Below are 72,089 nucleotides of genomic sequence, written 5' to 3' on the forward strand. Positions count from 1 at the left end.
AGAATCTACGTCCCTTGGCACTTAAAGGGTTAAAATGGCTGCTGAAGCAATTTCTGTTTTGTAAAAATACAGAGGAATCATGGAAATGAATGTTTTAACTATTGTTTTCTATTTCTCCCAGTTTCAATGAGAAGCTAATCCCAATATTGTTTTCTATTTCACCCAGTTTCAATGAGAAGTTAATCCCAATTTTGTTTTCTATTTCGTCCAGTTTCAATGAGAAGTTATTCCCAATATTGTTTTCTATTTCACCCAGTTTAAATGAGAAGTTAATCCCAATATTGTTTTCTATTTCTCCCAGTTTCAAGGAGAATTTAATCCCAATATTGTTTTCTATTTCTCCCAGTTTCAATGAGAAGCTAACCCCAATATTGTTTTTTATTTCATCCAGTTTCAATGAGAAGTTAATCCCAATATTGTTTTCTATTTTATCAAGTTTCAATGAGAAGTTAATCCCAATATTGTTTTCTATTTCATCAAATTTCAATGAGAAGTTAATCCCAATATTGTTTTCTATTTCTCCCAGTTTCAAGGAGAATTTAATCCCAATATTGTTTTCTATTTCTCCCAGTTTCAATGAGAAGCTAACCCCAATATTGTTTTTTATTTCATCCAGTTTCAATGAGAAGTTAATCCCAATATTGTTTTCTATTTTATCAAGTTTCAATGAGAAGTTAATCCCAATATTGTTTTCTATTTCATCAAATTTCAATGAGAAGTTAATCCCAATATTGTTTTCTATTTCATCAAGTTTCAATGAGAAGTTAATCCCAATATTGTTTTCTGTTTCACACAGTTTCAATGAGAAGTTAATCCCCTCATTGTTTTCTATTTCTCCCAGTTTCAATGAGAAGTTAATCCCCTCATTGTTTTCTATTTCTCCCAGTTTCAATGAGAAGTTATTCCCAATATTGCTTTCTATTTCTCCAAGTTTCAATGAGAAGTTAATCAAAATATTATTTTCTATTTCTCCTAGTTTCAATAAGAAGTTAATCCCAATGTTGTTTTCTGTTTCACCCAGTTTCAATCAGAAGTTAATCCCAATATTGTTTTCTATTTCTCCCAGTTTCAATCAGAAGTTAATCCCAATATTGTTTTCTATTTCACCCAGTTTCAATCAGAAGTTAATCCCAATATTGTTTTCTATTTCACCCAAATTCAATGAGAAGTTAATCCCAACATTGTTTTCTATTTCACCCAGTTTCAATGAGAAGTTAATCCCAATATTGTTTTCTATTTCACCCAGTTTCAATGAGAAGTTATTCCCAATATTGTTTTTTATTTCTCCCAGTTTCAATGAGAAGTTAATCCCAATATTGTTTTCTATTTCACCCAGTTTCAATGAGAAGTTATTCCCAATATTTTTTTCTATTTCACCCAGTTTAAATGAGAAGTTAATCCCAATATTGTTTTCTATTTCTCCCAGTTTCAATGAGAAGTTAATCCCAATATTGTTTTCTATTTCACCCAGTTTCAATGAGAAGTTAATCCCAATATTGTTTTCTATTTCACCCAGTTTTAAGTGAAACATAAACACATTATTATTTTGCAAGAAAAAGAGCCAATGCTCCTTAAAATGGCTGCTGGAGCAATTTCTGTTTCGTAGAAATACAGAGGAATCATGGAAATGAATGTTTTAACTATTATTTTCTGTTTCACACAGTTTCAATGAGAAGTTAATCCCAATAATGTTTTCTATTTCACACAGTTTCAATGAGAAATTAATCCCAATGTTGTTTTCTGTTTCACCCAGTTTCAATGAGACGTTAATCCCAATATTGTTTTCTATTTCACCCAGTTTTAAGTGAAACATAAACACATTATTATTTTGCAAGAAAAAGAGCCAATGCTCCTTAAAATGGCTGCTGAAGCAATTTCTGTTTTGTAAAAATACAGAGGAATCATGGAAATGAATGTTTTAACTATTGTTTTCTATTTCTCCCAGTTTCAATGAGAAGCTAATCCCAGTATTGTTTTCTATTTCACCCAGTTTCAATGAGAAGTTAATCCCAATATTGTTTTCTATTTCGTCCAGTTTCAATGAGAAGTTATTCCCAATATTGTTTTCTATTTCACCCAGTTTAAATGAGAAGTTAATCCCAATATTGTTTTCTATTTCTCCCAGTTTCAAGGAGAATTTAATCCCAATATTGTTTTCTATTTCTCCCAGTTTCAATGAGAAGCTAACCCCAATATTGTTTTTTATTTCATCAAGTTTCAATGAGAAGTTAATCCCAATATTGTTTTCTATTTTATCAAGTTTCAATGAGAAGTTAATCCCAATATTGTTTTCTATTTCATCAAATTTCAATGAGAAGTTAATCCCAATATTGTTTTCTATTTCATCAAGTTTCAATGAGAAGTTAATCCCAATATTGTTTTCTGTTTCACACAGTTTCAATGAGAAGTTATTCCCAATATTGTTTTCTATTTCACCCAGTTTCAATCAGAAGTTAATCCCAATATTGTTTTCTATTTCTCCCAGTTTCAATCAGAAGTTAATCCCAATATTGTTTTCTGTTTCACACAGTTTCAATGAGAATTTAATCCCAATATTGTTGTCTATTTCACCCAGTTTCAATGAGAAGTTAATCCCAATATTGTTTTTATTTCACCCAGTTTCAATGAGAAGTTAATCCCAATTTTATTTTCTATTTCTCCCAGTTTCAATGAGAAGTTAATCCCAATATTGTTTTCTATTTCTCCCAGTTTCAATGAGAAATTATTCCCAATATTATTTTCCATATTTCCCAGTTTCAATGAGACGTTAATCCCAATATTGTTTTCTTTTTCACCCAGTTTCAATGAGAAATTATTCCCAATATTTTTTTCTATTTCACCCAGTTTCAATGAGAAGTTAATCCCAATATTGTTTTCTATTTCTCCCAGTTTCAATGAGAAGTTAATCCCAATATTGTTTTTATTTCACCCAGTTTCAATGAGAAGTTATTCAAAATATTGCTTTCTATTTCTCCCAGCTTCAATGAGAAGTTAATCCCAATATTATTTTCTATTTCTCCCAGTTTCAATGAGAAGTTAATCCCAATATTGTTTTCTGTTTCACCCAGTTTCAATGAGAAGGTAATCACAATATTGTTTTCTATTTTACCCAGTCTCAATGAGAAGTTAATCCCAATATTATTTTCTATTTCTCCAAGTTTTATTGAGAAGTTAATCCCCTCATTGTTTTCTATTTCTCCCAGTTTCAATGAGAAGTTAATCCCAATATTGTTTTCTATTTCACCCAGTTTCAATGAGAAGTTATTCCCAATATTGCTTTCTGTTTCTCCCAGCTTCAATGAGAAATTAATCCCAATATTATTTTCTATTTCTCCCAGTTTCAATGAGAAGTTAATCACAATATTGTTTTCTGTTTCACCCAGTTTCAATGAGAAGGTAATCACAGTATTGTTTTCTATTTTACCCAGTCTCAATGAGAAGTTAATCCCAATATTGTTTTCTGTTTCACCCAGTTTCAATGAGAAGTTAATCCCAATATTATTTTCTATTTCTCCCAGTTTCAATGAGAAGTTGATCCCAATATTGTTTTCTGTTTCACCCAGTTTCAATGAGAAGTTATTCCCAATATTGCTTTCTATTTCTCCCAGTTTCAATGAGAAGTTAATCCCAATATTGTTTTCTATTTCACCCAGTTTCAATGAGAAATTAATACCAATATTATTTTCCATATTTCCCAGTTTCAATGAGACGTTAATCCCAATATTGTTTTCCTTTTCACCCAGTTTCAATGAAAAATTATTCCCAATATTGTTTTCTATTTCACCCAGTTTCAATGAGAAATTAATCCCAGTATTTTTTTCTGTTTCACACAGTTTCAATGAGAAGTTAATCCCAATATTGTTTTCTATTTCACCCAGTTTCAATGAGAAGTTAATCCCAATATTGTTTTTATTTCACACAGTTTCAATGAGAAGTTAATCCCAATTGTATTTTCTATTTCTCCCAGTTTCAATGAGAAGTTAATCCCAATATTGTTTTCTATTTCTCCCAGTTTCAATGAGAAGTTATTCCCAATATTGTTTTCTATTTATCCCAGTTTCAATGAGAAGTTAATCCCAATATTGTTTTCTGTTTCACATAGTTTCAATGATAGGTTAATCCCAATATTGTTTTCTATTTCACCCAGTTTCAATGAGAAGTTATTCCCAATATTGCTTTCTATTTCTCCCAGCTTCAATGAGAAGTTAATCCCAATATTATTTTCTATTTCTCCCAGTTTCAATGAGAAGTTAATCCCAATATTGTTTTCTGTTTAACCCAGTTTCAATGAGAAGGTAATCACAATATTGTTTTCTATTTTACCCAGTCTCAATGAGAAGTTAATCCCAATATTGTTTTCTGTTTCACCCAGTTTCAATGAGAAGTTAATCCCAATATTATTTTCTATTTCTCCCAGTTTCAATGAGAAGTTGATCCCAATATTGTTTTCTGTTTCACCCAGTTTCAATGAGAAGTTAATCACAATATTGTTTTCTATTTCACCCAGTTTCAATGAGAAGTTATTCCCAATATTATTTTCCATATTTCCCAGTTTCAATGAGACGTTAATCCCAATATTGTTTTCTTTTTCACCCAGTTTCAAGGAGAAATTATTCCCAATATTTTTTTCTATTTCACCCGGTTTCAATGAGAAATTAATCCCAATATTGTTTTCTATTTCACCCAGTTATAATGAGAAATTAATCCCAGTATTTTTTTCTGTTTCACACAGTTTCAATGAGAAGTTAATCCCAATATTGTTGTCTATTTCACCCAGTTTCAATGAGAAATTAATCCCAATATTGTTTTTATTTCACCCAGTTTCAATGAGAAATTAATCCCAATTTTATTTTCTATTTCTCCCAGTTTCAATGAGAAGTTAATCTCAATATTGTTTTCTATTTCTCCCAGTTTCAATGAGAAGTTATTCCCAATATTGTTTTCTATTTATCCCAGTTTCAATGAGAAGTTAATCCCAATATTGTTTTCTGTTTCACACAGTTTCAATGAGAAGTTAATCCCAATATTGTTTTCTTTTTCACCCAGTTTCAATGAGAAGTTAATCACAATATTGTTTTCTGTTTCACACAGTTTCAATGAGAAGTTAATCCCAATATTGTTTTCTATTTCACCCAGTCTCAATGAGAAATTAATCCCAATATTATTTTCCATATTTCCTATTTTCAATGAGACGTTAATCCCAATATTGTTTTCTTTTTCACCCAGTTTCAATGAGAAATTATTCCCAATATTTTTTTCTATTTCACCCAGTTTCAATGAGAAGTTAATCCCAATATTGTTTTCTATTTTACCCAGTTTCAATGAGAAATTAATCCCAGTATTTTTTTCTGTTTCACACAGTTTCAATGAGAAGTTAATCCCAATATTGTTTTTATTTCACCCAGTTTCAATGAGAAGTTAATCCCAATTTTATTTTCTATTTCTCCCAGTTTCAATGAGAAGTTAATCCCAATATTGTTTTCTATTTCTCCCAGTTTCAATGAGAAGTTATTCCCAATATTGTTTTCTATTTATCCCAGTTTCAATGAGAAGTTAATCCCAATTTTATTTTCTATTTCTCCCAGTTTCAATGAGAAGTTAATCCCAATATTGTTTTCTATTTTATCAAGTTTCAATGAGAAGTTAATCCCAATATTGTTTTCTATTTCATCAAATTTCAATGAGAAGTTAATCCCAATATTGTTTTCTATTTCATCAAGTTTCAATGAGAAGTTAATCCCAATATTGTTTTCTGTTTCACACAGTTTCAATGAGAAGTTAATCCCCTCATTGTTTTCTATTTCTCCCAGTTTCAATGAGAAGTTAATCCCCTCATTGTTTTCTATTTCTCCCAGTTTCAATGAGAAGTTATTCCCAATATTGCTTTCTATTTCTCCAAGTTTCAATGAGAAGTTAATCAAAATATTATTTTCTATTTCTCCCAGTTTCAATAAGAAGTTAATCCCAATGTTGTTTTCTGTTTCACCCAGTTTCAATCAGAAGTTAATCCCAATATTGTTTTCTATTTCTCCCAGTTTCAATCAGAAGTTAATCCCAATATTGTTTTCTATTTCACCCAAATTCAATGAGAAGTTAATCCCAACATTGTTTTCTATTTCACCCAGTTTCAATGAGAAGTTAATCCCAATATTGTTTTCTATTTCACCCAGTTTCAATGAGAAGTTATTCCCAATATTGTTTTTTATTTCTCCCAGTTTCAATGAGAAGTTATTCCCAATATTGTTTTTATTTCACCCAGTTTCAATGAGAAGTTAATCCCAATTTTATTTTCTATTTCTCCCAGTTTCAATGAGAAGTTAATCCCAATATTGTTTTCTATTTCTCCCAGTTTCAATGAGAAGTTATTCCCAATATTGTTTTCTATTTATCCCAGTTTCAATGAGAAGTTAATCCCAATTTTATTTTCTATTTCTCCCAGTTTCAATGAGATGTTAATCCCAATATTGTTTTCTATTTCTCCCAGTTTCAATGAGAAGTTATTCCCAATATTGTTTTCTATTTATCCCAGTTTCAATGAGAAGTTAATCCCAATATTGTTTTCTATTTCACCCAGTTTCAATGAGAAGTTAATACCAATATTGTTTTCTGTTTAACCCAGTTTCAAAGAGAAGTTAATCCCAATATTGTTTTCTATTTCACGCAGTTTCAATGAGAAGTTAATCACAATATTGTTTTCTATTTCACACAGTTTCAATGAGAAATTATTCCCTATATTGTTTTCTATTTCACCCAGTTTCAATGAGATGTTAAACCCAATATTGTTTTCTATTTCACCCAGTTTCAATGAGAAATTATAACCAATATTGTTTTTTATTTCACCCAGTTTCAATGAGAAGTTAATCCCAATATTGTTTCTATTTCACCCAGTTTCAATGAGATGTTAATCCCAATATTGTTTTCTATTTCACCCAGTTTCAATGAGAAATTAATCCCAGTATTTTTTTCTGTTTCACACAGTTTCAATGAGAAGTTAATCCCAATATTGTTGTCTATTTCACCCAGTTTCAATGAGAAGTTAATCCCAATATTGTTTTTATTTAACCCAGTTTCAATGAGAAGTTAATCCCAATTTTATTTTCTAATTTTCCCAGTTTCAATGAGAAGTTAATCCAAATATTGTTTTCTGTTTCACACAGTTTCAATGAGACGTTAATCCCAATATTGTTTTCTATTTCACCCAGTTTCAATGAGAAGTTAATCCCAATATTGTTTTCTGTTTCACACAGTTTCAATGAGAAGTTAATCACAATATTGTTTTCTGTTTCACACAGTTTCAATGAGAAATTAATCCCAATATTATTTTCCATATTTCCCAGTTTCAATGAGACGTTAATCCCAATATTGTTTTCTTTTTCACCCAGGTTTAATGAGAAATTATTCCCAATATTTTTTTCTATTTCACCCAGTTTCAATGAGAAGTTAATCCCAATATTGTTTTCTATTTCACCCAGTTTCAATGAGAAATTAATCCCAATATTGTTTTCTATTTCACCCAGTTTCAATGAGAAGTTAATCCCAATATTGTTTTCTGTTTCACCCAGTTTCAATGAGAAGTTAATCCCAATATTGTTTTCTATTTCACCCAGTTTCAATGAGAAGTTAATCCCAATATTGTTTTCTGTTTCACCCAGTTTCAATGAGAAGTTAATCCCAATATTGTTTTCTATTTCACCCAGTTTCAATGAGAAATTATTCCCAATATTTTTTTCTATTTCACCCAGTTTCAATGAGAAGTTAATCCCAATATTGTTTTCTATTTCACCCAGTTTCAATGAGAAATTAATCCCAGTTTTTTTTTCTGTTTCACACAGTTTCAATGGGAAATTAATCCCAATATTGTTTTCTATTTCACCCAGTTTCAATGAGAAGTTAATCCCAATATTGTTTTCTATTTCACCCAATTTCAATGAGAAGTTAATCCCAATATTATTTTCCATTTCTCCCAGTTTCAATGAGAAGTTAATCCCAATATTGTTTTCTATTTCACCCAGTTTTAAGTGAAACGTAAACACATTATTATTTTGCAAGAAAAAGAGCCAATGCTCCTTAAAATGGCTGCTGGAGCAATTTCTGTTTCGTAAAAATACAGAGGATTCGTGGAAATGAATGTTTTAACTCAAATTTTTTCAATCAATATTTTCAACTCAAAAAATTTGGTTCAAGCATTATCGTGACATTTTATAAATACAACAATGATTGGGTCTAATTTGAATTCATACCATGTCGAGACAACTTTCAATACCAGAAAAAAATGAATTTCAGTAAATCAGCCCCCAAGTCATCACACAAAGTGCATGTCTATCATGGCCATATCCAACCTGCTCATCTAGAAATATTGGCAACAGACAGCACTGCAGAGGAAAATCTACTTAAATGCCTTCATTCAAACATGGGTACTCACCTGGGAAGCACTTGGGTCAGTACCCATGTTTGAAAAAAGGCTTTTGAGAAGAATTTTCCTCCGCACTGCTGTCTATTTCAAATAGTTTTAGATGTTAGAAGTGCATACAAGGGATATCTCAGAGCTGCAAAGTTCAAAAGGCAAACACAGTAAAATAATGAATACAATGATTATTGTTTTACTACTCTAAAAACACATTCTAAAATTCAATCATTTCCCAAATCAACTGGAATATTATAGTTAGTAGATACAATGCAAGGACCATGAGCATTGGCCAACATGTCTGCTATAGAACTATAACTTTCAGCAACTCCCTGGCAGCTCAATCAGTGCAGGGGGAGAAATGTTACTTCTACACAAGCTCGTTAGGTAGGAGAAATACATATACGTGACTAATATGACAAATGATAATATTCATGATTGGGAATCCCAACGAAAGAGTTAATACATTTGCCCAAACAATAGTGCTTTTTGATCTCTGTGGCCAAAGGAAGGAAAATTGTCATTAACAGTTTAAATACACATTTTAACAGAGCAACTTTAATCTTCTTTTTCTGTTGCTTAAATTGAGTATAAAAAAGAAATTTGATTTTACATATACTTCCGTAGAGCAACTTTAATGTCATTGTTTCTCAGGCTGTATACTATGGGATTGAAACATGGGGTTCCAACTGTGTATAGAAGGGACAGTATTTTCTTAATATTGAAATTATGGCCCTTGGATGGTACCATATAAACTGTTATCACAGTCCCGCAGTACATGCACACAACTATTAAATGGGAGCTGCAAGTGGAGAAGGCTTTGTGTCTTCCTTCAGTAGAGGAGATCCTGAGAATGGCAAGGCCAATGGAAACATAAGTGTAAATAATGAAGCAAAAAGGAAGAAGCATAAAAGGTATGTCAAAAATAATAACTGTTAGTTCCACAGCTTTATAATCTGTGCAGGAAAGTTTAACAATAGGGGCAAAATCACAGAAATAATGATCTATAACAAATGGGCCACAGAACTGCAAATTAAATGTTAGAAGATTTGCAATCAAAGCCAATATAAGGGCTAAGCCCCAAGAACAAAGGCTCATATAGAGGCAAAGCCTGGAATCCATAATGGAGACATAATGAAGTGGGGAGCAGATGGCCAGATATCGGTCATAGGCCATGGCTGTGAGGAGATTAAATTCTGAAGCTGCTGAAACACCATAGAAGTAAAACTGTGTGATACAACCAGTAGCAGATATTGTGTCCCCTCCATTCAGTAGTAAATGCAAGAAATTTGGAGTAATACTGGTACTGAGCAAAACATCAACCAGAGACAGCTGGGAGAGAAGGGCGTACATGGGAGATCTCAGGGCTGAGACTGTTATTACCAATATAATTATAAGAAGATTCCCAAATAATGTCAAAATATAAATCCAGAGAAACGGAACAAAGAGAAACTCATTGATTATCTGAGAGTTCTGAAATCCCAAGAGAAGGAAAGATATACCTGATGTCTGATTCACCTTATGCATTGCCTGGAACCGTACAACAGAGAAGTTAGAAGATATACTGTAATGCAGATAGAGTCCAACATTTGTGCTTTTTCTGATGTAGAACTAAAGGTCCCAGCATTTCCCACTCTGCTCATTTGATGCTGGTGTTAAAAAGGTTCATCTCAAAATACCTTTTTATGATTAAACAGGGACTCTCTCCCCAGCCTGAAACATGAAATGCTGTCTGGTAGCCGGGCATCACTCTCCTCCACAACCAGGAATCAGCGCCTCAACTCATTATTTTCCATTGTTTTTATTCAAGTCACTGCCTGGTTGTTAGGGTAAGTGTGTCCCAAGCAACCAGATAACAGTTTTAATACCAAACTAGAACCCTGCAGAGTAAAAACGTTCTACAGAAAACAAAAATACAAGACAGTTTCAAGTTACAGTAATACTGTCAAAAGAAATGATAGAAGTACATTTTGCATAAATGTCTCGTTAGCCTGGCTGAATGAAGGTTTGTGGCTTCCATTATGTGACTCCCTTGTGAGTTTCCCTACAGAACAGAGACTTTAAATACAAAGATGCACAAGGCTTAAGCCAATAAGTTTTACTTATTTATGTAAAATATCCAATTTTTTTATTAAGAAAATACTATGTTTAATTGTAAGTAGCTGTAGACTTTTCTTATTGGTTCCTATGTGGAAATCTATTAGAGTAAGTCATGTGTTAGCATTATATCACATATGGGCACATTTGTACTGGAACTGAGATGCAGCTGATTCTGAGCCTTTGGGCTAAACTCCATGGGAGAATTTGTAGGATGGTCAGATGTAGTCGCATGAGTCAAAATATAATGGAGTTAATAGAAAAATATGAAAAACTACATGAAAGAGTTGCCATCCAACCCAAAACAGCTGTCTGTCTGTCTGAAAGACTTTTTTTTCTGGTTGAAAAACATTGACTGATGGATGTAGGTGCAGGAACAAAACCCACCATCCGACATTACATTACAGCCTATAGAGATCGGATTTTGTAGGGTCCTAAAAAATCTTGTGCTGTTGCATGACAAGATCAGATAAAATCTGACCCACAAAATCTGATTAAAATCTCCTGTAGAGTTTAGTCCTTTCAGTGACCAAGATTATCATGGGAAGTTTAGTAGAAATGGGAAATCTCACACCTGCCCATTTGAGGGAGCAGAGAAACCAGTAAGAAACAGCAGTGAGTGATACATTTCTCCTGTAATGGGAAGTTGCCTTTGGGGCTTGTTGGGAACTGCAAATGGGAAAGGAAAGAATCCTGTAGGGTGAGCAGTGCCATTCAGCAAAGAGCAGCCATAACTCTATACTGCATGGATAAGGGAAGCCATTTGGCATTACAGAGATGGGGTTTTTATACCTTTGGAAAGGAACATAACAGCCATTCTGTAACTATCCCCTGGGCCGTGTATAACACAGAGACTAATTGGAAGGTCCCTGGAGGATAAGGAGACGTTTGTTATGAACAACAATATCTTTCTACAGAAAATGACAAAAAAATGATTGAAAGACATTTTTGCCCCCCCATCCCAACAAAAGTAAGGCTGGCCCAGTTGGGATTGGGGAAGGGGCAGTTAAGGGGCGGTAGGACCATTATATATAAATATATCACTTTTCTTTTCTGAAATTGTGTTTTTTTTAAATAAAACAACTTCTAACATGTTACTTATTATATAATATTAATTATATTATATAAATATATTATATTAATAATATTGTACTAGCAAAACATGGACTTTATTGTACAGTAGTTGCAACTGAAGAGATGTATAACCGAGGCAAATTTACTTCTAAGGGTAAGGCCAGAGTATAAGCTTTGCCCCTCACACAATGCAGTGTAAATGATAAAATAAAGTTTTCTAAGAGGACTATTATTGTGCTTGAATTGTTACCCTATAGGGCAGAAATTATTTATTTATTTACCCCAAGATGCACTTCTGAGGGCAGAGAATAAACTCAGTGTTTTACACCATGGGCCCGATTCACTAAAGTGCGATAAAACGTGCGCTATTTATAGCGTGCGGTAAAAATTTTATTGCGTCTTAATTTTCGCGTTTTTTCGCATGATTCACTATAAGCATACTTGCGCTATTTTACGCGCGGTATTTCATGCGATATTTTTGACGCGATAAATAGCGTGCGCGGTAATTTTCGCATGCACGCTATTTATCGCATGCGCTAATTGGCGGGACATTATGCACACGACAATCGGCAGCATAAAAAATACCGGAAATACCCCTTATCCGGAATACCCTTGGTCCTGAGCATTCTGGCTGTATATATATATATATGTGTGTGTGTATATGTATTTGTTTTTCAAAATGCCACAACATATTTAACCCTTTAAGTGCCAGCCGAATTCGTTATTTCGTTTCCCCCCAGTGCCAGACGTTTTTTAAGCATTTTGTACTCATTCACTTTAACAATGTTTTTTGGTAGGAAAACCTCCATGAAACTAGGGAAATTATATATCGTTTTTTTCGTCACTAATTGGGCTTCGACATACATATCAAATTTTATAACTTTTCTGGAGATATGATGTGTATTTTGGGTGAAATATGTAAAAAAAAAAAAAATTATGAAAAATTTCTGTATATTGTGAGGTTTTTTTCCATAGAAAAGTTAATTTTACACACTTTTTTTTGTCGTTTGTAAAAGCCCTGATACTCCCAAGTCCAACGATACCAAATATGTGGTGGTACCCCACAGTTCCTGTCCAGAAGTAACCCCCAAACTAAAGCAATACTTAGTACAATATCACACCAGAACAAAGCGGAAAAGCGCTTGTAACAGTTGATGCAGCATAACTTATATGTAAATCTAAAATATCCCCTCATGTTCGGTATCTTTAGAAACTACAGACCTTCAGGTTTCTAGGTGCAATGTAGTTTTCTCTCAAAAGCCAAATACTTTTTGTCAGTGCATTGTGCAATTTGGAGCTTTTTTTGACTTTTTTTTTTTTCTAAAACGTTAACTTGGACGCATGATCAAATGTGGATTTGACAAAAAAAAATCTCATAAAAATTTTCTAACAAAGGCAAATTTGAAAGACAAACTTCTCCTGAATAAAATGATGCCCCATATGTATGGGTGCACATAAAGACATGGGCACCAAACACTCCAAAGCAGGGGCAATGCATAAAGGCAATTACAGCTAAAAATTTGGGGGCTGCGCTCTATGTGCACTACCTGCAGTTTTTCAGTGTTAACCCCCCCTACCTGTGAAATAACCCCCACAAACTATATATTTCTGAAAAGTGCACACCTTCAGCTATTCAGAGACACCACTCTTCTCTTTCTACATGGAAAATTGTGGCTGCAGTCCCTTGCAGAAGTCAGCGCTTTGGTCAGAAATCAAGGAAAAAAACAGATACAAACCTAGATTTCTCCCCAAAATCTCCATGGCAACTACCAAAAACTTACTAAACATCAATCTGCAAGTTCCCCTGAATAAAACAATACCCCATATGTATGGGTGCACATAAAGACGTGGCCACCAAATGCCTCCAAACAGGGGCAATGCATAAGGGCAATTTCAGTTGAAATTTTGGGGGCTGCGCTCTATGTGCACTACCTGCAGTTTTTCAGTGTTAACCCCCCCTACCTGTGAGATAACCCCCACAATCTATATATTTACGAAAAGTGCACACCTTCAGCTATTCAGAGACACCACTCTTCTCTTTCTACATGGAAAATTGTGGCCGCAGTCCCTTGCAGAAGTCAGCGCTTTGGTCAGAAATCAAGGAAAAACCAGATACAAACCTAGATTTCTCCCCAAAATCCCCATGGCAACTACCGAAATCTTACTAACCATCAATCTGCAAGTTCCCCTGAATAAAATGATACCCCATATGTATGGGTGCACATAAAGACGTGGCCACCAAATGCCCCAAAACAGGGGCAATGCATAAGGGCAATTTCAGTTGAAATTTTGGGGGTTGCGCTCTATGTGCACTACCTGCAGTTTTTCACTGTTAACCCCCCCTACCTGTGAGATAACCCCCACAATCTATATATTTACAAAAAGTGCACACCTTCAGCTATTCAGAGACGCCACTCTTCTCTTTCTACATGGAAAATTGTGGCCGCAGTCCCTTGCAGAAGTCAGCGCTTTGGTCAGAAATCAAGGAAAAACCAGATACAAACCTAGATTTCTCCCCAAAATCTCAATGGCAACTACCAAAATCTTACTAACAATCAATCTGCAAGTTCCCCTGAATAAAACGATACCCCATATGTATGGGTGCACATAAAGACGTGGCCACCAAATGCCCCAAAACAGGGGCAATGCATAAGGGAAATTTCAGTTGAAATTTTGGGGGCTGCGCTCTGTGCACTACCTGCAGTTTTTCAGTGTTAACCCCCCCTACCTGTGAAATAACCCCCAAAATCTATATATTTACGAAAAGTGCACACCTTCAGCTATTCAGAGACACCACTCTTCTCTTTCTACATGGAAAATTGTGGCTGCAGTCCCTTGCAGAAGTCAGCGCTTTGGTCAGAAATCAAGGAAAAACCAGATACAAACCTAGATTTTGGTCAGAAATCAAGGAAAAACCAGATAAAAAACCTAGATTTCTCCCCAAAATCTCCATGGCAACTACCAAAAACTTACTAAACATCAATCTGCAAGTTCCCCTGAATAAAACAATACCCCATATGTATGGGTGCACATAAAGACGTGGCCACCAAATGCCCCCAAACAGGGGCAATACATAAGGGGGGGCTGTGCTCTATGTGCTCTACCTGCAGTTATATAGTCTAAACACCCCCATACCTGTGAAATAACCCCCGCAAACTATATATTTACAAAAAGTGCACACCTTCAGCTATTCAGAGACACCACTCTTCTCTTTCTACATGAAAAATTGTGGCCGCAGTCCCTTGCAGAAGTCAGCGCTTTGGTCAGAAATCAAGGAAAAACCAGATACAAACCTAGATTTCTCCCCAAAATCTCCATGGCAACTACCAAAAACTTACTAACCATCAATCTGCAAGTTCCCCTGAATAAAACGATACCCCATATGTATGGGTGCACATAAAGACGTGGCCACCAAATGCCCCAAAACAGGGGCAATGCATAAGGGGGGTCTGTGCTCTATGTGCTCTACCTGCAGTTATTTAGTCTAAACACCCCCATACCTGTGAAATAACCCCCACAATCAATATATTTACGAAAAGTGCACACCTTCAGCTATTCAGAGACACCACTCTTCTCTTTCTACATGGAAAATTGTGGCCGCAGTCCCTTGCAGAAGTCAGCGCTTTGGTCAGAAATCAAGGAAAAACCAGATACAAACCTAGATTTCTCTCCAAAATTTCCATGGCAACTACCAAAAACTTACTAAACATCAATCTGCAAGTTCCCCTGAATAAAACGATACCTATGTCTGGTTGCACATAAGTACATGGCCGCCAAACCAGAAAATCCATAATATTGGGGCTGCACTCTATGCACCCCTTTTTTTTTGCCTGCACCCGAATGAATGGAATACGCTCGGGTGCAGGCACATGTAGCCGATATACGCATGAAAACGCGTGAGAATGCAAAGTCTCGCGTTTTCATGCGTATATCGGCTACATGTGCCTGCACCCGAGCGTATTCCATTCATTCGGGTGCAGGCACAAGTAGCAGGCGTAGGGCTGAATTTTCGGCAAGCGTTTTTCCACCTACCAGAACAATCTTAGCCTTTCTAGAACAACTGAAATCAAATGAAGTTAAAATGGAATAAAACCACTAAAAGCAATCAAAGAACAATAATTGCAATGAAATCGGTGGTCAGAGCCCTGGATCCACCAATGTCACTGCAAAAGCAACCTTTTTGGGGGCACTAAACACACAATAAAGAACAATGCAAAGATAAAACACCATAAAATCAGTAAAATCCAATAAAACCACCTAAACCAACAGAAGAACAATAATTGCAATGAAATTGGTGGTCAGAGCCCTGGATCCACCAACGTCACTGCAAATTCAGCACCCAATAGCAATAAAAAAAGTTACAATACAATACAATAATAAAAAAACAGAAATCAATTATGAAAATGCCAAAAAAACACTAAAATGCAACCAAATAAATCAGATAATTATAGAGCAAGATCAGAAATAAAGTTTTAGTAAAAAAAAAGACTGCCAAAGAAAGCAAAGAAAGAAAGAAAAGAAAAGAAAGATAGAAAAAAAAAAAGTGTAAGTGTAAGTGTGTGTGTAAGTGTCTGTGTGTGCTTGGGAAAGTTGTAAATAAGTGTGTATGTGTACAAAAGTGTAATAATGACAAAGATAGAAGAAAAAATTGAAAAAAAAAAAAATTTTAGACAGTTGAGATAGAAATAAGCAAAATAAACAGTGGTAGAGAGTTGTAGTTCAGCTTACCCAAGGCAGGCAGGCGATCAGGGGCGACCAATCTGGCAGGAAGGCAGCAGGAAGGCAGCAGGGGAGCTCCATCAGGTCCGAAGTGCGCAGCAGGAATGAGGAGCCGACAGTAGGCGGCGCTATTTAAAGGGACAGCAGTGGACACGTCATCATTGCGTGTCCACTGCTGTCATTGGCTGGCGACGCGATCGTGGGACCGGATCGGTGAGTATGACCGCTTATGCTCGTTGCCTAGGGGGTTGTGAAGGGTTTACAAGCGCTGCGCTGCTTTAAAAGCGAGCGCAGCGCTTGTAAACCTGATAGTGCTGTAGGACGTAGATTCTACGTCCTGTGGCACTTTGGTCCTTTGCTACCCAGGACGTAGAATCTACGTCCCATGGCACTAAAAGGGTTAAAATTCCCTCTTTATTGTCAACTTTATTGTGTATTTTTAAAAAAACATGCATATATACATATATATATATATATAGAGAGAGAGAGAGAGAGAATATACATTTCAAGTTCAAATTACTTGCTAAATCTTTTAAGAAACGTATTGTGTAAAACCGTATTAAATTAGAGCAGGCGGAGGTCCATTTCGATGTTGAGGCCCCTGCGCAACCCAGCTATTAGGTTGCGCAGGATAGCCCTCTTGCGGTCATGGACCCCTATTGGCCCCAGCGGCAGCCTGTCATACCCTGAGCGCAGGAGGAACTCAATTATATAATGCCTCTCCTCCATTAGCAGCTCGGAAACCCCAGGCATGATGCTCTCAGTGTGGTGACAGCAGGCTGAATGACACAAAATGGCCGCAAGTCGCACATGTCACGAGATTCCAAAATCACCACAAAATGGCCGCAAGTCGCGAGATTACAAAGTCTCGACAAATCGCCAATATATATACCTGGTAATGTATTTTGTGCGACTAAATATTTACCGCTATATAGTACTGCATATTATGGCGACTAAATATTTACCGCTATATAGTACTGCATATTATGGCGACTAAATATTTACCGCTATATAGTACTGCATATTATGGCGACTAAATATTTACCGCTATATAGTACTGCATATTATGGCGACTAAATATTTACCGCTATATAGTACTGCATATTATGGCGACTAAATATTTACCGCTATATAGTACTGCATATTATGGCGACTAAATATTTACCGCTATAGTACTGTATATTATGGCGACTAAATTTTTACCACTATTGTACTGTATATTAGTAGGAAAATTCCATACATGCCAAGACTTGATACTGAATAAATAACACTGTAAGTCCATATTTTATTGCCAAAAACTCATTTACTGTACTTTTCTATAATTTTTCGCCTGCCTGTAGTAGGAGTTAATTTTCGCATAGCCGAATGCGATATTTAGCGCGCAAAAGTTATAGTGAATCATGCGATCATATTCTTTTCAGCGCAGAAATTAACGCATGCGGTAAAACTAGCGCGAGAAATACTGCATGCGAAAATATCGACTTATCACACGCGATAATACTATGGTGAATCGTGCACTAATTATCGCGACTTATTTAACGCATTTAATTTATCGCACTTGAGTGAATCAGGCCCCATGTTCCTTGTAATACTTGTATGAAAGGATATTTAATGTGCTTCAGCTATTACATTTTGGTCAGAACATGACATATCATAAGTATAATAATCTACACAAAACAAGCTTGGTGATATCTGCAGTTTCCTGAAACAACCAATAAGCTGCTTGCTAAGCCTTGCAAGATACATGATTGTGGGAGGCCATGTTTAAACAACTCTACATCTGTCGGTTGGACAGTTATTGGAGAAGAATCCCAAAGAATCGTGTCAGTACAACAACACACACCGCCACATTTACTAAGCAACATTGAAAAAAAGTTGATTTTAATTTACTTCTAGATATTTTTGAGATTTACGAATGGGTTTTTGCCAGGACTCAATTTTTCTGATAATATTTCTGTTAAAAAAAAAAGGTCTTTTTGGAAATTTTCCCCAAAATATGAGTTTTTCAAAAATAACTCCCATAATTTGTGATTTATTTATTTTTAATTAACTTTTTTTTGTAAAAAAAAAAATTGGCAGGTTTGATATGGCGAGTACCATTGAGTTCTATGAAAGTTTAAAATAGAGATTTATAATAGGCAGTGACAGCCTGGCCTTGATACATTCTCAAGCAGAAGTTGATCCCCTCATTGTTTTCTGTTTCACCCAGTTTCAATAAGAAGTTAATCCCAATATTGTTTTCTATTTCACACAGTTTCAATGAGAAATTAATCCCAATATTGTTCTCTATTTCACCCAGTTTCAATGAGACGTTAATCCCAATATTGTTTTCTATTTCACCCAGTTTTAAGTGAAACATAAACACATTATTATTTTGCAAGAAAAAGAGCCAATGCTCCTTAAAATGGCTGCTGAAGCAATTTCTGTTTTGTAAAAATACAGAGGAATCATGGAAATGAATGTTTTAACTATTGTTTTCTATTTCTCCCAGTTTCAATGAGAAGCTAATCCCAATATTGTTTTCTATTTCGTCCAGTTTCAATGAGAAGTTAATCCCAATATTGTTTTCTATTTCACCCAGTTTCAATGAGAAGTTAATCCCAATATTGTTTTCTATTTCGTCCAGTTTCAATGAGAAGTTATTCCCAATATTGTTTTCTATTTCACCCAGTTTAAATGAGAAGTTAATCCCAATATTGTTTTCTATTTCTCCCAGTTTCAATGAGAAGCTAACCCCAATATTGTTTTTTATTTCACCCAGTTTCAATGAGAAGTTAATCCCAATATTGTTTTCTATTTCATCAAATTTCAATGAGAAGTTAATCCCAATATTGTTTTCTATTTCATCAAGTTTCAATGAGAAGTTAATCCCAATATTGTTTTCTGTTTCACAAGGTTTCAATGAGAAGTTAATCCCCTCATTGTTTTCTATTTCTCCCAGTTTCAATGAGAAGTTAATCCCCTCATTGTTTTCTATTTCTCCCAGTTTCAATGAGAAGTTATTCCCAATATTGCTTTCTATTTCTCCAAGTTTCAATGAGAAGTTAATCCCAATATTATTTTCTATTTCTCCCAGTTTCAATAAGAAGTTAATCCCAATGTTGTTTTCTGTTTCACACAGTTTCAATGAGAAGTTAATCCCAATATTGTTTTCTATTTCTCCCAGTTTCAATCAGCAGTTAATCCCAATATTGTTTTCTATTTCACCCAAATTCAATGAGAAGTTAATCCCAACATTGTTTTCTATTTCACCCAGTTTAAATGAGAAGTTATTCCCAATATTTTTTTCTATTTCACCCAGTTTAAATGAAAAGTTAATCCCAATATTGTTTTCTATTTCTCCCAGTTTCAATGAGAAGTTAATCCCAATATTGTTTTCTATTTCTCCCAGTTTCAATGAGAAGTTAATCCCAATATTGTTTTCTATTTCACCCAGTTTCAATGAGAAGTTAATCCCAATATTGTTTTCTATTTCACCCAGTTTTAAGTGAAACATAAACATATTATTATTTTGCAAGAAAAAGAGCCAATGCTCCTTAAAATGGCTGCTGGAGCAATTTCTGTTTCGTAGAAATACAGAGGAATCATGGAAATGAATGTTTTAACTATTGTTTTCTGTTTCACACAGTTTCAATGAGAAGTTAATCCCAATAATGTTTTCTATTTCACACAGTTTCAATGAGAAATTAATCCCAATGTTGTTTTCTGTTTCACCCAGTTTCAATGAGACGTTAATCCCAATATTGTTTTCTATTTCACCCAGTTTTAAGTGAAACATAAACACATTATTATTTTGCAAGAAAAAGAGCCAATGCTCCTTAAAATGGCTGCTGAAGCAATTTCTGTTTTGTAAAAATACAGAGGAATCATGGAAATGAATGTTTTAACTATTGTTTTCTATTTCTCCCAGTTTCAATGAGAAGCTAATCCCAATATTGTTTTCTATTTCACCCAGTTTCAATGAGAAGTTAATCCCAATATTGTTTTCTATTTCGTCCAGTTTCAATGAGAAGTTATTCCCAATATTGTTTTCTATTTCACCCAGTTTAAATGAGAAGTTAATCCCAATATTGTTCTCTATTTCTCCCAGTTTCAAGGAGAATTTAATCCCAATATTGTTTTCTATTTCTCCCAGTTTCAATGAGAAGCTAACCCCAATATTGTTTTTTATTTCATCAAGTTTCAATGAGAAGTTAATCCCAATATTGTTTTCTATTTTATCAAGTTTCAATGAGAAGTTAATCCCAATATTGTTTTCTATTTCATCAAATTTCAATGAGAAATTAATCCCAATATTGTTTTCTATTTCATCAAATTTCAATGAGAAGTTAATCCCAATATTGTTTTCTGTTTCACACAGTTTCAATGAGAAGTTAATCCCCTCATTGTTTTCTATTTCTCCCAGTTTCAATGAGAAGTTAATCCCCTCATTGTTTTCTATTTCTCCCAGTTTCAATGAGAAGTTATTCCCAATATTGCTTTCTATTTCTCCAAGTTTTAATGAGAAGTTAATCCCAATATTATTTTCTATTTCTCCCAGTTTCAATAAGAAGTTAATCCCAATGTTGTTTTCTGTTTCACACAGTTTCAATGAGAAGTTATTCCCAATATTGTTTTCTATTTCACCCAGTTTCAATCAGAAGTTAATCCCAATATTGTTTTCTATTTCTCCCAGTTTCAATCAGAAGTTAATCCCAATATTGTTTTCTATTTCACCCAGTTTCAATCAGAAGTTAATCCCAATATTGTTTTCTATTTCACCCAAATTCAATGAGAAGTTAATCCCAACATTGTTTTCTATTTCACCCAGTTTCAATGAGAAGTTAATCCCAATATTGTTTTCTATTTCACCCAGTTTCAATCAGAAGTTAATCCCAATATTGTTTTCTATTTCACCCAAATTCAATGAGAAGTTAATCCCAACATTGTTTTCTATTTCTCCCAGTTTCAATGAGAAGTTATTCCCAATATTGTTTTTTATTTCTCCCAGTTTCAATGAGAAGTTAATCCCAATATTGTTTTCTATTTCACCCAGTTTCAATGAGAAGTTATTCCCAATATTTTTTTCTATTTTACCCAGTTTAAATGAGATGTTAATCCCAATATTGTTTTCTATTTCACCCAGTTTCAATGAGAAGTTAATCCCAATATTGTTTTCTATTTCACCCAGTTTTAAGTGAAACATAAACACATTATTATTTTGCAAGAAAAAGAGCCAATGCTCCTTAAAATGGCTGCTGGAGCAATTTCTGTTTCGTAGAAATACAGAGGAATCATGGAAATGAATGTTTTAACTATTGTTTTCTGTTTCACACAGTTTCAATGAGAAGTTAATCCCAATAATGTTTTCTATTTCACCCAGTTTCAATGAGAATTTAATCCCAATATTGTTTTCTATTTCACCCAGTTTCAATGAGAACTTAAACCCAATATTGTTTTCTATTTCACCCAGTTTTAAGTGAAACATAAACACATTATTATTTTGCAAGAAAAAGAGCCAATGCTCCTTAAAATGGCTGCTGGAGCAATTTCTGTTTTGTAAAAATACAGAGGAATCATGGAAATGAATGTTTTAACTATTGTTTTCTATTTCTCCCAGTTTCAATGAGAAGTTAATACCAATATTGTTTTCTATTTCTCCCAGTTTCAATGAAAAGTTAATACCAATATTGTTTTCTATTTCTCCCAGTTTCAATGAGAAGTTAATCCCAATATTGTTTTCTATTTCACCCAGTTTCAATGAGAAGTTATTCCCAATATTGTTTTCTATTTCACCCAGTTTCAATGAGAAGTTAATCCCAATAGTGTTTTCTATTTCACCCAGTTTCAATCAGAAGTTATTCCCAATATTGTTTTCTGTTTCACACAGTTTCAATGAGAAGTTAATCCCAATATTGTTTTCTATTTCACCCAGTTTCAATGAGAAGTTAATCCCAATATTGTTTTCTTTTTCACCCAGTTTCAATGAGAAATTAATCCCAATATTGTTTTCTATTTCACCCAGTTTCAATGAGAAATTAATCCCCTTATTGTTTTCTGTTTCACCCAGTTTCAATGAGAAGTTAATCCCAATATTGTTTTCTATTTCACCCAGTTTTAAGTGAAACATAAACACATTATTATTTTGCAAGAAAAAGAGCCAATGCTCCTTAAAATGGCTGCTGAAGCAATTTCTGTTTTGTAAAAATACAGAGGAATCATGGAAATGAATGTTTTAACTATTGTTTTCTATTTCACCCAGTTTCAATCAGAAGTTAATCCCAATATTGTTTTCTGTTTCACACAGTTTCAATGAGAAGTTATTCCCAATATTGTTTTCTATTTCACCCAGTTTCAATGAGAAGTTATTCCCAATATTGTTTTCTGTTTCACACAGTTTCAATGAGAAGTTAATCCCAATATTGTTTTCTATTTCACCCAGTTTCAATGAGAAATTAATCCCAATATTGTTTTCTGTTTCACCCAGTTTCAATGAGAAATTAATCTCAATATTGTTTTCTATTTCACCCAGTTTCAATGAGAAGTTAATCCCCTCATTGTTTTCTATTTCACCCAGTTTCAATGAGAAGTTAATCCCAATATTGTTTTCTTTTTCACCCAGTTTCAATGAGAAATTAATCCCAATATTGTTTTCTATTTCACCCAGTTTCAATGAGAAATTAATCCCCTTATTGTTTTCTGTTTCACCCAGTTTCAATGAGAAGTTAATCCCAATATTGTTTTCTATTTCACCCAGTTTTAAGTGAAACGTAAACACATTATTATTTTGCTAGAAAAAGAGCCACTGCTCCTTAAAATGGCTGCTGGAGCAATTTCTGTTTCGTAAAAATACAGAGGATTCGTGGAAATGAATGTTTTAACTCAAATTTTTTCGATCAATATTTTCAACTCAAAAAATTTGGTTCAAGCATTATCGTGACATTTTATAAATACAACAATGATTGGGTCTAATTTGAATTTAGACCATGTCGAGACAACTTTCAATACCAGAAAAAAATGAATTTCAGTAAATCAGCCCCCAAGTCATCACACAAAGTGCATGTCTACAATGGCCATATCCAACCTGCTCATCTAGAAATATTGGCAACAGACAGCACTGCAGAGGAAAATCTACTTAAATGCCTTCATTCAAACATGGGTACTGACCTGGGAAGCCCTTGGCTCAGTACCCATATTTAAAAAATGGCTTTTGAGAAGAATTTTCCTCCGCACTGCTGTCTATTTCAAATAGTTCTATATGTTAGAAGTGCATACAAGGGAAATCTCAGAGCTGGAAAATTTAAAAGACAAATACAGTAAAAAAATGAATACAATGATTATTGTTTTACTACTATAAAAACACATATTCTAAAATTCAATCATTTCCCAAATCAACTGGAATATTATAGTTAGTAGATACAATGCAAGGACCATGAGCATTGGCCAACATGTCTGCTATAGAACTACAACTTTCAGCAACTCCCTGGCAGCTCAATCAGTGCAGGGGGAGAAATGTTACTTCTACACAAGGTCGTTAGGTAGGAGAAATACATATACGTGACTAATATGACAAATGATAATATTCATGATTGGGAATCCCAACGAAAAAGTAAATACATTTGCCCAAACAATAGTGCTTTTTGATCTCTGTGGCCAAAGGAAGGAAAATTGTCATAAACAGTTTAAATACACATTTTAACAGAGCAACTTTAATCTTCTTTTTCTGTTGCTTAAATTGAGTATAAAAAAGAAATTTGATTTTACATATACTTCCGTAGAGCAACTTTAATGTCATTGTTTCTCAGGCTGTATACTATGGGATTGAAACATGGGGTTCCAACTGTGTATAGAAGGGACAGTATTTTCTTAATATTGAAATTATGGCCCTTGGATGGTACCATATAAACTGTTATCACAGTCCCATAGTACATGCACACAACTATTAAATGGGAGCTGCAAGTGGAGAAGGCTTTGTGTCTTCCTTCAGTAGAGGAGATCCTGAGAATGGCAAGGCCAATGGAAACATAAGTGTAAATAATGAAGCAAAAAGGAAGAAGCATAAAAGGTATGTCAAAAATAATAACTGTTAGTTCCACAGCTTTATAATCTGTGCAGGAAAGTTTAACAATAGGGGCAAAATCACAGAAATAATGATCTATAACAAATGGGCCACAGAACTGCAAATTAAATGTTAGAAGATTTGCAATCAAAGCCAATATAAGGGCTAAGCCCCAAGAACAAAGGCTCATATAGAGGCAAAGCCTGGAATCCATAATGGAGACATAATGAAGTGGGGAGCAGATGGCCAGATATCGGTCATAGGCCATGGCTGTGAGGAGATTAAATTCTGAAGCTGCTGAAACACCATAGAAGTAAAACTGTGTGATACAACCAGTAGCAGATATTGTGTCCCCTCCATTCAGTAGTAAATGCAAGAAATTTGGAGTAATACTGGTACTGAGCAAAACATCAACCAGAGACAGCTGGGAGAGAAGGGCGTACATGGGAGATCTCAGGGCTGAGACTGTTATTACCAATATAATTATAAGAAGATTCCCAAATAATGTCAAAATATAAATCCAGAGAAACGGAACAAAGAGAAACTCATTGATTATCTGAGAGTTCTGAAATCCCAAGAGAAGGAAAGATATACCTGATGTCTGATTCACCTTATGCATTGCCTGGAACCGTACAACAGAGAAGTTAGAAGATATACTGTAATGCAGATAGAGTCCAACATTTGTGCTTTTTCTGATGTAGAACTAAAGGTCCCAGCATTTCCCACTCTGCTCATTTGATGCTGGTGTTAAAAAGGTTCATCTCAAAATACCTTTTTATGATTAAACAGGGACTCTCTCCCCAGCCTGAAACATGAAATGCTGTCTGGTAGCCGGGCATCACTCTCCTCCACAACCAGGAATCAGCGCCTCAACTCATTATTTTCCATTGTTTTTATTCAAGTCACTGCCTGGTTGTTAGGGTAAGTGTGTCCCAAGCAACCAGATAACAGTTTTAATACCAAACTAGAACCCTGTTTCAAGTTACAGTAATAATGTCAAAAGAAATGATAGAAGTACATTTTGCATAAATGTCTCGTTAGCCTGGCTGAATGAAGATTTGTGGTTTCCATTATGTGAGAAAGTGACTCCATTGTGAGTTTCCCTACAGAACAGAGACTTTAAATACAAAGATGCACAAGGCGTAAGCCAATAAGTTTTACTTATTTATGTAAAATGTCCAATTTTTTTATTAAGAAAATACCATGTTTAATTGTAAGTAGATGTAGACTTTTCTGATTGGTTCCTATGTGGAAATCTATTAGAGTAAGTAATGTGTTAGCATTATATCACATATGGGCACATTTGTACTGGAACTGAGATGCAGCTGATCCTGAGCCTTTGGGCTAAACTCCATGGGAGAATTTGTAGGATGGTCAGATGTAGTCGCATGAGTCAAAATATAATGGAGTTAATAGAAAAATATGAAAAACTACATGAAAGAGTTGCCATCCAACCCAAAACAGCTGTCTGTCTGTCTGAAAGACTTTTTTTTCTGGTTGAAAAACATTGACTGATGGATGTAGGTGCTGGAACAAAACCCACCATCCAACATTACATTACAGCCTATAGAGATCGGATTTTGTAGGGTCCTAAAAAATCTTGTGCTGTTGCATGACAAGATCAGATAAAATCTGACCCACAAAATCTGATTAAAAACTCCTGTAGAGTTTAGTCCTTTCAGTGACCCAGATTATCATGGGAAGTTTAGTAGAAATGGGAAATCTCACACCTGCCCATTTGAGGGAGCAGAGAAACCAGTAAGAAACAGCAGTGAGTGATACATTTCTCCTGTAATGGGAAGTTGCCTTTGGGGCTTGTTGGGAACTGCAAATGGGAAAGGAAAGAATCCTGTAGGGTGAGCAGTGCCATTCAGCAAAGAGCAGCCATAACTCTATACTGCATGGATAAGGGAAGCCATTTGGCATTACAGAGATGGGGTTTTTATACCTTTGGAAAGGAACATAACAGCCATTCTGTAACTATCCCCTGGGCCGTGTATAACACAGAGACTAATTGGAAGGTCCCTGGAGGATAAGGAGACGTTTGTTATGAACAACAATATATTTCTACAGAAAATGACAAAAAAATGATTGAAAGACATTTTTGCCCCCCCCATCCCAACAAAAGTAAGGCTGGTCCAGTTGGGATTGGGGAAGGGGCAGTTAAGGGGCGGTAGGACCATTATATATAAATATATCACTTTTCTTTTCTGAAATTGTGTTTTTTTAAAATAAAACAACTTCTAACATGTTACTTATTATATAATATTAATTATATTATTATAAATATATTATATTAATAATATTGTACTAGCAAAACATGGACTTCTTTGTACAGTAGTTGCAACTGAAGACATGTATAAACCAACAGTCATGTAACACCCAGGCAAATTTACTTCTAAGGGTAAGGCCAGAGTATAAGCTTTGCCCCTCACACAATGCAGTGTAAATGATAAAATAAAGTTTTCTAAGAGGACTATTATTGTGCTTGAATTGTTACCCTATAGGGCAGAAATTATTTATTTATTTACCCCAAGATGCACTTCTGAGGGCAGAGAATAAACTCAGTGTTTTACACCATGGGCCCGATTCACTAAAGTGCGATAAAACGTGCGCTATTTATAGCGTGCTGTAAAAAATTTATTGCGTCTTAATTTTCGCGTCTTTTCGCATGATTCACTATAAGCATACTTGCGCTATTTTACGCGCGGTATTTCATGCGATATTTTTGACGCGATAAATAGCGTGCGCGGTATTTTTCGCATGCACGCTATTTATCGCATGCGCTAATTGGCGGGACATTATGCATGCGACAATCGGCAGCATAAAAAATACCGGAAATACCCCTTATCCTGAATACCCTTGGTCCTGAGCATTCTGGCTGTATATATATATATATGTGTGTGTGTGTATATGTATTTGTTTTTCAAAATGCCACAACATATTTAAAATTCCCTCTTTATTGTCAACTTTATTGTGTATTTTTAAAAAAACATGCATATATACATATATATATATATATATATAGAGAGAGAGAGAGAGAGAGAGAGAATATACATTTCAAGTTCAAATTACTTGCTAAATCTTTTAAGAAACGTATTGTGTAAAACCGTATTAAATAAGAGCAGGCGGAGGTCCATTTCGATGTTGAGGCCCCTGCGCAACCCAGCTATTAGGTTGCGCAGGATAGCCCTCTTGCGTTCATGGACCCCTATTGGCCCCAGCGGCAGCCTGTCATACCCTGAGCGCAGGAGGAACTCAATTATATAATGCCTCTCCTCCATTAGCAGCTCGGAAACCCCAGGCATGATGCTCTCAGTGTGGTGACAGCAGGCTCAATGACACAAAATGGCCGCAAGTCGCACATGTCACGAGATTCCAAAATCACCACAAAATGGCCGCAAGTCGCGAGATTACAAAGTCTTGACAAATAGCCTATATACCTAGTAATGTATTTTGTGCGACTAAATATTTACCGCTATATAGTACTGCATATTATGGCGACTAAATATTTACCGCTATATAGTACTGCATATTATGGCGACTAAATATTTACCGCTATATAGTACTGCATATTATGGCGACTAAATATTTACCGCTATAGTACTGTATATTATGGCGACTAAATTTTTACCACTATTGTACTGTATATTAGTAGGAAAATTCCATACATGCCAAGACTTTAGTGAAATTGAATAAAAAGACACAGACTGAATAAATAACACTGTAAGTCCATATTTTATTGCCAAAAACTAATTTACTGTACTTTTCTATAATTTTTCGCCTGCCTGTGGTAGGAGTTAATTTTCGCATAGCCGAATGCGATATTTAGCGCGCCAAAGTTATAGTGAATCATGCGATCATATTCTTTTCAGCGCAGAAATTAACGCATGCGGTAAAACTAGCGCGAGAAATACTGCATGCGAAAATATCGACTTATCACACGCGATAATAGTATGGTGAATCGTGCGCTAATTATCGCGACTTATTTAACGCATTTAATTTATCACACTTGAGTGAATCAGGCCCCATGTTCCTTGTAATACTTGTATGAAAGGATAGTTAATGTGCTTCAGCTATTACATTTTGGTCAGAACATGACATATCATAAGTATAATAATCTACACAAAACAAGCTTGGTGATATCTGCAGTTTCCTGAAACAACCAATAAGCTGCTTGCTAAGCCTTGCAAGATACATGATTGAGGGAGGCCATGTTTAAACAACTCTACATCTGTCGGTTGGACATTTATTGGAGAAGAATCCCAAAGAATCGTGTCAGTACAACAACACACACCGCCACATTTACTAAGCAACGTTGAAAAAAAGTTGATTTTAATTTACTTCTAGATATTTTTGAGATTTACGAATGGGTTTTAGCCAGGACTCAATTTTTCTGATATTATTTCTGTTAAAAAAAAAAAAGGTCTTTTTGGAAATTTTCCCCAAAATATGAGTTTTTCAAAAATAACTCCCATAATTTGTGATTTATTTATTTTTAATTAACTTTTTTTTGTAAAAAACAAAATTGGCAGGTTTGATATGGCGAGTACCATTGAGTCCTATGAAAGTTTAAAATAGAGATTTAGAATAGTCAGTGACAGCCTGGCCTTGATACATTCTTAAGCAGAAGTTGATCCCCTCATTGTTTTCTGTTTCACCCAGTTTCAATGAGAAGTTAATCCCAATATTGTTTTCTTTTTCACCCAGTTTCAATGAGACGTTAATCCCAATATTGTTTTCTGATTCACCCAGTTTCAATGAGACGTTAATCCCAATATTGTTTTCTATTTCTCCCAGTTTCAATGAGAAGTTAATCCCAATATTGTTTTCTGTTTCACCCAGTTTCAATGAGAAGTTAATCCCAATATTATTTTCTATTTCTCCCAGTTTCAATGAGAAGTTAATCCCAATAATGTTTTCTGTTTCACCCAGTTTCAATGAGAAGTTAATCCCAATATTGTTTTCTGTTTCACCCAGTTTCAATGAGAAGTTATTCCCAATATTGGTTTCTATTTCTCCCAGTTTAAATGAGAAGTTAATCCCAATATTGTTTTCTATTTCACCCAGTTTCAATGAGAAATTAATCCCAATATTGTTTTCTGTTTCACCCAGTTTCAATGAGAAATGAATCCCAATATTATTTTCTATTTCTCACAGTTTCAATGAGAAGTTAATCCCAATATTGTTTTCTATTTCTCCCAGTTTAAATGAGAAGTTAATCCCAATATTGTTTTCTATTTCTCCCAGTTTCAATGAGAAGTTAATCCCAATATTGTTTTCTATTTCTTCCAGTTTCAATGAGAAGTTATTCCCAATATTGGTTTCTATTTCTCCCAGTTTCAATGAGAAGTTAATCCCAATATTGTTTTCTATTTCACCCAGTTTCAATGAGAAGTTAATCCCAATATTGTTTTCTATTTCATCCAGTTTCAATGAGAAGTTAATCCCAATATTGTTTTCTATTTCTCCCAGTTTCAATGAGAAGTTAATCACAATATTGTTTTCTATTTCACCCAATTTCAATGAGAAATTAATCCCAATATTGTTTTCTGTTTCACCCAGTTTCAAGGAGAAGTTAATCCCAATATTGTTTTCTGTTTCACCCAGTTTCAAGGAGAAGTTAATCCCAATATTGTTTACTATTTCACCCAGTTTCAATGATAAATTATTCCCAATATTGTTTTCTATTTCTCCCAGTTTAAATGAGAAATTAATCCCAATATTGTTTTCTATTTCACCCAGTTTCAATGAGAAGTTAATCCCAATATTGTTTTCTATTTCACCCAGTTTCAATGAGAAGCTAATCCCAATATTGTTTACTATTTCACCCAGTTTCAATGAGAAGTTAATCCCAATATTGTTTTCTATTTCACCCAGTTTCAATGAGAAGCTAATCCCAATATTGTTTTCTATTTCACCCAGTTTCAATGAGAAGTTAATCCCAATATTGTTTTCTATTTCACCCAGTTTCAATGAGAAATTATTCCCAATATTGTTTTCTATTTCTCCCAGTTTCAATGAGAAATTAATCCCAATATTGTTTTCTATTTCACCCAGTTTCAATGAGAAGTTAATCCCAATATTGTTTTCTATTTCACCCAGTTTCAATGAGAAGTTAATCCCAATATTGTTTTCTATTTCACCCAGTTTCAATGAGAAGTTAATCCCAATATTGTTTTCTATTTCACCCAGTTTCAATGAGAAGCTAATCCCAATATTGTTTTCTATTTCACCCAGTTTCAATGAGAAGTTAATCCCAATATTGTTTTCTATTTCACCCAGTTTTAAGTGAAACATAAACACATTATTATTTTGCAAGAAAAAGAGCCAATGCTCCTTAAAATGGCTGCTGGAGCAATTTCTTTTTTGTAAAAATACAGAGGATTCGTGGAAATGAATGTTTTAGCTCATATTTTTTCAATCAATATTTTAAACTCAAAAAATTTGGTTCAAGCATTATCGTGACATTTTATAAATACAACAATGATTGGCAACTCCCTGGCAGCTCAATCAGTGCAGGGGGAGATGTGTTACTTCTACACAAGCTCGTTAGGTAGGAGAAATACATATACATGACTAATATGACTAATGATAATATTCATGATTGGGAATCCCAACGAAAGAGTAAATGCATTTGCCCAAACAATAGTGCTTTTTGATCTCTGTGGCCAAAGGAAGAAAAATTGTCAATAACAGTTTAAATACACATTTTAACAGAGCAACTTTAATCTTCTTTTTCTGTTTTTTCTTAAATTGAGTATAAAAAAGAAATTTGATTTGACATACACTTCCATAGAGCAACTTTAATCTCATTGTTTCTCAGGCTGTATACTATGGGATTGAAACATGGGGTTCCAACTGTGTATAGAAGGGACAGCATTTTCTTTATATTGAAGTTATGGCCCTTGGATGGTACCATATAAACTATTATCAGAGTCCCATAGTACGTGCACACAACTATTAAATGGGAGCTGCAAGTGGAGAAGGCTTTGTGTCTTCCTTCAGTAGAGGAGATCCTGAGAATGGCAAGGCCAATGGAAACATAAGTGTAAATGATGAAGCAAAAAGGAAGAAGCATAAAAGGTATGTCAAAAATAATAACTGTTAGTTCCACAGCTTTATAATCTGTGCAGGAGAGTTTAATAAGAGGGGCAAAATCACAGAAATAATGATCTATAACAAATGGGCCACAGAACTGCAAATTAAATGTTAGAAGATTTGCAATCAAAGCCAATATAAGGGCTAAGCCCCAAGAACAAAGACTCATAAAGAGGCAAAGCCTGAAACCCATAATGGAGGCATAATGAAGTGGGGAGCAGATGGCCAGATATCGGTCATAGGCCATGGCTGTAAGGAGATAAAATTCTGAACCTGTTGAAACACCATAGAAGTAAAACTGTGTGATACAACCAGTAGCAGATATTGTGCCCCCTCCATTCAGTAATAACCACAAGAAATTTGGAGTAATACTGGTACTGAGCAAAACATCAGCCAGAGACAGCTGGGAGAGAAGGGCGTACATGGGAGATCTCAGGGCTGAGACTGTTATTACCAATATAATTATAAGAAGATTCCCAAATAATGTCACAATATAAATCCAGAGAAACAGAACAAAGAGAAACTCATTGATTATCTGAGAGTTCTGAAATCCCAAGAGAAGGAAAGATATACCTGATGTCTGATTCACCTTATGCATTGCCTGGAACCGTACAACAGAGAAGTTAGAAGATATACTGTAATGCAGGTAGAGTCCAACATTTGTGCTTTTTCTGAGGTAGAACTAAAGGTCCCACAAAACCCACCATCTGACATTACATTACAGCCTATAGAGATCAGATTTTGTAGGCTTCTACAAAATCTTGTGTTGTTGCTGGTGTTGCATGACAAGATCAGATAAAACCTGACCCACAAAATCTGATCAAAATCTCCTGTGGAGTTTAGTCCTTTCAGTGACCCAGATTATCATGGGAAGTTTAGTAGAAATGGGAAATCTCACACCTGCCCATTTGAGGGAGCAGAGAAACCAGTAAGAAACAGCAGTGAGTGATACATTTCTCCTGTAATGGGAAGTTGCCTTTGGGGCTTGTTGGGAACTGCAAATGGGAAAGGAAAGAATCCTGTAGGGTGAGCAGTGCCATTCAGCAAAGAGCAGCCATAACTCTATACTGCATGGATAAGGGAAGCCATTTGGCATTACAGAGATGGGGTTTTTATACCTTTGGAAAGGAACATAACAGCCATTCTGTAACTATCTCCTGGGCCGTGTATAACACAGACACTCACAGGGAGCTCCCTGGAGCCTATGGATAAGTTTGTTATGAACAGCAATTTCTTTTCTACAGAAAATGACAAAAAAATGATTGAAAGACATTTTTGCACCCCCATCCAAACAAAAGTAACTTTTTGGTGAAATGTTTATCAGCAGCAAATTTTCACTGAAGTTTTGTGAAACAATTCCCCAATGGAGAAATGTGGAAATTCACTGCGAATCCATACCTGGCAAAAAAAATTTGCTCATCACTATTTACTCTTACTAAATACAGGTATGGGACCTGTCATCCAAAATGCTCGGGCCCTGGGTTTTCTGAATTAGGGATCTTTCTGTAATTTGGATCTCCATAACTTTTGTCTATTAAAAATCATTTAAACATTAATTAAACCCAATAGGACTGATCTGGCCCAAATAAGGATTAATTCTATCTTAGTTGAGATGAAGTATAGGGGCTTGCCCTGCTGTGCTTATACCTACAGTAAGTTTGGGAACTTGTGGACAGTTCAGGAGGTTCATGCCCATAACAATATTATTTCTATAGTACTGGCCCACTTCCATGGGACTTTACAGATGTTGTACATCATTCACTTCAGCTCCTGCTCCAGTGGGTTTACACTCTAAGGCCCATATAGTATTCACACTATGATCAATATAATCAGGAGTTTTTGACGTGAGGGAGGAAGATACAGTGACAAGAGATGAAAAATATTTTCTACCAGCAAAATACTGAGGAAACATTCGTATGAGTCCACCACACGTCCATAAATGGAATGGGCTCAGTTATGGGGAAAGGCTGGCCAAGTTGGGATTGGTTACTGTGGGGAAGGGGCAGTTAAGGGGGGGGTCACTATATATAAATATATAAGGGGGGGCAGTAATGAAATAGAGAAAGTACAGGGAAGAGCGACTAAGCTGATAAAGGGAATGGGCTCAGTTATGGGGAAAGGCTGACCCAGTTGGGATTGGTTACACTGGGGAAGGGGCAGTTAAGGGGGGGTCACTATATATAAATATATAAGGGGGGGCAGTAATGAAATAGAGAAAGTACAGAGAAGAGCGACTAAGCTGATAAAGGGAATGGGCTCAGTTATGGGGAAAGGCTGGCCCAGTTGGGGTTGGTTACACTGGGGAAGGGGCAGTTAAGGGGGGGTCACTATATATAAATATATAAGGGGGGGCAGTAATGAAATAGAGAAAGTACAGGGAAGAGCGACTAAGCTGATAAAGGGAATGGGCTCAGTTATGGGGAAAGGCTGGCCCAGTTGGGATTGGTTACACTGGGGAAAGGGCAGTTAAGGGGGGGGTCACTATATATAAATATATAAGGGGGGGCAGTAATGAAATAGAGAAAGTACAGGGAAGAGCGACTAAGCTGATAAAGGGAATGGGCTCAGTTATGGGGAAAGGCTCGCCCAGTTGGGATTGGTTACACTGGGGAAGGGGCAGTTAAGGGGTGGTAGGACCAATATATATAAATATATCACATTTCTTATCAGAAATTAAAAATCAGCTGAAATTGTGTTTTTTTTTTAAATAAAACAACTGCTAACATAATTACCCCTTATTGGGGCAGAACAGCCCTATTGGGTTTATTTAATGGTTAAATGATTCCCTTTTCTCTGTAATAATAAAACAGTACCTGTACTTGATCCCAACTAAGATATAATTACCCTTATTGGGGCAGAACAGTCCTATTGGGTTTATTTCATGGTTAAATGATTCCCTTTTCTCTGTAATAATAAAACAGTACCTGTACTTGATCCCAACTAAGATATAATTACCCCTTATTGGGGCAGAACAGCCCTATTGGGTTTATTTAATGGTTAAATGATTCCCTTTTCTCTGTAATAATAAAACAGTACCTGTACTTGATCCCAACTAAGATATAATTACCCCTTATTGGGGCAGAACAGCCCTATTGGGTTTATTTCATGGTTAAATTATTCCCTTTTCTCTGTAATAATAAAACAGTACCTGTACTTGGTCCCAACTAAGATATAATTACCCCTTATTGGGGGCAGAACAGCCCTATTGGGTTTATTTCATGGTTAAATGATTCCCTTTTCTCTGTAATAATAAAACAGTACCTTGTAATTGATCCCAACTAAGACATAAATAAGCCTTATTGGGCGCAAAACAATCCTATTGGGTTTAATTAATGTTTTATTGATTTTTTAGTAGACTTAAGGTATGGAGATCTATGTACTAAGTGCCCTACAGGAGGAATGTACATTGGAGAAACAGGGCAAAAACTGCGCACAAGGATGAACCATCACAGACATAAGATCAAAACCAAAGCATGTGATACACCAGTGGGACAACACTTCTGCAATCAGGACCACAGGCTTCAGGACATGAAGGTGTTAATTCTAAAAGGGAAGTTTGGATCTGAACGAGAAAGGAAGATCTATGAATACAAATGTATGGAGTTATTTAACACATTAAGACAGGGCCTTAATTTGGGGTCAGGTTTCATGTCACACTATCTGATCTGACTGAATCCAGACCCCTGGACTATTTACAACCCACCCTAATAAACCTTAATTACTTTCACTATCTTCACAAGTTATCTCTATCTATCTGTAACTTCCTAATTTATTGCTTGTAAACACTTCTCTGTGATCTATCAGTATAAATGTTGTGCCATTTCTGTTCTCATTTGTATTTTGCCTGATGAAGGGGCCTTAGAGCTCCGAAAGCTTGCAATGTATTTTTATTGTTAGCCAATATAGGGATCATTTCTACAATACTCTTGTATTTGTGTTTTGTTGTTTTTTTATTATTAGGTATGGAGATCCAAATTATGAAAGGACCCCTTATCCGAAATACCCTTGACCCGACCATTCTGTATAAAAGGTCCTATACCTGTACTAGGAAAATATGGATTTCTATGTACAGTAGTTGCAACTGAAGACATGTATAAAACCCAGGCAAATTTACTTCTATTTTGTTTCTCTATGAGGTAAGGCTAGAGAATAAGCTTTGCCCCTCACACAATGCAGTGCAAACAGTAAAATAACGATTATTGAGCTTGAATTGTTACCCTATAGGGCAGAAGTTATCATTCACTTACCCCAAGATGCACTTCTGAGGGCAGAGAATAAGCTCTGTGTTTTACACCATGTTCCTTGTAATACTTGAAAGGATATTTAATGTTCTTCAGCCCTTACATTTTGGTCAGAACATGACATATCATAGGCATAAAAATCTACACAAAACAAGCTTGGTGATATCTGCAGTTTCTTGAAACAACCAATAAGCTGCTTGCTAAGCCTTGCAAGATACATCATTGTGGGAGGCCATGTTTAAACAACTCTACATCTGTCAGTTGGACAGTTGTTGGAGAATATTCCCAAAGAATCGTGTCAGCACAACAACACACACCAAGGGGCACATTTACTAGGCAATTTTGAGAAAAAATCGATTTTAATTTACTTCTAGATATTTTTGAGATTTACGAATGGGTTTTGCCAGCAATTTTTCTGATATTGTTTCTGTAAAAAAGGTGTTTGGAAATTTTCCCCAAAGTTTTTAAAAATAACTCCCATCATTTGTGATTTATTCATTTTTAGTTAACTTTTTTTGTAAAAAATTTTGGCAGGTTTGATATGTCAAGTACTATTGAAAGTTTATAATAGAGATATAGAATAGTCAGTGACAGCCTGTCCTTGACACATAAATTAATCCCGTTATTGTTTTCTGTTTCACACAGTTTCAAGGAGAAGTTAGTCCCCTCCTTGTTTTCTATTTCATACATCTTCAAGGGGACGCTAATCCCCTCATTGTTTTCTATTTCCCCCAATTTCAAGTGAAACTTGACACATTATTTTCCTAGAATGAGTGACAATGCTAAAATGGCTGGTGGAGCAATTTCTGTTTGGAAAAAATACAGAGGATTCATGGAAATTAACCCTTTAAGTGCCAGCAGAATTTCACATTTCGGTTCCCCTCAGTGCCAGACATTTTTTAAACAATTTAGGGGCTTTTACTGGGGGAAAGTTTAGGTAGGCAAACGATGTATTGTTTTTTTCAGGAGAACCTGAGCTTTCCAAATCTGCCTGAGTTTCTGTGTATTTCCATTTCCATTACATTACATTAACATTTATTTATAAAGCGCCAACATATCCCGCAGCGCTGTACAATAAGTGGGTTACATACATTGGACATACAGAGTAACATATAAAGCAATCAATAACCGATACAAGAGGTGAAGAGGACCCTGCCCAAAAGAGCTTACAATCTACAAGGAGAAAGGGTTGAGACACAAGAGGGCTGATTTACTAAGACACAAATTCAAATCCGAATTGGAAAAATTCCGATTGGAAAACGAACATTTTGCGACTTTTCGTATTTTTTGCGATTTTTTCGGCGCCTTTACGACTTTTCGGAAATTGTCGCGACTTTTTCGTTACCAATACGATTTTTGCGAAAAAACTCGAGTTTTTCGGAGCCATTACGATTCGCTCGTATCTTGTCGCGACTTTTTCATATTGAGCGCTCGTAAGCGGTGGGCGAAACTTTCAGACTTAGCATGATTTTGGAAACCTCCCATAGGACTCAATGGCACCCTGCAGCTCCAACCTGGCCCAAGAAAAGTCACCATACTGAAGCTTGAATGAATCTGAACGCTACGAAAAAATCGCCAGATTTTGCGCAACATTCGGAATGGCAATGAAAAAGTCGCGATAATTTTCTGAAAAATCGCCAAATACCGATCATTACGAAATAAGGCATTCGGCCCGTTCGTGGGTAAGTAAATGTGCCCCAAGGTGTGGAAATGGGCATGACCAGAGTTGTGAGAGGTGTGGCACAGGGTATTGCTAAACTAGATTAGGGTAAGCTTCTCTGAATAAATGTGTTTTTAGAGATCTCTTCCACTTCTGGAACAAGATTTAGAGCTTGAAATACAAAAAAAATGCTATTTTTCATGATATAGGGATTTATACCAGAAACATATTTTATTTTATGGACAAAAATTCAAAAATGTCTCCCGAACATGCCAATACCTGATATGTATAGTTTTATGGGGATTTCTGACTTCTATAGATCAAAAACTCCCAGCAGGAAATTACCAAATTTTCAAAGCATTTCAGCAGAATACGGCATACTTTAGATTCCAAAGTCAAAAATCCTGGAACATTAGGTTTACTCCAGAAAGCCATATATTTTTGAAAAGTACACATTCTGCCGAATCCAAAATGGGTAACCATGTCTTCCAACTCCTAAGTACCAAACAGCAATGCTTTCCTGAATTTAGCAGTTTCTATAAAAAACTATGAAAATTCTAAAAAAATCACTTCAAATCTTCCACTTTCAAGCATCATATCTCCCACATAACATTAGGTACCAAGAAAATACATTCTAAGTATGAAAGCCAAGGGTCCACTGAACAGTTTGATGCATATGATTACCAAAGTATCTGGCATTTAGAGACTTTTTACTCCAAACTCACAATGCTTTCTCAAAATTGGCGGTTGTGATTAAATACCTGAAAATTGCACCAAACCTTCCACTTTCAAGCACCATATCTCCCACATAACATTAGGTACCAAGAAAACACATCCTAAATATGAAAGCCAAGGGTCCACTGAACAGTTTGATGCCCATTGTATGTATCTGGCATTTAGAGACCCCAAAAGGAAGTTAGTGCATACAAATTGCCCGGAGATCTATTTAGCTACTGAAAATTCAACACGTTTACTGCTTTTTCTGTGAGATAAAAACTCAAAAAAATAGCTTATATTTCAGCGTGTGTGTGTGTGCAAGTAAGTGTGAGTGCTGTAAGTGCTGTGAATGTGTGAAACCCTCAACCCCCCCAAAATGTATGTGTGTGTGTAAGTGTGGCATTTAAAGGGTTAAAGGAGAATGCAAGTCAAAATTTAAAAAGCATACTGCCCAATATTCCTCCTATTGTTTAGTAAAAACGCCACACTTTTGGCTCACCTAATCAAATATTTACTCAGTCACACTTACTTCACATTTTCTAGAACAGGCAGCCATCTCTAAATAGGTATTCTCCCTCCCTTTCCCTCCTTGCTTCATACTGCACATGTGTTTCATTCCCTCCCCCCCCTCCCTTCTGCCAGATCCACTTCTGATTGGCTGGTGGGCATGTATAGCTCAGAACAGGAGACAGGATCAAGTTACACACATGCTCAGAGAATAGGAAGGCTGCCGCTGGCACCTACAGGAAGGGGAGAGAGATTTCAGTGATGTCACTGTAGGCTTCACACTGCTGTAGGCTGCCAGCACCATATCTCAGAGAAGCAAGCAGGGATCTGGGAATTTAGATATGCAGTAAGTACTTAAAAAGAATTCCTTTAGACTTACTTTTAATTTATATTAACCTTTCATTGTCCTTTAATATCTATTTAAGCTCGAATTTTTCAAAAAATTTGGTTCAATCATTAAAATGACATTTTATAAATACAGCAACAGTCTAATTCAAATTTATACCATGTCGAGTTTATATGTCTTTACACAAAGTGCATGTCTATTATGGCCATATCCAACCTGCTTATCCAAAAATATTGGCAACAGACAGCTCCGCAGAGGAAACATCTTCTCAAAAGCCTTTATTCAAACATGGGTACTGACCTGGGAAGCACTTGGGTCAGTACCCGTGTTTGAAAACAAGCTTTTGAGAAGAATTTGCCAAAGCAGTGCTGTCTCTTTCAAATAGTTTTAGATGTTAGAAGTACATACAAGGCCAATCTCAGAGCTGGAAAGGTCACTGTTAATATTATAATATGAAAAAAAGACAAATACAGTAAAATAATGATTACAATGATTATTATTTTAATACTCTAAAATTCAATCATTTTCCAAATCAACTGGAATATTATATTGAGTAGATACAATGCAAGGACAATGAGCATTGGCCATCATGGCTGCTATAGAACTATAACTTTTAGCAACTCCCTGGCAACTAAATCAGTGCAGGGGGAAAAATGTTACTTCTACAGCAACTGGGGGGGGAAGGAGTCCTGTCCTTAATGTAACCCTTTCATCCCAAAGCCCCAAAGCTCCATAGGTAGGAGAGGCCTCCTCCTCCATAAACATGACTAATATGACTAATGATAATATTCATGATAGGGAATCCCAAACATAAAAGTAAATACATTTACCCAAACAATAGTGCTTTTTGTTCCCTGTGGCCAAAGGGAGAAAAATTGTCATTAACAGTTTAAATACACATTTTAACAAAGCAACTTCAATCTTCTTTCTTGTTGCTTAAATTGAGTATAAAAAAGAAATTTGATTTGACATACACTTCCGTAGAGCAACTTTAATCTCCTTGTTTCTCAGGCTGTATACTATGGGATTGAAACATGGTGTTCCAACTGTGTATAGAAGGGACAGCATTTTATTGATACTGAAGTTTCGATGTTTGGATGGTACCATATAAACTAATATTATAGTCCCATAGTACATGCACACAACTATTAAATGGGAGCTGCAAGTGGAGAAGGCTTTGTGTCTTCCTTCAGTAGAGGAGATCCTGAGAATGGCAAGGCCAATGGAAACATAAGTGTAAATGATGAAGCAAAAAGGGAGCAGCATAAAAGTACAAAAATAATAACTGTTAGTTCCACAGCTTTATAATCTGTGCAGGAAAGTTTAATAAGAGGGGTAAAGTCACAGAAATAATGATCTATAACAAATGGGCCACAGAACTGCAAATTAAATGTCAGAAGATTCATAACCAAATGCAATATAAAGCCTAAGCCCCAAGAACAAAGACTGATATAGAGGCAAAGCCTGAAACCCATAATGGAGGCATAATGAAGAGGGGAGCAGATGGCCAGATATCGGTCATAGGCCATGGCTGTGAGGCTGTATATTTCTAAAAATCCTGCAACACCATAGAAGTAAAACTGTGTGATACAACCAGTAGCAGATATTGTGCCCCCTCCATTCAGTAATAACCGCAAGAAATTAGGAGTAATACTGGTACAGGTATCTGATCCCTTATCCGGAAACCCGTTATCCAGAAAGCTCCGAATTACGGAAAGCCCGTCTCCCATAGACTCCATTTTAATCAAATAATTCAGAATTTTAAAACTGATTTCCTTTTTCTCTGTAATAATAACACAGTACCTTGTAATTGATCCCAACTAAGATATAAATAATCCTTATTGGATGCAAAACAATCCTATTGGGGTTAATTAATGTTTTATTGATTTTTTAGCAGACTTAAGGTATGGAGATCCAAATTGCAGAAAGACCCCTTATCCTTGGTCCCGAGCATTCTGGATAACGGGTCCTATACCTGTACTGAGCAAAACATCAGCCAGAGACAGCTGGGAGAGAAGGGCGTACATGGGAGATCTCAGGGCTGAGACGCCAAATAATTTCCAAATAACGTCACAATATAAATCCAGAGAAACAGAACAAAGAGAAACTCATTGATTATCTGAGAGTTCTGAAATCCCAAGAGAAGGAAAGATATACCTGATGTCTGATTCACCTTATGCATTGCCTGGAACCGTACAACAGAGAAGTTAGAAGATATACTGTAATGCAGATAGAGTCCAACATTTGTGCTTTTTCTGATGTAGAACTAAGCTCCCAGCATTCCCCAATCTACTCATTTGAAGCCTTGCGTTAAAAAAAAGGTTCATCTCAAAATTACCTTTTTATGATTAAAAAGAGACTCTCTTCCCAGCCTGAAATATGAAAATCTGGTAGCCGGGCATCACTCTCCTCCACAACCAAGAATCAGCCCTTCAACTCATCTTTTTCTGTTTTTTCATTGAAGTCACTGCCTGGTTGTTAGGGTAAGTGTGTACCAAGCAACCAAATAACAGTTTTAATCCCAAACTAGAACCCTGCACAGCAAAAAGGTTCTATAGAAAGAAAACAATACAAGAGAGTTGCAAGTTACAGTAATACTGTCAAATGATATGATAGAAGTACATATTGCATAAATATCTCGTTTAATAGCCCAGCTGAATGAAGATTTGTGGTTTCCATTATGTGAGAAAGTGACTCCCTTGTGAGTTTCCCTACAGAACAGTGACTTGAAATACAAAGATGCACAAGGCTTAAGCCAAAAAGTTTTACTTATTTATGTATTAAAGATAAAATATCCACTTTTTTATTAAGAAAATACTATGTTTCATTGTAAGTAGATGTAGACGTTACTCATTGGTTCCTATTTGGAAATCAATTAGAGTAAGTAAAGTATTAGCATTGTATCACATATGGGCACATTTGTACTGGAACTGAGATACAGCTGATCCTGAGCCTTTGGGCTAAACTCCACGGGAGATTTTGTAGGATGGTTGGATCGACAAAACTTATCCTACAAGTCGGATGTAGTCGCATGAGTCAAAATATAATGGAACTAATAGAAAAATCTGATGTGTAAGCTACATGAACGATTTGCCATCCAACCCAAAACAGCTGTCTGTCTGTCTTATTCTCATTGAAATACATTGACTGATGGATGTAGATGCAGGAACAAAACCCACCATCCAACATTAAACAGCCTATCGAGATCAGATTTTGTAGGGTCCTACAAAATCTTGTGCTGTTGCATGGTGTTGCATGACAAGATCAGACCCACAAAATCTGATCAAAATCTCCTGTTGAGTTTGGTCCTTTCAGTGACCCAGATTATCATGGGAAGTTTAGTAGAAGTGGGAAATCTCACACCTGCCCATTTGAGGGAGCAGAGAAACCAGTAAGAAACAGCAGTGAGTGATACATTTCTCCTGTAATGGGAAGTTGCCTTTGGGGCTTGTTGGGAACTGCAAATGGGAAAGGAAAGAATCCTGTAGGGTGAGCAGTGCCATTGAGCAAAGAGCAGCCATAACTCTATACTGCATGGATAAGGGAAGCCATTTGGCATTACAGAGATGGGGTTTTTATACCTTTGGAAAGGAACATAACAGCCATTCTGTAACTATCCCCTGGGCCGTGTATAACACAGAGACTAATTGGAAGGTCCCTGGAGGATAAGGAGACGTTTGTTATGAATAACAATATCTTTCTACAGAAAATGACAAAAAAATGATTGAAAGACATTTTTGCCCCCCCATCCCAACAAAAGTAAGGCTGGCCCAGTTGGGATTGGGGAAGGGGCAGTTATGGGGCGGTAGGACCATTATATAGAAATTCTTTTCTTTTCTGAAATTCTTTTCTTTTCTGAAAGAAAGCTTGTTATGAACAGCAATTTCTTTCTACAGAAAATGACAAAAAATGATTGAAATACACTTTTGCACCCCCATCCAACCAAAAGTACTTTCCATTTTTGTGTACCTACTTGTAATGCACAGTTTGTAAGATCTCATTTTTGTAAATACCCCAAATAATAAGAGAAATGTTACACCTGGAATTTCCCCATAGTGATTTCTCCATAGCACTTGCTGATGTAGTTCCAGTATTTAAAAATGAATTACAATCTCAGCCCGGCAATTATAAGTCATTAGGTGTGACAAGTTATTTGAAAGAATATCATTATGGGTAGAAATCAGCTTGGCTTTATGAAGGATAGGGCCTGCTAGTCAAAATTGGCTTCCTCTCACCATACTATCTGCCCACTTAATCCCATTCCTTTCAAACTTGTCCGGAATGCCAATCCCTGTTTTATCAAAGCCTTAACTCATCTATTCAATCTCTCGCTCTTTACTGGAATCTTTCCCTGCCAACTGAAACAGCGCTTGTTACCCCTATTCTTAAAAAAACCCTCTCCTGATCCCTCCAATCTTAGTAACCTCTGACCTATCTCTCTCTGCTCCCTTTTATCTCTAAACTACTCAAGTGCTTAGTTTGCAACTGACTAATGCTATTCCTCTCACCATAATTTACTGGATCCCCTACAATCTGGTTTTATTTCTCTTCCATCTGAGAAATATTTCCAAAATGCAATCATTTATCTGCTGCCAAGATTCTAATTCACTTTCTCATTATATCATACCTGAACTATTGTATGTGTATAATCCCATTTATTGTACAGCACTACAGAATATGTTGGCCCTTTATAAAAATAATTATAGACTACGGTCTGTTGGTCTTGGTAAAGTTGTTTGTATGTGGATAACAAACCGGTATAGGATTGTGTACAGAAGGTTGTTGTCAATGCTACATTTGCTATGTTGAGTAGGATTCTTAGTGGGGTCCACAGGGTTAACTTGCTTATTAATGACTTTGGGGAGGGTATTGTATGTAAGTAATATAGCAGTGTTTGCAGATGACATAAAACTATGCAGCCAATTAATTCCAATTAAATCTAGCATCTGGTATCCCTGCAGCAGTTTCTTGACAAACTGGCAAACTGGACATCTACTGTAAGTGGCAGATGAGATTCAGTATTGAACCTGGAATAGGCATGATATTCCCAATATAAGAAGCAGCAAGGCAGAAAGATTCAAGAACGGCAGTAGTAGTGGGGGGGCAACCAAGTGGTACTCTGTGAGAAGCAAAGGAGTTGGCTAGGAACGTATGGAGACACAAGAGAAGAGATGTAGTGAGGAGCAGAGGAATGGAGGGCTTTAAAGGTTAAGAGAAGGAGTTTGTAAGTTATTCTTTGTTTAATGGGAAGCTATAAAAAGGACTTCAGCTGTGGAAGGGCCTGAACTCTCCTTGATGAGAGGAGGAGAATTCTGGCAGCAGTATGTAAGAGAGCATTCATGAGCAGCCTAACTGTTACAGTTGAAAGAAAGGGACAGATTTTGTCAATATTTTGTAAAAAAAAAAAAAAAGTGGCAGTGGTTTTGACAGTGGTGTTAAAATAATCAGAGAAGAAGAGAGTAGAGTCAAAGATCACCCAAAGATCACCCTCACCCCCAAACAACGTGCCAAGTTGAAAAGAGGGGGTAGGACCAGGCAGAAGGATGATCAGTTCAGTTTTGTTAGGTTCAGTTTGAGGTGGTGTTGGTTCATCCAATTGAGGATTGCAAGGAGACAATTTGAGTCTCGGTCAAAAACAGAGGTCAAAAAATAAATTTGGATATCATCAGCATACAAATGATATTGAAAGCCAAATGAGCAGATGAGATCTCCAAAAGGTAGTGTGTAGAGAGAGAATAACAATGGCATATGTACAGAGCCTTGCAGTACCACTATATTACGTGGAAATGGAGATGAGATTTGTTAGCATAAGAGACAGTAAAGGAGGGATCCAGAGATCGAGGATGCAGCCTCATTATGGATACCAATCAAATGCAGAACTTGCGTCACTAGGGAGTGGAATCAAATGCAGCTGATAGGCTGAGGAAGATTAGTATAGAGAAGTGACCTTTGGCTTTGGCACCTGAAGATCATTTTTAACTCAATGCAGGGTGTCCAACAGATTATGGGCATTAAGAAAGTTAGTAATATGGAAAAACACAATATGATCTAAGATTTTGGAGGCAAGTGGTAGAAGCGAGACAGGACACTAATTAGAGAGACAGGACAGGTCCAGCGTGGCCTTATTAAGTATAGGCTTGACACAGGCCTGTTTGAACAAAGAAGGGAAAATTCTAGAAGCCAACGAAGAATTGAAGACGTAAGTAAGAGCTGGAGTAAACAATTCAAGAATTTTTTAGTAACAGTGAAATTAGATAGAAATCACTCAAAGTTTTTCCTCTTTTATTCAATAGTTTATTACAATAAAAACTGCATGTCTTATATAGCAGTGCATAAAAGACATTCAGCTACAGAATAAAGGGTAACATACAAATTCAGCAATATACAAAGGGAATTTATCTACAGAACAAAGGATAACATCTTTCAAGGTTTATACTGCATCTTAATAAAAAACCTGCCAGTATATCCAATGGTTTGAAAGAAATCTTCATATACTAATAGATATAAGCCCCAAACACTTTAAATGGCAAAATACCAAAACCTGGCCAAGTATTCCGACCATTACACCCCTTTAATCAGACTTTCATAAAGTAATATACTCACTGAGAGAGCATCTACACAATTCTAATTCCAGTCAGTAGCGTTGGTGTAACCTTAACACTATGGGGCTGATTTACTAAGACACGATTTCGAATCCGAATTGGAAAAATTCCGATTGGAAACGAACATTTTGCGACTTTTTCGTATTTTTTGTGATTTTTTTCGGCGTCTTTACGATTTTTGCGTAAAAACGCGAGTTTTTCGGCGTCTTTACGATTTTTGCGTAAAAACGCGACTTTTTCGTAGCCATTACGAAAGTTGCGCAAAGTCGCGATTTTTTCGTAGCGGTAACACTTGCGCACAAAGTTGCGCCTTTTTCGTAGCGTTAAAACTTAAAAGGTGCGACGTTTCGCGCAAGTTTTAACGCTACGAAAAAATCGCGACTTTGCGCAACTTTCGTAATGGCTACGAAAAACTCGCGTTTTTACGCAAAAATCGTAAAGACGCCGAAAAACTCGCGTTTTTACGCAAAAATCGTAAAGATGCCGAAAAAATCGCAAAAAATACGAAAAAGTCGTAAAGACGCTGAAAAAAAATCGCAAAATTACCGATAATTACGAAAAAAACGCAATCGGACACATTCGGCCCGTTCGTGGGTTAGTAAATGTGCCCCTATGTGTTTAACACTTTCTTAAGGGATCAGTGATCCTGGGGAGAGTGAATAAAGTTAAGTGATTGAGTTGCAGAAGGGTATTGTAGTATTCCTGTTTAGCCTTTGACAAGGCAGAGTTGAGGCAGGCCAATAGGAATATATAATGGATAAAGTCTGCTTGTGTACGGGATTTCTTCCACATACATTCTGCAGACCTTGCACAGGAGCATAAGAATCTGGTTTGTGAATTCAGCCAGGGGTGTGGGTTTTTAGCCCGAGTATGCTTAGGCTGAAGGTGTGCAAATGAGTCAATGGTGGAGGCTAGTATGTGGTTGTGCTCACTAACCAGGGTATTGGGGTCAGACATCTCCTTAAAGGAGGAAAGACTGGACCTGAAAGAGCGAGCTAAGGCTGGAAGATCTATGTCACGTGTATTCCATATTAGTGTGGTGGGGAAAGGATCAGGTTGGGAAGGAGAGCATGAGACAGAAAATTTAACCAGATGATGGTCAGAGAAATGGAAGGGGACACTGTTATTATCAGAAAGGGACAGATCTTTAGTAAAGACTAATTCCAGAAAGTGACATCCTTATGAGTTGGGGTGTCTGTTCCACTACTGGGGTACAAAGGAGGAGGATTGGATGATTGCAGGGCTGTCAGTACAGAGGAATAAAAAGATAGCCAGGTGTCAGAAAGGAAAGCAGCCGAGGAAGAGGCTGACCCGTACAGAGAGAGAGGATGGAACATTTAAAGGGCATGCACCTTAAAAGAGTTAAATGAAAAAGCTGAAGGAACAGTAATAGGTACAAACCAACAATGAGAGTAGAGAAGAACTCCAACTCCCCCACTGTATTATAAAATGCCACTATGACCAAAATACCCAAGAATAAATAAAAATTGTAAAGGGGTGTGAAAAGCATTTTAAATGTCAGAAAAAACAAGCTGCCATATCCTAAAACAACAAATAAGCTGCTTCCTAAGCCTCACAATAAACATGATGGCGGGAGGCCATGTTTAACCCATTTACTGGCAGCCATTTTAGTCAAAGCGGAACTTGTATTGCCAGACAGTTTTTGAACATTTTGCACTGATTCAATTTAGGGGCCTTTCCTTGGGGGGATGTTTAGTTTACCCAAAAAAACAATATATCATTTTTTTCAGGACAAACTAAGCTTTCAAAATGTGGTAGAATTTTTGTGTAATTCCAATTCTGTAACAAGATATAGGCTAAGATATAGGCTTTTTCTAAATGAAAAAGAAAATCATATTTTCGATAATATAAACACACATACCAGAAACAAAAATTATTTTATGCATGAAAATATAACTGATTTGGAAAGTACCATGTCTTCTGATCATGCCAATACCAAATATATATAGTTTTATGAAGATTTCTCACTTGTATAGGTCAAAAACTTCCGGCAGGACACTACCAAATTCCCAAAGCACTGCTCCAGAAAGCTGCATACTTTAGATGTCAAGACCAAAAATTCCATTAACAGAAAGTTTATCCCAGAAAATTATACATTTTTGGAAAGAACATATTCTGAGGAATCCAGAATAGGCACAACTGTCTGTCTACTCCAAACTACCAAGTTGCAATGCTTTCCTAAAGTTATTGTTTTTTATCAAAATTTGTGAATTTTTTGAATAATCGTCTCGAAGCTTTTAATCTATAGTATCTTATCTCCTACAGGTCATAAAGTAACCAAATAAAACACCCTAAATATGAATGCCAGGGGTCAACTGAACAGATTGAGACCCAATATCTATAGGTTTAGCTAAGTATGTGGCATGTAGGGGCCCCAATGTGAACATACCCCCATATGATCTATATTTCTGTCATTTTAGCTCCTGCAAAATCAACACATTTACATCATTTTATGTGGGATAAAGCTACAAAAAAGTATGCTTACCCCAGAAAGACAAATATTTTTGGAAAGTACACATACACATTCCCCCCAATCTAAAATGGGTACCCATGTCCTCTACTCCAAAGTACCAAGCCACAAAGCTTTCCTAATTTTGATGACATTTTCAAAAATCCCCTAAAAGGTACCAAGATAAAACACCCTAAATTTGAACACCAGGGGTCCACTGAACAGTTTGATGCCCAATATGTATAGGTTTACCTAAGTATGTGGCATGTAGGGGCTCCAATGTGAACTTACCCCATGCACACTATCATTTCTGTCATTTCAGCTCCTGCAAAATCAATACATTTACATCATTTTATGTGGGATAAAGCTACAAAAAAGTACACTCACCCCAGAAAGCCATATATTTTTGGAAAGTACAGATTCTTACAAATCCAACATGGGTAAAGGGCCCTTTCTACACCAAAGTACCATCTGGAAAGCTTTCCTAAAGTTGGTGGTTTATATGACTTTTCTGAAAAACACCTAAAAAGGTTGCAATTTGCCACATTTATCTTACAACATTTCTTACATACAATGACACATCACACTAAATATGAATGCCAGAGGTCTACAGAACAGTTTGATGTCCAATATGCAAAGATTTATGGTGTACAGAGGCACCCAAATGAAAATAGTGCATAGGAATTTTCTCAGCTGTCAACTCAGTTTCTGCAAAATTAGCCCAATTACCATGTATTATGTACCATAAGACCCCCTAACTATATGGAAAAACCCATAAAACCATATACAGTATTTTTGTAAAGTTCACATTCTGACAAATCCAACTTGGGTAAAGAGTCCTTTCTACACCAAAGTACCAATCTGCAAAGCTTTCCTAAAGTTATTGGTTTTTATGACATTTCAGAAAATTGCCTAAAAATGTTGCGATTTGCCGCTTTTATCTCACGCATTTTGTTGCATACAAAGGAAAATCACCCCAAATAGGAACACCTAGGGTCTACGGAACAGTTTGATGCCCAATATGCATAGATATACCAAAGTCTGTGGTACGTACTGACCCCAAAATAAAAATAGTGCATATGGATTTCTCGCCTGCCAACTCAGCTTTTGCACACAGAGCCCCCTGTCAGCGTATTATGTGCCGTAACACCCCCTAACTATACAGAGACCCCCAGAAAACCATATATTTTTTGGAAAGTACACATTCTGAGGAATTCAAAAAGTAAAGTTATTTTCTAAACCAAATTACCACATGGCAAAGTTATGCTAAAAAACAGATCAGGAACACTAATACAGGGATAAAAATGCAATAAAACCACAAATTTTTCATTGCAAATCAATGAAACAACAAAATAAGTAACACAACATTATTAGTGGTCAGAATATCTGATCCAATAGTCACGCTGTCAAAATAAACAGTTTTTAGGGAAAAACTAAAGACAATGGTGTAAAATAAATAAGTTTTAAAAAAGTGTTTGTGTATACATGTGTGTACACACCCAAAAGTTTTGTGGCAGTGTGTAAGTGTGTATATGAGTGTGTAAGTAACATAGTAACATAGTAACATAGTAAGTTGGGTTGAAAAAAGACATACGTCCATCAAGTTCAACCATAATGCCTATATATAACCTGCCTAACTACTAGGAAGGCAAAAAACCCCATCTGAAGCCTCTCTAATTTGCCGCAGAGGGGAAAAAATTCCTTCCTGACTCCAAGATGGCAATCGGACCAGTCCCTGGATCAACTAGTACTAAGAGCTATCTCCCATAACCCTGTATTCCCTCACTTGTACTAAGAGCTATCTCCCATACCCCTGTATTCCCTCACTTGTACTGAGAGCTATCTCCCATACCCCTGTATTCCCTCACTTGTACTGAGAGCTATCTCCCATACCCCTGTATTCCCTCACTGGTACTGAGAGCTATCCCCCCTACCCCTGTATTCCCTCACTTGTACTGAGAGCTATCTCCCATACCCCTGTATTCCCTCACTTGTACTGAGAGCTATCTCCCATACCCCTGTATTCCCTCACTTGTACTAAGAGCTATCTCCCATACCCCTGTATTCCCTCACTTGTACTGAGAGCTATCTCCCATACCCCTGTATTCCCTCACTTGTACTGAGAGCTATCTCCCATACCCCTGTATTCCCTCACTTGTACTGAGAGCTATCCCCCCTACCCCTGTATTCCCTCACTGGTACTGAGAGCTATCCCCCCTACCCCTGTATTCCCTCACTTGTACTGAGAGCTATCCCCCTACCCCTGTATTCCCTCACTTGTACTGAGAGCTATCTCCCCTACCCCTGTATTCCCTCACTTGTACTGAGAGCTATCTCCCCTACCCCTGTATTCCCTCACTTGTACTGAGAGCTATCTCCCCTACCCCTGTATTCCCTCACTTGTACTGAGAGCTATCTCCCATACCCCTGTATTTCCTCACTTGTACTGAGAGCTATCCCCCCTACCCCTGTATTCCCTCACTTGTACTGAGAGCTATCCCCCCTACCCCTGTATTCCCTCACTTGTACTGAGAGCTATCCCCCCTACCCCTGTATTCCCTCACTTGTACTGAGAGCTATCCCCCCTACCCCTGTATTCCCTCACTTGTACTGAGAGCTATCTCCCATACCCCTGTATTCCCTCACTTGTACTGAGAGCTATCCCCCCTACCCCTGTATTCCCTCACTTGTACTGAGAGCTATCTCCCATACCCCTGTATTCCCTCACTTGTACTGAGAGTTATCTCCCCTACCCCTGTATTCCCTCACTTGTACTGAGAGCTATCTCCCCTACCCCTGTATTCCCTCACTTGTACTGAGAGCTATCCCCCCTACCCCTGTATTCCCTCACTTGTACTGAGAGCTATCCCCCCTACCCCTGTATTCCCTCACTTGTACTGAGAGCTATCTCCCCTACCCCTGTATTCCCTCACTTGTACTGAGAGCTATCTCCCATACCCCTGTATTCCCTCACTTGTACTGAGAGCTATCCCCCCTACCCCTGTATTCCCTCACTTGTACTGAGAGTTATCTCCCCTACCCCTGTATTCCCTCACTTGTACTGAGAGCTATCTCCCATACCCCTGTATTCCCTCACTTGTACTGAGAGCTATCTCCCATACCCCTGTATTCCCTCACTTGTACTGAGAGCTATCTCCCCTACCCCTGTATTCCCTCACTTGTACTGAGAGCTATCCCCCCTACCCCTGTATTCCCTCACTTGTACTGAGAGCTATCTCCCCTACCCCTGTATTCCCTCACTTGTACTGAGAGCTATCTCCCCTACCCCTGTATTCCCTCACTTGTACTGAGAGCTATCCCCCCTACCCCTGTATTCCCTCACTTGTACTGAGAGCTATCTCCCATAACCCTGTATTCCCTCACTTGTACTGAGAGCTATCTCCCCTACCCCTGTATTCCCTCACTTGTACTGAGAGCTATCTCTCATACCCCTGTATTCCCTCACTTGTACTGAGAGCTATCTCCCATACCCCTGTATTCCCTCACTTGTACTGAGAGCTATCTCCCATACCCCTGTATTCCCTCACTTGTACTGAGAGCTATCTCCCATACCCCTGTATTCCCTCACTTGTACTGAGAGCTATCCCCCCTACCCCTGTATTCCCTCACTTGTACTGAGAGCTATCCCCCCTACCCCTGTATTCCCTCACTTGTACTGAGAGCTATCTCCCATACCCCTGTATTCCCTCACTTGTACTGAGAGCTATCTCCCATACCCCTGTATTCCCTCACTTGTACTGAGAGCTATCTCCCATACCCCTGTATTCCCTCACTTGTACTGAGAGCTATCTCCCATACCCCTGTATTCCCTCACTTGTACTGAGAGCTATCCCCCTACCCCTGTATTCCCTCACTTGTACTGAGAGCTATCTCCCCTACCCCTGTATTCCCTCACTTGTACTGAGAGCTATCCCCCTACCCCTGTATTCCCTCACTTGTACTGAGAGCTATCTCCCATACCCCTGTATTCCCTCACTTGTACTGAGAGCTATCCCCCTACCCCTGTATTCCCTCACTTGTACTGAGAGCTATCTCCATACCCCTGTATTCCCTCACTTGTACTGAGAGCTATCTCCCCTACCCCTGTATTCCCTCACTTGCTAAGAATCCATCCAGCCCCTATATAAAGTTATATAATGTATCAGCCAGCACGACTGATTCGGGGAGGGAATTCCAGAACCTCACAGCTCTCACTGTAAAAAATCCTTTCCGAATGTTTAAATGGAACCTCCCTTCTTCTAAACGAAGTGGGTGCCCTCGTGCCCGTTGGAAGGACCTACTGGTAAATAAAACATTAGAAAGGTTATTATATAATCCCTTTATATATTTATACATAGTTATCATGTCACCTCTTAAGCGCCTCATCTCCAGTGTAAACAGACCCAACTTGGCCAGTCTTTCCCCATAACTGAGACTTCCCATACCCTTTACCAGCTTAGTTGCCCTTCTCTGGACCCTCTCTAACTCAGTAATGTCCCGTTTGAGCACTGGAGACCAAAACTGAACAGCATATTCTAGATGGGGCCTTACCAGCGCTCTGTAAAGGGGAAGAATAACCCCCTCCTCCCGTGAATTTATACCCCTTTTAATACAGCTCAAAACCTTGTTTGCCCTTGCAGCTGCTGCCTGGCATTGCTTGCTACAGCCAAGTTTATTATCTACAAGGACTCCAAGGTCCTTCTCCATTATGGATTTGCCTAGTGCAGTCCCATTAAGGGTATACGGGGCTTGCATATTTTTACATCCCAGGTGCATGACCTTACATTTAAATCTCATCTGCCACTTAGCTGCCCAGATTGCCAGTTGGCCAAGATCCTGCTGCAGGGATGTCACATCCTGGATAGAATTGACTGGTCTGCAGAGTTTTGTGTCATCTGCAAACACTGATACATTACTCATAATACCCTCCCCTAAGTCATTTATGAACAAATTAAACAAAAGTGGACCCAGTACAGAACCCTGAGGGACCCCACTGAGAACCTTACTCCAAGTAGAGAATGTGCCATTAACAACCACCCTCTGTACCCGATCCTGTAGCCAGTTTTCTATCCATGTGCAAACGACTTCACTAAGACCAATAGACCTTAGCTTAGAAAGCAGTCGTTTGTGGGGAACGGTATCAAATGCTTTGGCAAAATCCAAATAGATGATATCTACTGCATCCCCCACTGTCCAGCTTCTTACTTACCTCATCATAAAAAGCAATTAAATTGGTCTGACTTGACCTGTCCTTCATAAAGCCATGCTGATTACTGCTCATAATGCCATTCTCCACTACATAATTTTGTATGTGATCCCTTAACAAGCCTTCAAATAACTTGCCCACCACAGATGTCAGACTTACAGGCCTATAATTGCCAGGCTGAGATCTTACTCCCTTTTTAAATATGGGAATGACATTCGCCTTCTTCCAATCACTAGGTACCATACCTGATGAAAGCGAGTCTGAGAATATCAGAAACAAGGGCCACTGCAATTCTGCCCCTAGCTCTCTCAGTACCCGAGGGTGTATTCCATCTGGCCCAGGTGCCTTGTTTACATTTATCGTGTGTAACCCTTTAAGCACCATATCCTGTGCCAACCACTGTGTAGATGGAGCTGAGGCAACAGTGCAGCTATTGGGTGGGACTTGGCCCACTGGCTCCCCCTACTGTATACACAGAAGAAAAGAACTGGTTAAGCACATCTGCCTTTTCTGTATCCGCTGTAACCATATTGTTACTATAACTCAATGGGGCCACACCCTCAACCTGCATCTTTTTACTATTAATATACTTAAAAAACTTTTTGGGGTTAGTCTTGGCCTCGGCTGCGATGCGCTCCTCATTTTCTATCTTTGCCTTCCGGATTGCTGTTTTACCCACTTGTTATAGTGTTTATATTCATTAAACGCAGCTACTGTCCCCTCTGACTTATATTTCTTAAAAGCTTTCCTTTTTCTCCCTATTAACTTCTTTACCTCAGAGTTAAGCCACATAGGGGGATTCTTAACACTTCTACTTTTTCTTATTAATGGAATGAATTGAGAACAGTAATGATTTAATATCATTTTAAATGACAACCATTTCTGCTCTGTGTTTTTATCAGAAAACATAATGCCCCAATCTATGCCCTGAAGCGCAGCCCTTAAGGAGCTAAAATTCAGTGTCTTTGTTGCCCCCGTGTAAATTTGTTTCCTGCACCAAACATCAAATGAAATAACATTATGGTCACTATTACCCAGGGGTTCAACCACTTGCACATTTGCTATACGTTCTGGGTCATTAGAGATCACTAGATCTAGTATAGCATGGTTCCTGGTTGGCTCCTCAACAACTTGTGACATAAAGTTGTCATGCAGCAAGTTTATAAACTTGTTCCCAGTTACTGTCCTGGCAGTACTATTGCCCCAGTCAATATCAGGGTAATAAAAATCCCCCATTATTATCACTTGCCCCAAACTAGCAGCCTTTTCTATTTGCAACAGGAGCTGGGCCTCCTCCTCTTCGCTTACATTAGGGGGGCTATAGCATACCCCTACAATTAGTTTGGTAGATTCCTTACTATCTGTGAGAAGCGCAACCCATAAGGATTCAGCTCCCTCTGTTAACCCCATCACTTCCTCCCTAATATTTGCTTTTAATTCCTGCTTAATGAACAGACACACTCCTCCTCCTTTTCTATTGCCCCTGTCCCTCCGAAACAATGTATACCCCCCAATATTAACTGCCCAGTCATGAGACTCATTCAACCAAGTTTCAGCAACTCCAATCACATCATATTTCCGCTCCAACGCCAGTACCTCCAGCTCTCCCATTTTACCAGTCAGACTCCTTGCATTGGTAAACATACATTTAATACTGGTTCCAGTGTGAGAATGACGTGAGAACTTATGGGCCTCCCTGCCATTATCAGTATCCCGAAGCAAGTCTCCTCCCCCATTTTCCCTTACTATGCCCACTACCTCATCTATCCTGTCTCCCACAGAATTTCCCACTGCACCCACTGTGTGCAGTAGTGTAAATAAAGGGCATTTACCTGTCACATGCCGCTTCTGCAGAGAGAAACCTTGATCTGCCAAACAATGTATGGCATACGTGGTTGGCATATAACGACTATTTCTGCAATCACGTATGTCATTGGCAGCAGATGGGTTAAGCAACTCTACATCAGTCTGTACATCTGTTATGGTGCAGAGCCAGATGCTGATAAACCACCTGAACAGAACAAAATTTGGCTCAGCACAAGGTGGAGTTTTAATACTCTTAAAACCTACAATCTAAAATGTTTCATTCATTTTCCAAATCTCCTAGAACATAAAAGTTTGTGAATACGATGCAAGAATTGCGAGCATTAGATAATGTGTCTGCTGCAGAACTACAATTTTCAGCAACTCCCTATAATCTTTGAGTTATGGGGGACAAATGTTACTTCTATACAAGCTGAAGGAGTTCTGTCCCTAATGTAACTCTTTCATCCCAAACCAATGGGAGAAGAGGTCTAGTGGACAAAACACAAGCAAGAAATACATATATGACTAATTAAGACATCCACGATATCCTGAGACATAAAATAAATTACAATTGGCTATACAATAGTGTTTTTGCTGGGTATGGCCAAAGGGAGAACATTTTTTATTAACAGTTTAATTATACATTTTAACAGAGCAATGTATTTTCAATTTCTGTTGCTCAAACAGAACATGAAAAAAAATTCAATTTGACATAAACTTGTGAAGAGCAACTTTAATTTCAGTGTTTCTCAGGCTGTATACTATGGGATTGGAAAACGGTGCTCCAACTGTGTATAGAAGGGACAAGATTTTATTGATATTGAAGTTATGGCCCTTGGATGGTACCATATAAACTGTTATTAGAGACCCATAGTACATGCACACAACTATTAAATGGGAGCTGCAAGTGGAGAAGGCTTTGTGTCTTCCTTCAGTAGAGGAGATCCTGAGAATGGCAAGGCCAATGGAAACATAAGAAAAAATGATGAAGCAAAAAGGAAGCAGCATAAAAGGTATGCCCAAAATAATATCTGTTAGTTCCACAGCTTTATAATCTGTGCAGGAAAGTTTAATGAGAGGGGCAAAGTCACAGAAATAATGATCTATAACAAATGGGCCACAGAACTGCAAATTGAATATTAGAAAACTTACAAAGAAACACAATAAAAAGGCTAAGCCCCAAGAGCAAAGACTTGAATAGAGACAGAGCCGGAAATCCATAATGGAGACATAATGAAGTGGATAGCAGATGGCCAGATATCGGTCATAGGCCATGACTGTGAGGAGATAAAATTCTGAAGTTCCAGAAACACAATAGATGTAAAACTGTGTGATACAACCAGTAGCAGATATTGTGCCGCCTCCATTCAGTAATAACCGCAAGAAATTTGGAGTAATACTGGTACTGAACAAAATATCACACAGAGACAGCTGGGAGAGAAGGGCGTACATGGGAGATCTCAGATTTGAGACTCTTATTACCAATGTGATTATTAGAAGATTTCCAAATAATGTCAAAATATAAATCCAGAGAAATGGTACAAAGAGAAACTCATTGATTATCTGAGAGTTCTGAAATCCCAAAAAAAGTAAAGATATACCTGATGTCTGATTCACCTTATGCATTGCCTGGAACCGTACAACAGAGAAGTTAGAAGATATACTGTAATGCAGGTAGAGTCCAACATTTGTTTAATGTAAAGTTAAAGCTCCTAGCATTACCTATCTGGTATCTAGACATCACTCTCCTCCTCAGCTCCAGTTTATCACTCAAGTCACTGGCTGGATATTAGGGTAAGTGAGTCCCAAGCAACCAGGTAACAGTTTCAGTCCCAGACTAGAACCCTGCAGAGTAAAAATGTGCTACAGAAAGATTAAAAAATTCAATCAACTTACAGTAATACTGTCAATGGAATGGTGGAATTACATATTCGATGAATATCTCCATTCCCCGGCTGAATGAAGATTTATGGTTTCCATTATGTGAGAAAGTGACCCCCTAGTGAGTTTCCCTACAGAACAGAGACTTTAAATACAAAGATGCACAAGGCTCCCAGAGTTCAATAACTTATTAAAGACAAAATGACCATGTTGAGAATACTGTGTATCAGATGTAAGTAGATGTGGACTTATTGGCTGCAGAAAGCTATTAGAGTAGTTGAAAGTAATTTATTAACATTGCACCATGTATGGGTACATTTGTACTGGAACTGAGATGCAGCTGATCCTGAGATGGGAAAGGAAAGAATACTGTAGGGTGAGAAGTGCCATTCAGCAAAGAGCAGCCATAACTCTATACTGCATGGATAAGGGAAGCCATTTGGCATTACAGAGATGGGGTTTTTATACCTTTGGAAAGGAACATAACAGCCATTCTGTAACTATCCCCTGGGCCGTGTATAACACAGAGACTTATTGGAAGGACCTTGGGGCATAATCAGAAGATTATGAAGAGCAAAGAGCAAAATGCCAGAAACAATGTATTGCAAGATATTTTTGCACCCCCATCCCACTAAAAGTACTAAATATTTAGATTTTTGTGTACCTACTTGTAATGCACAATTTGTAAGGTCTCTGTTTTTCTGTCAGTTTTCTAAATGCCCCAAGTACATTAAATAATAGAATAATAAAATAACTTCAAAAATTTTCCTTGGAAAATAACACTGACAAAACAGAGGATATTTGCCTTTATTAAAGGTAGATTTGTATCAGGCAAATAATGGAGGTACCTGCATTAAAACACGCTCTTTTTTAATTTGGTATAGTTGCACTCAGCTCCAATCAGTCCTTCTTACCTTCCATTCTAAATCAAGTACAGTTGCACCTATAGACTGTAGGAAATCTAGAGCCTCTGCCACCTCTACATCAGGCAGTTCCTGCAGGGTTGCCTCCATGTCCTAAACCAGGGATCCCCAATCTCTTTTACTTGTGAGCCACCCTTAGATGTAAAAAGTTTTGGAGAGCCACACAAGCATTAACCCTTTTACTGCCAGCTGTTTTGGTCAAAGCGGAACTTGTATTGCCAGACAGTTTTTGAACATTTTGCACTGTTTCACTTTAGGGGCCTTTCCTCGGGGGAGTTTTAGTTTACCCAGGAAAACAATATATTGTTTTTTTCAGAACAACCTAAGCTTTCAAAATATGGTAACATTTTTGTGTAATTCAAATTCTGTAACAAGATATAGGCTTCTAAATGTCTAAAAATGCAAAAAAAAAATCAAATTTTCCATAATATAAACACACATACTAGAAACTACTATTTTATGCACGAATATACAACTGATTTGGAAAGTCCCATGTCTCCTGAACGTGCCAATACCAAATATATATAGTTTTATGGATATTTGTCACTTGTATAGGTCAAAAACTCCCAGCAGGACACTACCAAATTTCCAAAGCACTGCTCCAGAAAGCTGCATACTTTATATTTCAAGGACAAAATTTCCACTAACAGAAGGTTTATCCCAGAAAATTGTACATTTTTGGAAAGAACAGATTCTGGGGAATACAGAATAGGCACAACTGTCTGTCTACTCCAAACTATCAAGTCGCAATGCTTTTCTAAAGTTATTGGTTTTTATCAAAATTTGTGATTTTTTAAAAAAATTGCTTCAAAGCTTCCAGTCTATAGTATCTTATCTCCTACAGGTCATAAAGTAACCAAATAAAACACCCTAAATATGAACGCCAGGGGTCCACTGAACAGTTTGATGCCCAATATGTATAGGTTTACCTAAGTATGTGGCATGTAGGGGCCCCAATGTGAACATACCCCCATATGATGTATCATTTCAGCTCCTGCAAAATCAACACATTTACATCATTTATGTGGGATAAAGCTACAAAAAAAGTACACTCACCCCAGAAAGTCATATATTTTTGGAAAGTACACATCCCCCCAAATCTATAATGGGTAAATATTTCTTTTTGCTTCAAAGTACCAAGCTGTAAAGCTTTTCTAAGTTTGCAGATTTATATGACATTTAGAAAATCGCATAAAAATGTTGCAATTTGCCGCATTTATCTCACACAATTTCTTGATAAAGATCAGATAAAGGCAAATCACCCCAAATAGGAACACCTATGGTCTACTGAACAGTTTGATGCCCAATATGCATAGATATACCAAAGTCTGCGGTATGTACTGACCCCAAAATGAAAATAGTGCATAAGGATTTCTCGCCTGCCAGCTCAGCTTTTGCACACAGAGCCCCCTGTCAGTGTATTATGTGCCGAAACTTCCCCTAACTATACAGAGACCCCCACAAAACCATATATTTTTGGAAAGTACACATTCTGACAAATCCAACAAGGGTAAAGAGTCCTTTCTACACCAAAGTACCAATCTGAAAAGCTTTCCTAAAGTTATTGGTTATATGACTTTTCAGAAAATCGCCTAAAAATGTTGCAATTTGCCGCATTTATCTCACACAATTTCTTGTGTACAAAGGCAAGTCACCCCAAATAGGAACACCTAAGGTCTACTGAACAGTTTGATGCCCAATATGCATAGATATACCAAAATCTGCGGTATGTACTGACCCCAAAATGAAAATAGCGCATATGGATTTCTCGCCTGCCAACTCAGCTTTTGCACACAGAGCCCCCTGTCAGTGTATTATGTGTACACATTCTGATGAATTCAAAATAGGCAAAGTTATTTTTGTACACCAAAGTTACACCTGGCAAAGCTATGCTAAAAACAGATTAGGAACACTTATACAGGGATAAAATGCAATAAAACTACAAAAATTGTGCAAATCAGTGAAACAACAAAATAAGTCACATGACAGTGTAATTAGTGGTCAGAATATCTGATCCAATAGTCAAAATAAACAGTTTTTAGGTAAAAGAAACTAAAAACAAAGTGGTAAAATGAAAAAAAAAACAAAAAAAAGTGTTTGTGTATACATGTGTGTACATGTGTAAAAGTTGTGTGATAGTGTGTAAGTGTGTATATGAGTGTAAATAAGTGTATAAAACTGTGATAAATTAAAAAAAAAACTGCTAAAATGTGTGCTGTAATTGTGTGTAAATGTATGTAAGTGTGTATAAATGTATGTAAGTGTATGTGTAAGTGTGTAAATGCAAAAAAAAAAAAGTCCTTACCTGTCCTGAAGACCCGATCACCTCCTCCTCAGTGGGCCGGCGCTAGGGGGGGTAGAAGGAAGCAGGAAGCAGCAGATGCGATGCGATCATGTCTGCTGCTTCCTGGAGGGTCCTGCAACACGATCGATCACAGGACCCTCATGACAGCCCCCCTGGCACGTTGCCCAGGGGGGCTGTCATCGTTAGAAGCTCTCTGCATCGGCGGCACATGCTGCCGCTGCAGAGAGCAGCCCTTAAATGCCACGATGTATCCCATACGTCGTTGGCAGTAAAAGAGTTAAACAAGTTCTTTAGGGATGCCAAATAAGGGCTGTGATTGGCTATTCGGTAGCCCCATGTGGACTGCTAGACTGCAGGAGGCCCTGCTTTGAATAAAATGGTGACCCTGTGCTTCCAAAACTTGCCTTCAAGCTGGAAATGTAAAAATGGGCACCTACTTTGAGGCCACGGGGAGCAACACTAAAGGGGGTGGTGAGCAACTTGTTGCATACGAGCCATTGGTTGGGGATCACTGTCCTACACCAATAGGCACACTACACGTGTGTATAAAAAATGATGCCAACTGGACTAGGAAAACTTAAAGCACAAGTGTGTCCCATTTATGGTGAGATGCGAGAGCAATGGTCATAAGTGGTCCCTATTGTAATTTACAGTAATTACTAAAGGCAAATCTTCAGCAATGGGACATGACAAGATAATATTTAGAAGAAGGCAAGTGAGGAAAGGTTTCCAAGAATAACTCAGCAAGTCCAGTTGCTTTTGATTTACTGTTATTAAATGCTGCATATCATGGGCTGGGTAACTGAAAATCAACAGGTATTGTGACTGGGATCACATTTTGAGTTGGATATAAGCACTATACCACAAATAAACATCTTTGAGTCAATCATCATGAATGTTACACGTTAGAAGACCTGAGGAATAGAATGGGTGCAGAATCCATGCCATAATATTGTGACACATACACATAAATTGGAATCAAAATACATTGTACATAACAAGACATATCAAATTGTAACCATTCAACCATCTGCTGCTACTAAGTCCTAGGACAGGTACGTTGGGGAAGGCAGTGCTACCTGGGGAAACAAGAGGACATTTTTCATTGCGCTGTAAATCTCATTTTCCAGTATCTTTCAATAAGCAAAGAGATCCAGGTCTACTGTATTGCAAATAGGCAACAGCCAAGAAAGGAAAGTATGATCCCATTCTGCAGAAAAGGGTTACAATTATTATTGCTTTTAAAGAAAATAGCTAATCACAAACCTAAAGGTATCACTATAACTTTTATGGTATTTTTTTATCTTGTTAAACTGGCAACTGAAGGTAATGAAGATATATAGCTATATTGCTTTAACCAGTCACCATCCTGTTAGTGGACCAATGACACCCTGCACAAGTCCAAATGCCCTGGGTGCAGGTTAAATATAAAAATATATAGAAAGGGTACCGCTCACACAGGGACTTGATGCAAAAGAAGAAATTTATTGAAAAAATTCCAATGTTTCGAGCCTGACCGGTGCTCTTCCTCAGGGACAAAACAAAAACCAGGGATAAACCATCAGATTTAAAAGGTTCTCAAGTTGGAAATCACTTGGCCACCTCTTTGAGCTCTATGCCTATCTCAGCTGTCTCAACTTAGCTCCACAGCTAGAACAGCAGCACAGGGTTCCAGTCTGGGTAAAGTGTGCTCTGGAACTGCTTTACTCATAATGAACCCAATGGGACATTGTGCATAGATGTAACCGTTTTAATGTAGGTAATAGCAGCTATGGCTTTAACCGATGCATCAGAGAAATCTTACAGCTTTTGGCTTTGTTTTTCACTAGAAGGTATATAGGCTTGTTACATGAAGACTGGAAAGAGTTGGCAAAGAACTTGGAGCCCGTGGGGCATCCCAGTTAGATGTTTAAAGGGTTAAGTCTCTTAAAAGTGCATAGTGACAGGATCAGGGAATCCTAAAGGATACTATAGGCTATTTATCATGGACAGGAAGGGTTTTAATTCACCATTTACCTGTGAAATGTCAAAGGTCACTTCCAAGGAACGACGGAACAGGAGATAATGCAATGCTCACTCAGAAAAGGAAATGTATTGATGTGGGGCACCAGGCACAGAATAGCAGTACCGCATTACTCAGCTTCTCACAAATTTGTGTGTCACCTACTCTGTGACATAATTTTTTATACCTTTGAATAAACATCACTAGCATAAGTAAATGCATATTATTACCATTGTAATTTCATTGGTTAACACATTAATATACAGAATAAGACAATTATTTTATTGGATTAGGTAGTTAAGCATCACCTGTGATAAGGCAAGATGCCCAGAGAAACAGGACTATATCTTGGCCATTTTCACTTCCCTCTGTACCTAAAGCCGTTGGGCCACATCCTGACCATCCGACATGATATCCTGATGAGCAGAACATTTGCAGAAACGTTCCAGACATGGAAGGCTGCCAGAAATATTATTATGTAGGCAAAAGGTTATCTGAGCCAATGCAAGCTCAGGTCTAAGAAGCAAAGCAAAAATCAGATCTAACACCTGGAAAGCAAAGGTATCAGACTTTAAGCCCAACAGAAGTCCAAGGCTCTGTTGAACAGCTATGGTATGCTATGGTTCCCTTGCATATTCATGTAGGCTTGGTTAGTTTCTCCTGTTATTATTCTGGCCACAGGTGCTCAGGGTTAACCATCAACCGGCCTATATACCCCTCTGCTCTGCACTCAGTCTTTGCCTATTGTAGGTCAAGCTTGCTTGTTCCTTGGTGCAGTTTCACCCTGGCTCCTGGCTCCCTGCTCCTGACCCCTGTGGGACTTCTTGGTTCTGACGGTTTTGATGCTGTTTTCTGGTACTAACCCGGCCTGTTTGACAATGTCTAGTTCTATCCTTACTGGCTCCTTCCCTGCAGTATATATTTGGCTCCCTTGCCTGGCCCTGTGAGAGTGCCTAGATTCTCGAGAGTGGTGGCACCCAAGTAGCTAAAGGCCAAGCCTGAGGCCAAAGGTGGCCTTGGTAGAAGAGCACCTTAGAGTGGGTTCAGTCTCTCCTCCTGGGGTTTGGGGGTCACCATACATGTATTTTTAACTAATTGCCTGACATGCAACCCATACTCCACCTCAATTTGGTCAGCAAAAAAAGCAATAGAGTCTTTATAGAAACAAAGGAGTACTCCCAGAAGTTAGTTATTGAGGTCAGAGTCTATCAGGAAAATGTAATTTAAGAAGACACCTTTGAACTTAGCACTGGAATCAAAAACCACTCTAGTCTTCCCTGGTTTCTTTGGATGATATACTCCAATTATTGGTAGATACCAGAATTCCTCAGAATCGGTGAGGGTAAGAGCTATCTCTGCTTGATTATTCTCAAATATTTTCCCCCATGAAGGTAAAGAAATGGTATTTCATCTCTGGTTTCCTTTGAAAGCTGTGTCTGAGAGAGGTAAAACATTTTAGGGCTTCCTCTCTGTTGTTTGGTAGGTGTTGCCTCCAAAGTCTAAAAGGTAGAGGTACAACCTAACTGTTGGCATCATTTTAAACTAGTCCCTGCTCCATTATTTCTAAGAAAGGAGCAACAGCATGATTGTTATCAATAGGATTTATGAGAGAGTGAATCAGGTTGGTGTTGTACTGTATTTTTTTTATCAGGAAATGATTGTGGTTGAACGATAGAGGGATGCCCATGACCTCCAGGTCATTAATAAACAAGTTAAAATCAAAGGACCAAGGACTGACCCGTGCGATACTCCCCTAACAACACTGGTCCAATTAGAAACTGTTCCATTTCCCACCACTCTTTATACTCTAATATTCTACATTCACTACTTACATGCGCCTGTGTGATGACAGGCTCATTACAAGGAATTAATTGCACTGCAGAAACATACCCATGAAAATAAGCCCTTAGTAAAGTAGGAGAAATGTTACTTCTATACCAGCTGGAAGGAGATTAACATCTTTCCTTAACGTCAACCTTTCATCCCAAAACCCAAAGCTCCATAGGAATGAGAGGCCTATTGAATGGAAGATATATAAATATATGACTTATGTCATAGAGTCTATCATGGATATCATCATTAAAGTAATTACATTGGGCCAAACAGTAGTGCTTTTGTTGTATGGAGAAGGAAAAGAAAAATTGTCATTAATAGGTTAAATACACATTTCAACAGAGCAACTGCGATCTCCTTTTCTGTTGTTTAAACGTAGTGTAAAAAGATACTTGATTTGACATATACTTCCGAAGAGCAACTCTAATGTCATTGTTTCTCAGGCTGTATACTATGGGATTGAAACATGGGGTTCCAACTGTGTATAGAAGGGACAGCATTTTATTGATATTGAAGTTATGGCCCTTGGATGGTACCATATAAATTATTATTATAGTCCCATAGTACATGCACACAACTATTAAATGGGAGCTGCAAGTGGAGAAGGCTTTGTGTCTTCCTTCAGTAGAGGAGATCCTGAGAATGGCAAGGCCAATGGAAACATAAGTGTAAATTATGAAGCAAAAAGGGAGCAGCATAAAAGGTATGGTCAAAATAATATCTGTTAGTTCCACAGCTTTATAATCTGAGCAGGAAAGTTTAATAAGAGGGGCAAAGTCACAGAAATAATGATCTATAACAAATGGGCCACAGAACTGCAAATTAAATGTTAGAAGACTTATAAGCAAACTCAGTATAAGGGCTAAGCCCCAAGAACAAAGACTCATATAGAGGCAAAGCCTGAAACCCATAATGGAGACATAATGAAGTGGGGAGCAGATGGCCAGATATCGGTCATAGGCCATGGCTGTGAGGAGATAAATTTCTGAACCTCCTGAAACACCATAGAAGTAAAACTGTGTGATACAACCAGTAGCAGATATTGTGCCCCCTCCATTCAGTAATAACCACAAGAAATTTGGAGTAATACTGGTACTGAGCAAAACATCAGCCAGAGACAGCTGGGAGAGAAGGGCGTACATGGGAGATCTCAGGGCTGAGACTGTTATTACCAATATAATTATAAGAAGATTTGCAAATAATGTCACAATATAAATCCAGAGAAACAGAACAAAGAGAAACTCATTGATTATCTGAGAGTTCTGAAATCCCAAGAGAAGGAAAGATATACCTGATGTCTGATTCACCTTAAGCATTGCCTGGAACTGTACAACAGAGAAGTTAGAAGATATACTGTAATGCAGAGTCCAATAACTATGCTCTGTTTAAAGTAGAAACTAAAGCCCTCAGCATTTTCCAGTCAGCTCATTAGATGCCTTCTGTGAAAAGAGTTCGTTAATTTAAAAAGAAAACAAGGACTCTCTCCCCAGCCTGAAATATAAAATCTGGTAACTGGATATTACTTATCTCCACAACCAGGAATCAGCCCCTCCACTCAGCATTTTTCTTTTTATTATTCAAGTCAATGCCTGGTTGTTGGGGTAAGTGTGTCCAAAGCAACCAGATAACAGTTTCGCTCCCAAACTAGAGCCCTACACAACAAAATGTTCCATAGAAAGATGAAAAATACATGATAATTGCAAATCAGCTTTGCAGTAATACAGTAACACTGCCAACAGAATGATCTCCTAATCCCCCCTGTCTGAATGAAGATCTTTGGTTTCCATTATGTGAGAAAGTGACTCCCTAGTGAGTTTCCCTACAGAACAGAGACTTGAAATACAAGGATACAAGACTCTCCAATATTGTATTAAAGACAAAATGTCCACGTTGACTTTCTCTTAAGAGTAGCTCAAAGTAATGTATCAGCATTGCCCCACGTATAGATACATTGGTACTGGGACTGAGATGCAGCTGATCCTGAACCTTTCAGTGACCCAGATTATCATGGAAAGTTTAGTAGAAATGGGAAATCTCACACCTGCCCATTTGAGGGAGCAGAGAAACCAGTAAGAAACAGCAGTGAGTGATACATTTCTCCTGTAATGGGAAGTTGCCTTTGGGGCTTGTTGGGAACTGCAAATGGGAAAGGAAAGAATCCTGTAGGGTGAGCAGTGCCATTCAGCAAAGAGCAGCCATAACTCTATACTGCATGGATAAGGGAAGCCATTTGGCATTACAGAGATGGGGTTTTTATACCTTTGGAAAGGAACATAACAGCCATTCTGTAACTATCCCCTGGGCCGTGTATAACACAGAGACTTATTGGAAGGTCCCTGGGGCATAACCAGAAGCTTGTTATGAAGAGCAAAATGCCAGAAACAATTTATTGCAAGATATTTTTGCACCCCCATCCCACTAAAAGTACTAAATATTTAGATTTTTGTGTACCTATTTGTAATGCACAATTTGTAAGGTCTCTGTGTTTCTGTCAGTTATCTAAATGCCCCAAATACATTAAATAATAGAATAATAAAATAACTTCAAAAATTTTCCTTGGAAAATAAGACTGAGAAAAATAAGAATAAGAACTCTTTTTGTTCCATAGATTTTAAATACTCCAAATAGTTACACCTGGGTTTTTTGAAAATTTGCCTCCGAAAATCCAAGTGACAAAACAGAGGATATTTATCTTTATAAAAGGTAGATTTGTAGCAGCCACACAATGGAGGTACCTACACACACTCTTTTCAATTTGGTATAGTTGCACTCGGCTCCAATCAGTCCTTCTTACCTCCCATTCTAAATCAAGTGCAGTTGCACCTATAGTCTGCAGGAAATCTAGAGCCTCTGCCACCTCTACACCAGGCAGTTCCTGCAGGGTTGCCTCCATGTCCTAAACCAGGGTTCCCCAATCTCTTTTACTTGTGAGCCACCCTTAGATGTAAAAAGTTTTGGAGAGCCACACAAGCATTAAACAAGTTCTTGCCAAATAAGGGCTGCGATTGGCTATTCGGTAGCCCCATGTAGACTAGACTGCAGGAGGCCCTGCTTGGAATAAAATGGTGTCTCTGTGCTTCCAAACCTTGCCTTCAAGCTGGAAATTTAAAAATGGGCACTTACTTTGAGACCACGGGGAGCAACACTTAAGGGGGTGATGAGCAACATGTTGCTTACAAGCCACTCATTGTGTCTAAAAAATGATGCCAACTGGACTAGGAAAACTTAAAGCACAATTGTGTCCCATTTATGGTGAGATGCGAGAGCAATGCTCATAAGTGGCCCCTATTATGATTTACAGTAATTTACTAATGGCAAATCTTTAGTAATTGGACATGATGAGATAATATTTAGAAGAAGCCAAGTGATGAAAGGTTTCCAGGAATATCTCAGCAAGTCCAGTTGCTTTTGATTTACTGTTATTAAATGCTGCATATCATGGGCTGGATATAAGCACAACACCACAAATGAACAGCTTTGAGTCAATCCTCATGAATGTTACATGTAGAAGACTTAAGAAATAGAATGGGTGCAGAATCCATGCCATAATGGTGTGACACATAGACATAAATTGGAATCAAAATACATTGTACATAACAAGACATATCAAATTCTAACCATTCAACCATCTGCTGCTACTAAGTCCTAGGACAGGTACGTTGGGGAAGGCAGTGCTACCTGGGGAAACAAGAGGACATTTTTCATTGCACTGTAAATCTCATTTTCCAGTATCTTTCAATAAGCAAAGAGATTCAGGTCTACAGGATTGCAAATAGGCAACAGCCAAGAAAGAAGAGTATGATCCTATTCTGCAGTAAGAAAAGGGTTACAATTATTATTGATTTTAAAGAAAATATCTAATCACAAACCTAAAGGTGTCACTATGACTTTTATGTTATTTTGTTATCTTGTTAAACAGGCAACTGAAGATAATGAAGATATATAGCATTATGACTGCTTTATCCAGTCACCATCCTGTTAGTGGGCCAATGACACCCTACACAAGTCCAAATGCCCTGGGTGCAGGTTAAATATAGAAAGGGCACCGCTCACACAGGGACTTGATGCAAAAGAAGAAATTTATTAAAAAAATGTTTCGAGTCCGACCAGTGCTCTTCCTCAGGGACAAACCAAAAACCAGGGATAAACCATCAGATTTAAAAGGTTCCCAAGTTGGAAATCACTTGGCCACCTCTTTGAGCTCTATGCCCATCTCAGCTGTCTCAACTTAGCTCCACAGCTAGAACAGCAGCACAGGGTTCCAGTCTGGGTAAAGTGTGCTCTGGAACTGCTTTACTCATAATGAACCCAATGGGACATTGTGCATAGATGTAACCGTTTTAATGTAGGTAATAGCAGCTATGGCTTTAACTGATGCATCAGAGAAATCTTACAGCTTTTGGCTTTGTTTTTCACTAGAAGGTATATGGGCTTGTTACATGAAGACTGGAAAGAGTTGGCAAAGAACTTGGAGCCCGTGGGGCATCCCAGTTAGATGTTTAAAGGGTTAAGCCTCTTAAAAGTGCATAGTGACAGGATCAGGGAATCCTAAAGGATACTATAGGCTATTTATCATGGACAGGAAGGGTTTTAAAGGAAAAGTAACACTAACATTTTTTAAGTGAAAAATCTATTCTACCCTGCACCAATAACTGCCCTATCCTGCACACCCCTTAGTATTTTGAATGCTTTAAAAGAAAATACCTGTTAAAACTTGGCTTCCTGTGGCTTCCTGTCAATTGAACTAAGGAGATACACGAAGGAAGGAGCAGGCATCAACTATGCGACGATTGATTGATCGAGTCTAGCCTGACTCCTTCCTATACAGAAGGAAGGCTAGACTCGATCAATCAGGCATAGAATAGCAGTTCAGCATTCATCAGCTTCTCACAAATTTGTGTGTCACCGACCCTGTGACATCATTTTTTATACCTTTGAATAAACATCATTAGCATAAGTAAATACGTATTATTACCTTTGTAATTTCATTGGTTAACACATTAATATACAGAATAAGACAATTTTATTTATTGGATTAGGTAGTTAAGCGTCACCTGTGGCAAGGCAATATGCCCAGAGAAACAGGACTATATCTTGGCAATTTTCACTTCCCTCTGTACCTAAAGCCGTCGGGCCACATCCTGACCATCAGACATGATATCCTGTTGAGCAGAACATTTGCAGAAACGTTCCAGACATGGAAAGCCATGCCAGGCATATTATTATGTAGCCAAAAGTTTATCTGAGCCAATGCAAGCTCAGGTCTAAGAAGCTGTTACAGTCTGTATGCTTAGGAGCCCGGTAACTGCCCGGAATAACCCCTTAGGTAGGCAGGAGAGCCCTGCCGACCCCGGTGTTCACCGACGCCCTTTTGGGGCCCCGGACTTTCTGCGGCGGGAGAAGCAGGGATCCTATTTACGGCCAAGGTTATTCAACGCGGTACCAAGGGTAAATATGAAATTGGAGTCGTGGTCAGGCAAGGGTCAGTGGCAGGCGGCAATGATCGTAGTAGAAAGTCAGGCAAAGGTCAGTGGCAGGCGGCAAGGATCGTAGTCAAAAGTCAGGCAGGAAGTCAAAAACCAGAGAATCAGATGTAATACAGCTTAGCAAGGCACCAGGAAATCAGGACCAGCTTGGGCAAGGAAAACAAGCAAAGAACCGCTTTTAAGGTTTGAATTTGGCGCCATAGTGACGTCAGTGCGACCGCTGACGTCATCGCGCAGCACCCAGAGAACCTAAAGCTATTGCGCATGTGCGCGCTCGTCGGGATGCGCCGAGAAGAGGTGCGCGCAGGAGCGCGCTGTACAGGGGGAGACCGGGGGGGTAAGAACGCGTGCCGGTCTCCCGGCACTCCTCACAGTACCCCCCCTCTCAGGAGCACCCACTGGGGGCTCCCAAGGTTTCCCGGGAAACTTTTTGTGGAACAGCTTTACCAATCGCGGAGCATGAGTATCCTTAGCTGCCACCCAACATCTCTCCTCAGGACCAAACCCCCTCCAGTGAATAAGGTATTGAATGTTACCTCTAATCTTGCGGGAATCTACAATCTCCTGGACCTCAAATTCTTGACGCCCATCAACCAAAACCGGAGTAGGAGAAGGAGAGGTAGAAGAAAAGGCATTACAAACCACAGGCTTGAGGAGGGAGACATGGAAGGAGTTTGAAATATTCATACTGGGAGGGAGCTCGAGCTTGACACAAACAGGATTGATGACCTCTTTGACTTTGAAAGCACCAATATAACGAGGACCTAACTTAGGACAAGGAACACGAAGCTTGATATTCTTAGAAGACAGCCAGACGGAATCTCCAACTGCGAAACAAGGGGCGGGTCTACGACGTTTATTTGCTGCCTTCTTTTGACGGAGAGATGCTTTTACCAGAGCTTGATGAGCAGATGACCAAACGGACTTGAAGTCGTGAACGGCAGCCTCAGCAGCGGGCACATCCACCTTGAGTACAGAAGGAGGTAGGGACAGAGGATTCCGTCCATAAACACAAGCAAACGGAGAGGAACCTAAGGCTTCATGCTGGAGATTATTATGAGCGAATTCAGCCCAAGGGAGAAGTTCGGCCCAGTTGTCATGGTTTTGCGAAATAAAACAGCGAAGAAACTGCTCGAGGACTTGGTTGGTTCTTTCAGTTTGACCATTACTCTGAGGATGGTATGCAGAAGAAAAATTTAGTCCAATTCCTAACAATTTGCAAAAGGCCCGCCAATAGCGAGAGACAAATTGAACCCCACGATCAGACAATAGATGACGGGAAACCATGGAGTCGGAAAATCTCCTTTATAAAGATACTTGCCAGGAGAACTGCAGACGGGAGCTTCCTTAGAGGAATGAAGTGGGCCATTTTGGAAAATCGATCTACAACTACCAGGATAGTAGTAAACTCTGCCGATCTAGGTAAATCTACAATGAAGTCCATTGATATATCTGTCCAGGGTTGGCTTGGAACAGGCAGTGGATGAAGAAGGCCACAGGGGAGACACCGAGGAATCTTCTGCTGGGCACAGACAGAAAATGCGAAACAAACTGGTAAACATCCTTAACAAGGGAAGGCCACCAGAAGTATCTGGAAATTAGATCAAGTGTCTTTTTAACCCCTGGGTGGCCTGCAATCTTAGAGGAATGACCCCCACCAGAGAATTTGAGAAATTTTACCCGGAGGGACGAAAGTCTTACCAGGTGGGCACACTGGTGTAGCTTCAGTAGCCGGCAAAGCTAAGGATACTGGGGCCACCACTCGGTCAGGGGGAATAATAGAACAAGGGGGAACTGAAGGAGACTCTTCTGGAGACAGGGATCTGGATAGAGCATCAGCTTTGACATTCTTGGAGCCAGGTCTGTAAGAAATAAAGAAGTTAAACCTCGAAAAGAATAACGCCCATCTGGCTTGTCGTGGATTCAGTCTCTTAGCGGAGGAAATATATTCTAGGTTCTTATGGTCAGTAAGAATTGTGACTGGCTGAGAAGCACCTTCTAGGACAGTGCTGTCCAACTTCTACGGTGCCGAGGGCCGGAATTTCTCTAGCATACATGGTGGAGGGCCGCTAATGGAAGCCAGTTTTGACCACTCCCCTTTTTGAAACCACACCCACTTCAAACCACACCTATTTTATCACAATGGTGGTAGCACAGCAAAATCCCAAATGCTTGGTCCTTACTGTGGGGATATCAACCATCATTCATATGTGAAAGAATTATGTCATATTAAGATATACCCTTAAATTCCATATGCCTCCTCCTCCCCTGTGGATAGCCGAGCAACCCCCAGTACATAATTACACACCTTAGGGACCATTTAATGGCTATTCCCAACTGCTAACAAACTCCCACAACAAACCCCTGCTAGGTTCACCTCCCACAAGCAGCATAGGGCAAGCAGAGTATGGCACACACAGGCAGCACTCTGCCTGTCCTATGCTGTCTGTGTGTGCCATACTCTGCCTGTCCTACCCTTCCTGTGTGTGCCATACTCTGCCTGTCCTATGCTGCCTCTGTGTGCCATACTCTGCCTGCCCTACCCTGCCTGTGTGTGCCATACTCTGCCTGCCCTACCCTGCCTGTGTGTGCCATACTCTGCCTGCCCTACCCTGCCTGTGTGTGCCATACTCTGCCTGCCCTACCCTGACTGTGTGTGCCATACTCTGCC

At 37.9% G+C, this 72,089-nt stretch overlaps 2 protein-coding genes across 2 annotated transcripts; both read right to left on the reverse strand.

Annotated features, from left to right (window-relative positions):
• Nucleotides 1-23,982: 23,982 nt before the first annotated feature.
• Nucleotides 23,983-57,882, reverse strand: LOC116409647 (olfactory receptor 10A7-like). Its single transcript, XM_031898375.1, has 3 exons — nucleotides 57,784-57,882; nucleotides 31,122-31,836; nucleotides 23,983-24,002 (listed from the first exon to the last, which is right to left on the reverse strand). The coding sequence occupies exons 1-3, from the start codon at nucleotides 57,880-57,882 to the stop codon at nucleotides 23,983-23,985; spliced, it is 834 nt and encodes a 277-aa protein (XP_031754235.1).
• A 6,385-nt stretch (nucleotides 57,883-64,267) lies between these two features.
• LOC116409648 (olfactory receptor 10A7-like) lies at nucleotides 64,268-66,825 on the reverse strand. The gene is made up of 2 exons (XM_031898376.1): nucleotides 66,727-66,825; nucleotides 64,268-65,053 (listed from the first exon to the last, which is right to left on the reverse strand). Exons 1-2 carry the CDS (start codon nucleotides 66,823-66,825, stop codon nucleotides 64,268-64,270), a joined length of 885 nt encoding a protein of 294 aa, XP_031754236.1.
• Nucleotides 66,826-72,089: the final 5,264 nt, after the last annotated feature.

The sequence above is a fragment of the Xenopus tropicalis genome, chromosome 3, assembly GCF_000004195.4.
Source record: "Xenopus tropicalis strain Nigerian chromosome 3, UCB_Xtro_10.0, whole genome shotgun sequence".
Classification (NCBI taxonomy): Eukaryota; Metazoa; Chordata; class Amphibia; order Anura; family Pipidae; genus Xenopus; species Xenopus tropicalis.

Coding starts and splice junctions, on each gene's coding strand:
- LOC116409647 (XM_031898375.1), bottom strand. CDS start 57,882: ATGGAGGCAACCCTGCAGGAACTGCCTGATGTAGAGGTGGCAGAGGCT. Junction 31,837..57,783: donor TACTTGATTTAGAATGGAAG/GTAAGAAGGACT, acceptor CTTCTCTCCCAG/CTGTCTCTGGCTGATGTTTT. Junction 24,003..31,121: donor TAAAGTTGCTCTATGGAAGT/GTATGTCAAATC, acceptor ACTCAATTTAAG/CAACAGAAAAAGAAGATTAA.
- LOC116409648 (XM_031898376.1), bottom strand. CDS start 66,825: ATGGAGGCAACCCTGCAGGAACTGCCTGGTGTAGAGGTGGCAGAGGCT. Junction 65,054..66,726: donor CACTTGATTTAGAATGGGAG/GTAAGAAGGACT, acceptor CTTCTCTCCCAG/CTGTCTCTGGCTGATGTTTT.